A 72,089-nucleotide genomic window follows, 5' to 3' on the forward strand; every position below is an offset into this window, starting at 1 on the left:
TCTACCTCATTGTGTCAAATTAATCTGTTGTCTTTACCATTCTCCCAACTCCACTAATCACTTGGAGCTCTTGCACTTCCTCTCTTTGCAATTTGACTTTCTCCAGTCCAACTTTCCTAACAGTGAGGTAATTTTCCTTGGTGATTTTAATGTTCATAACTCCAGCTGACTTCTGTTTTCTAGAAACACGGACCTAGCTCGTCGAGATGCTGAGGCTTTTGCAATTACTAATGGCCTTGAATAGATTGTTCATTTACCTAGAATACTGGACAGTCCTAACCATACAGCCAACATGCTTGATCTTTTTCTCACAAACAACCCTTCTAAGTACACGGTCGAAGTGAGAGGTCCTTTAGGCATCTCAGATCACAACTTGGTGATTGTCTCTTCTCCAATGGAACCTTTACCTCATGGCTATTCCCAACCTCGGGTTGTTTGGCATTACAAGAATGCAAAATGGGATGACCTGCGAGATTTCTTTTGCTTGGTCGGATTACTGTGTCAAAACTTCTGATGTCAACGTTTGCTCAGATCGTGTCAGTGAAATTATTCTTGCAGGAATGGAATTCTCGTCCTTTATCTAAACCTTGGTTTTCCAATAAATGTGCTAAGGCCGTTCAGGAGAAGAATGTTGCATATAGTAATTGGCTTGTTTCTAATTCTTCACTTTCGTTTTCTGCCTACACCAAAGCTCGCAACAATTGTAAAGCAGTTATTAATCAGTCCAAACTAGATTTTGAAAAGGCTAAGAGTAGAAAACTTGCTTGTTGCCTAATAGTAGCCGAGCATTCTGGTCTCTTGCCAAAGCTATTGGCCGCAACTTTTGCCCATCTCTGCTCCAACCTCTGTCAAAATCAGATGGTTTTCGGCCAAGGTTAAAGCTGATCAGCTAGCATCCCATTTTTCTTCGAACTCATGTATTAATGACCTTGCTAAAACACCTCTCACCATTCCCAACACGCTCCATTCAATGTTTCCTGTGATCTTCCGTCAAAATGTCAGAATGATTTTGACGAATCTTGAGGCTAAGAAAGCTTCAGGTCCTGATGGTATTTCTCCAATTGTTCTCAAAACCTGTTCTCCTAAACATACTCCTGTTCTTTCCCGCCTTTTTTTTACTTTCTTATTCAAAAGGTGTATTTCCTTCTGCTTGGAAATTTGCTCATATCCAGCCAGTTCCAAAAAGGAGTGACAAATCCTCCCATCCAATTATCGTCCCATTGCAATTACTTCTACTCTTTCCAAAGTAATGGAGAAATTATTTAACCACCAACTCTTAAACTACCTGGAAATCTTCTGTCTGATCAACGATCGCCAGTATGGATTCCAGTGGATGTCGATCCACTGGTAATATTCTGGCTTATTTTACCCATTTATGGACTAATTCAATGGAAACGTTCGGTATAACACAAGCAGTTGCTCTAGACATCCAAAGGCTTTCGATCGTGTTTGGCATAAAGTGTTCTAAACCAACTTCCATCTTATGGTTTGCCAACTGTTTTTTGTAACTGGTTATCCAATTTTCTCTCTGATCGCTCACTGAAGGTGATGGTAGATGGCTCTCTGTCTTCTAACTTCTCCACTAATGCTGGTGTCCCCCAAGGTTCAGTTCTTTCCCCCACTCTTTTCTTCTTGTATATTAATGACCTTCTTCCATTAACTGGAAATCCTATCCATAGTTTTGCCGATGATAGCACATTGCGTTCCATTTTCCATTTTGAAAAACCTTGCCCAGCTCAATCAGCTTCAACTTCTCGAATATCCGCTATTAATTCCTTAAATGACGATCTCCAGGTAATTCTCCAGTGAGGCAAAGACAACTTAGTTGATTTCAATCCTTCTAAAACTCAGTCTTGTCGTATATCTCGCAAACAGGATTCTTCTGCTCCTGTGCTTATCTTTGGTGACACTCCGATTTCTAGGCAAAATGATATAACTCTTTTGGGAATTACCCTGACTTCTAATTCCTTTGGCACAAGCACATTACAAATATTGCTTCCTCTGCATTTAAAAAACTTGGTTTTCTCTTTAGCTCTCGGCGTTACTTTTCTTCCAAACAGCTGCTCACTCTGTATAAATCGCAAATCCGCCCTGCAATGGAATTTTGTTCCCACATCTGGGGTGGTGCCCCCAAAACCTCTCTCAGGCTTCTTGATTCCATTCAGAAGAGGTCAGTTAGGTTAATTAATGACTCATCTCTAACAGAGTCTCTGCACTCGCTGTCTCATTGACGTACTGTTTCTGCTGCATGCCTCTTCTACAGATACTTCCCTGGGCACTGTTCTTCTGAATTAGCTTCTATAATTCCTGCTCTCTCCTTCAAAACAGTCGGAACACGTGCCGCCACCAGCCAACATCCATTTACTGTCCAACTTCAAACTCACAGAACCAACTTTTCATCTTCTCGTTTATTCATTCAACTGCCATTTTCTGGAACAACCTTCCTTTATACGTATTTCCTGAAAATTACAGTCTACAGAAGTTCAAGTCCAATGTCAACAAATATCTACTTTCGTCTTCTCAACCTCCAATCCAAGCACGGTACTAAGTACTATAGGTTCTAACCCCTCTCGTGTTTGGTGTTTGCATTAAAAAAAAAATAGTAATGAACTCTGTAATAAAATGTACAAATATGTCCGATTAATTTATGATTTATTCTGTTTAATAATAGCTGTAAAATAAATATTGTTATTTCATATTTTTTCAAAGGGAACGCACCCTAAAAAGCGTTTGACTTATGTGTTATCCCTCCGTTTTTGCTGTTATCTCCCAACAAGTACAACATGAAACAGGGATAAATAAATTATAAAATTATCTCGATTGACGAGGACTTTAGAAATTGCTTCAGTCTGTGATACGATTCGAAGCCAGACCTCACGAATTAATGAAAAGTGGCAAAGCCACTACTGTACATTGTCACGGACATCATTAAGCAATTTTAAACTAATGATTACTGTAAGTTCAGCAAATACACTGAGTGATCACTGAATTATGACGACCTTTCTAAGATGTATTGGGCCACCTTTCGCAACGGCAGCAGCCGCTATTCACCTAAGCATTGACTTCACTAGCTGTCTGAAGACGTCTGTAGGAATCTGCAGCCAAGCTGCCTGCAAGGCTCACCAGTGTCAGAATAGATAACGGTTGCCTGTCCATAGGCTCACTTTTCGTTCCAAAACAACCCGCAGGTGTTCAATTGGATTGAAGTCAGCGAATTTGGCAGCCAATCAGAAGGTAGGTTATATCTTCACTGTGTGTTCGGCGAACCAATTATGCACAGAGTGGGCGCGATGACATAGCGCATTATGGTCTTGGAAGATCCTGTTTCTGTCCGGGAGAAAAAAATGCAACATTGAAGGGTGCACGTACGAACTGCTGGCAGATCTAACCAGTGACGAGGATGGTTACGACACCACTGCGCAAGTAGCACAGTGCTATCGTAACCGTCCTCCACATACTGGGTGGAAAATGCCCGGGTTCGAATCCCGTCTATGACATGAGGAATGGGCTTTTTTCACTCTGTGGCTCAGTTAATCAGTCTCAGCCGGAAATAGCAAGGTTCCCTCACCCCACCCAAATCTGGGTTTTTTTTCCGTCCAGCAAAACAGGCAAATCGACCAGAGAACACACGCAATTTATACATAACACATACACTGAGTGATCACTGAATTATTACTATCTACCTAAAACTCGTAGGTTCTCCTTTTGCCCTCAGTACAGCAGCTATTCGACGTAGCATTGATTCAACAAGATGTCGAAAGCGTTCAGAAGGTATGGCCAATCAAGCTGTGTGTAATGCGGTCAGCAATGCAGTTATGGTGATTGGTGTATCCAGACGCCTTATATGCTTTCCATAGTGTCCCACAAATGCTCTATGGGATTAATATCGGCGGAGTTCGAAGGCTAATCGACATGCTAGAAGTCAGAACTGTGTACCAAACCATTCCAGCACAACAAGTGCCCGATGGCTCGATGCATTGTCATCTTGGAAAACACCATCGCCATTCGAGAAAAAGTGTAACACAGCGGGGTGTACACAATCAGCAAGCAGATGACAATAGCGGAGACCACGGGTCAATGAATGAGAAATTCATTGACCCGTGCCCTGTTAACAAAAATGATGACTGTAAACTAGGTATAAACCAATTGCGAACTTTTTTATCATTCAGAAAAGTCACGTTAGGGAATAAACAGGTTGGTCACTCTTCCAGTAGGTATGGTATCCCATCTTGTCTGCCACAGATTGATTATTTCATTCATACATCTTTTCTTTTCGCCTCTACAGTCAGAGCGAATATTGATCTCTATACCAAAAAGTTCTGTAGGAATTTCCCTCTTAATACGGTAGCAAAAACCACGATACAACAAATGTAGATCCAAGGGTAGCGCTCCGGCCAACACTTGCAGCGCGGCAGTGGACACCGTTCTGCACACTCTTAGAATACCAAGAAGCATGATGCGTTGTATAGAATTTAGGTTAGCCCGAAACGTAGCTATTTTAACTCTGTGGAACCAGGCTCCTGCAGCGTACGTAGTTATAGGAAGGAATACTGCCTTGTAATAAAGAAACAGTGTTTTATGTGATAGGCCCCAGTCAGACTTTGAAATTCTAATAATAGCACCAGAAAATTTCCTGATTTTATTGCTTAAATATAATAAGTGCTGGTGAAATGATAACTTACTGTCCACAATAATTCCTCGGTATTTGGTATCAAGGACCATAGGTAACTGTACAGCATTCAACTTGATCTGAGGAGATCGATTTATATCTAAAGCTGTTTTAAATAACATCATTTTAGTTTTGTAAGGACTAATAGCAAGCTTATAGCTTTGAGCCCAAGAACTTAAGTCTGTTAGCACACTACTAGCTCTCTGTTCTAAGAGTGAACGAGATCGTCCTGCAATTATAATTGTTAGATCATCTGAAAATGCCAGCACCTTACAATTAGGGAATGTGCGAACCAACCAATTCTGTAAGACTAGGCTCCAAATAAGGGGTCCCAAGACGGAGCCTTGAGGACACCCTCTGACAACCTGTTTTCGTAGCTCAAAGTGCTATTTGAAAAGTAACTGTTGAAAAGGATATATAATTCCTTGGAACAATCAGCGTTTCTTAACTGAGCCATCGCTGCGTCCCACCAAACTGTATCAAATGCCCCTTAGAAATCAACGTAGATTGCTAATTCATATTTGGATGTAGAATTCTCAATATGCGTTCGAAATGCCACTAGACAATCTTCACAGGATTTCCCAGGAGTGAACCCATATTGCTGAGGCGATATCATATCCTGCTGCGCTAGCAGGTCGGTTACCCGTAATGCCATTAATCTTTCAAGAATTTTACCAAGGTTTGCCAAAAGAGCGATAAGGCGATATGATTTAGGTTCAGATAGTGGCTTCCCAGGTTTTCTCACTAACTTCAATAATGCAATCTTCCACTGCGTTGGAAACAGCCCTTCTGTTAGACATTTGTTATACATTAATAAAAGGATATTAGGTAACGACTTATAGAATCTCGTTATAAATATATTCCCGACTAAATCAATTCCAGGACATTTTGTGCGATTAAGCTTCTTCAAAACTCTTGTAAGTTCTTCCATCGTAAACTCCGCGGTATGTTCTCTAGCTACATAGGCGTGTTCGCCAGTATATTGGACTCATCCGACTAGCACACTCGTTTGTATTCCTCCAGTGTCCAACCAGCGTGTTGTTGACACTACAGCATTCGCTGCCGAGAATTATAAGCGGTGAAGAGAGGATGTCTCATGGGTCGTCTGCTGTGGAACCCCATACGTCTGAGTGTGCGGCGCATCGTCATTTGAGATGTCATTTGTGGGATTTGTGCATTACAGCACACACAGAGAATGGGTGATCCAGGCGTTGGTTGGTCCCTGGTGGCGAAATGGCCTGACACAACACTTTTTTCAGGTCTGTTTTGTTGCAGAGGTTCTGAGCTATCACAGGAGTAATAGATGGAGATGAGCTTATGCCTAGGAGCCACCCTTCATACCAGGACACGCACATGAATATATGGCGCCTCCGTAGCCAGGTGGGAAGGAGCAGCAGTGCGTAGCACACGCTTCTTGATTAGACCGGGGTTCGAGCCCGTCACCACCAAATACGGAAGATACGGAAAGGTCAAGGGAATGACCACCGCATATTCCCGGAGCAATATGGCCTTAGTTGCTAATGCTCCTAAAAACCAAATAACAAACAACAAACAAGCACATGAATATATACACAAGGGGCGCAGCATATATAAGTGTATGTATATAAATGTTGTATATAAATCTTATATATAAATTGATTAATATGTATCTTGAGAATGTATATACAGTCGTATGTTAATAAATGAAATGAAAAAAAAAAAATTAAAATATGAGATATGTGTGCGGTGCATCGTTATTTCTTCTTTGATTACTCACATTGTATTGCGGTTTCAACTGTCGTACACTGACCTGACGTTCAGCCATACAACGTGCTGCACCCTTCGCTCACCATGGACATCCATCCACCTTGCGTAATTTTTTAGTTCTGTCTGCGGGAGGTGGTTTACCCCGTTCGACACCATTTTCTTTGAACATCTTAACCACAGTGGGTCACGAGCAACAGACAAAAATGCAACGTTTCCAATACGGAAGCACAAGACGCACAAGCTCTCACAATCATGCCATTTTGAAATCTGTGATATCTTTTCTACCTCTCATACCTGCTACTTTATCACTTTGACTTGCACGACCAAGTTCAAATTACTACTGCTGTAGCGTACAAAGCTTGTCAGCTTTATATACTGGGAGTTATGCTCCATATTCCATTACGGATGGAACGATCATGATTCAGTAATCACTGAATGTATATTCAGTATTACTGCTTTTTATTCGTTGCAAAAGCGCGATTTGTTTGTTTTGAACTATGTAATGTGTTCGAGGAGGGTCAGTTTATGATTCAGTATTAGTCCTAAAAAAAAGTATGTCCCGATGTTGCCGCACCTATAATTTTATTAGATTTATAAAACCAAAGCTTAATTCTAACGATATTTGCTTTCATTATGAAAGAATTCTTGAGAAATAGTTCAGAGAGTAATACAGTAAAATACTTTGTGAATCTGATTTGAGTGAAATAATTATTAAGAAAAATTCAGTACAACGAATTATTTTCAAAGTCTACCTATGCTGAAAATGTACTGGTGTATATAACGAAATAAAAATTTGACGTAAAAATGATGAATAACACTGTGCTATTACAATTTGCAATATTGTAAATGTGGCCATGAGAGGGAAACCATTTTTCGCAATTGCACGGCGTTCTTGTGGTAGGGTTTAGGAGCGTTAGCGACTAAAGGCCATATTGTCCGTGTATATTGTCTGGAAATTGCGTGTGTTCTGTGGTTGATTTTCTCTTTGTTGGATGAAACACCAGAGTTTCCGGGAGAGAAAAACCATGCCACCCTCGTTTGAGACCGACTAATTCGGCCACGTTGTGAAAAAGGTTCATAAAAATTCCTCTTGTCATCGACGGGGACCAAACTCAGGTCTTTTCCACCCGGTGTGGGGAGGACGGCGATTCTACCAACTGTGTTATCCACGAGGGCTGGCGTACAGATATCTTTACCAGCGGCGGCTCGTAACTCTGATGTTTGGGGGTGCTGGGTCTTAAACTTACATTAAATTACCTTGGTTATAAGACATGTAGACATACACAGTAATAATAATAATAAGCAACTTAAAAAACATTACCTAGACATTTACCATTAACAGACTTGAACTTTTATTTAAAAACAAAATCCGTTCTTCGGTTTTTATTTGTTGAAAATAGATTAATAACTTTTTCATTCAAGTTTGGTGCACTGTTGACCAAGCTTTCCTCTATCGAAAGCATTGCTTGAGCATTTAGCCTTTCCTGATTCATATTGCTCCTTAAAAATGTTTTTATTCTTTTTAATGTCGAATGGCAGAGTTCGGGCTCCGAAGTAGTCGTCGGAATGGTCAAAAGAACTTTTATGAGTTTGGTAAGTTCACAAAAAACTTCAGCTAGATTATTTTCTGAGATAAATTTAAGCAAGTCAATTTGCAATAATTGTATAGATCGTGTCTACTACAGAAAACCTGTAATTCAGTAAGAAGTTTTTCTCTTTCAATCATGGGATATGCCTCAGTTCTCCCGTACCTCTTCCATGGGCATTTTTGTACGAAAAATAACAAAGTTCTCCTTGATAAACAATTTAGCAGCAATTAATTGCTTTGTAAACGAATATCTCTCACATATGTCAACACTTATATATGTCGCATACTTCCTTCGCTTCAATCATGAGTGTTTTTTGAAGGATTTTCACAGTACATTGAATTCCTGATTTCTAGAATGGCATTCTTAAAGTTTCCTATATATTCATGTATTTTAACTGCCTCAGTTTCTCGAGACTGCATTTGATTATAAATAAATTCCATGTGAGGCATTATGTGATGGAAAAGTTCTAACCAGAACTCGAATATTTCATTACTCAAGATGTGCAAAATTCCAGTTGCTTCTGAAATCGTCTTATCTGCGTTTGCTATCGCTTGTAGTTCCTCCATACACTTTTTTTTCAAGGATTCAAAATTTTCATAAACGCTGTTCACGGTGCGTATATTAAAGTTCCATCTTGTAGGGGAAGGTAGGGCAACACGGCTGTCCATATGCTTTCTGAGAACAGAGAGGCCGACCGGGCTAGCTAGGTGCCTGGTAACCCAAAGGTCGCGGGTTCGAATCTCGCCTCGGGCTTGGATAAGAGTATAAAATGCAAAAACCTTGGGAAGTGCAATATGGCCACAGAAGCCGATGCGCCAACAACTAACAAAAGAAACAAACAAAAAAAAAAAAAAAAAAAGAACAGAGAGACGCTTTGGTGATCTCGAGAAAAATGTTCCTATCGACATGAGGTTCGAAAAGAATATTCTTGAATCTCAGGTACTACTTGCTGCATTTCTCATCATCAGATTCAGTTGGCGTGCATAGCAGTGAATAAAATGTGCATTTTTGTACACTTCTTTTATTTTATCCTGAACTCTCCCATTCTTGCCATTCATCCCACTTGCGTCAGCAAATGTCTGAGCAACCGGTTTTTGAGTATTTCCTTCGAGGATTATGTCTAACTGATCTAGAATGCACTTCGATATTCCGTTCTGCCGTTTGGTTTTCCGGAGTGAAAAAAACCCCCACTCAAAAATGTCTCCATTCAGTTCATATCTCAGAACAATTACCATTTGTATATGTTCAGAAACACCGTTGTGTCATCAGCCATGACAGCTATGAATGAAGCTTCTTTAATTTCTCTTTTTATTTCATCCCGGCATATTTGCAGCAAACAGTCAAGAATATCACTCTGAATAGTTTTTTAAATGCCTTTAAATGCTGCATTACTTTCTAAGTGGTTATTTAAATTAGAATCTAATGTGCAGGCGAAATTTATTAATCCTCTGAATAATCCTGGATTTTTAGAATCGTCTTTTTCGTCATGTCCACGTAAAGGAATTTCAAACTGTCCACAAAATTTAATGCAGTCTGTTATTTTAGATAATACCTCACGATTCTTGGTAACTTTTTTCTGTTATGTTCGCAGATCGAAAGTCTGTAGGCCTCACTAAGCTGTTCTTTAATATTTACGCTTCCTAAAAGCGATAGTGAAATTTTTATAGTTAAAAATACATTATCAATATGTTTCTCCAAACTCTCATGAATGAAGGAAACAAAATGAAGGAAAAAACTTTTAGAGTTTTTTTCCTTCAATCTGTTTATGTTTGTAAAGCCACTTTTGTCCACGTTAAGTCACCTCCGAACAGTAAACATGGAAAACAAAACAATGCATTTTTAACTTCACAACCACAAAGCTAACTTTTCCTTTGGTACAATTCAGTTTTAAAACTGCGAATATATTTCTTATTATTACTTATTCCCCGCTGAGAAATTTGAATCTTTTGTGTGGGGCGGCCTTCTTTTTTAATCGCATTTTTTTTGTTGGAGAGATAATTGTGAAAAACTAAGCTGCTGAAGTTTATTCACTGTCGCGCGTTTATTCATTGACGTGATTACCGTTGTAACAAGCTCAACAGACTGTCTTCAGTAAAGTCATCTCTCTTTCTCTCTTTTTCTCCACTTTGCTCAATAGCAGCAGCTCTCAACTCTGGTGTACTGCAACACAACAATATGTCGCCAAGAGCGGAAGTCTGTTGCTGAAAACTTTTAACAAGTGTTTTTAAGTAATATTTCTTTTTAAGTTGAGAGGATTGCAATATGTGGTGTATTACATATGTGAGAATAGTCCATTATGTGCGTTGCGAAAGAAAAAGGATTGAACAAATGTTCTACAGATCCAGCTGAGCAGCTTACATGAAACTAATACGTCAATTTAAAATGCACTTTCCTCAGTACTGCAACAAAAATAAAATTCGCCAGAATAGTCAAAAATAAAGAAAGAAGGTCGAGCAAAAATCGAACAACCTCTCAAGACTCATTACTACATGAAAATTTAAAAAATTCAATTAACCCCGACCTCACTCGGAAACCCAAGCCATCCGATTTTGACACAACCGCATTACTCTGACCATATTTCATTATTCTGATCATAAAGAAATATTGGTTTTGTTAAGAGTTGCAATCATGTACACTGGTGGGAACAAATCCAAGATATAATCAACTTTTCACAATTATCCATTGTAAACCGAACTTTGTAAATAAGCGTGTGTGATCATGTGCCTAGCTCTTCCTCTCATGCAGGTAGTTATTTCATTTTTCCTTTGAATGGTGGTCAAAAAACAATGAAGTAACATACTAATTAAATCTTCCTTAATATAAATGAATCCAACAAGTATATCAGGATGTTCTATTAACAATTAGATACCTTCAGGCTAGTTATAAAAAAATATTTTTTTATATTTATGTTGCCTTAACTTTTTCAACTTATAACATTTAAACGATGTCCGCTAACAGTTATGGCATTAACCTTAATCTTTCAACAAAGTTAAATGCTATTATTACTCATATAGTTGGGGAAGGATGTTACCTGGTTGTTTTCCATGAGTGGTATTAAATGTAGTAATAATACTATTACTCAATTTCAAAAGCATTAGAAAATCTTCGGCAAACACTTCTAATTTATAAGTTTAAAAATTAAGAAATTTCTATAGTTTGACCAGTCCCAGCTTGATATACAGTAATGGAAACAAGACTTTGTTCCTTGTAATATACAGTGATGGAAACAAGACATTATTACTACATTGTGTGCTGCTGACCTACTGACCTGCTGTTCCAGAAGCAAAGACAGCAAGGGAACTTGGAGGAAACCACTTTGAAACTCAGAAGGAATCCAAGCATCTTGAAGTCCCCCACAGACACTCCATTTATATCGGTCATAATTGATATTCTCTAACACATGCTTCGCATTTTCATAGTCTTCTTTGATATGACAGAGTGTGAAATAGCAATCGGTGGGTTATCTTTCCATTGTGAAGCAACACAACTTCAAACTTGAACTATCTACGAAATATTGCCACTCTTCTGGATTATGACTAATACCAATTTCCTCATAATAAAATAAACAAATTTCTGTTTATACTTTGGGAAAACTACATATGGTCAGAGGAGTTCACAAAGTAAGGAGAATAAAAGAAAATCGCCGTATTTGGTAATCACGCTTGAACTACGGTCACTCAAACGAGTGAACTTGTGTACATTTTCGATTGACCACTCAGCTACTGCTGCCAATAAAATAAAAACAATAACTGTCTAACATATGGATTCTGGAACAGAGTAAAAACGTGGTAATTGATTTTTCTTTTTCTCTCCTTATAAACACTTTTAAACCTCCTTATAAACACTTTTAAACCTCCTTATAAACACTTTTAAACCTCCTATTAGGACCTGCTTTGCCCAGTGGTGGTGGCGGGCAAAGCAGTGTCCCAATAGGAGCCCTGCTACCAAGCAGCCAGAGACACAACAACAGAACATTCGGCAGACGGGATTGACAGCTTGGTGTAAGTTTTGCTTGCTTAATAAGTCACCCCTCGCTGGTGTGAATGAGAATGCTGGGTGAATGGGGGGGAAAAGTATAAAAAAGTTGTAAAATGTAAAAACTATAAAATGTTGCCTTGAAATGCAGGGGTAAATAAAGCCTATAAAATGTAAAGAAAAGAGAAAAGAAGGCAAAAAAAAAAACTACAAAATGTAAAAAAAAAATTTTAAAAAAATTGTGTGCGAGCGAATGATATAAATTGCATGTTCTATTCCAGCCTCTCCACCAGATGGACGGATGGCCATGGGAACCTTACGGACCACAAGGTCATCCATGCTGTTGGCTGTTCCTAGCCGGCATGCTGTGGAATGTTGTCCCAGGTGGGATACAACCACCAGCACAGCTCAGCTGCTGCCATTAGGGGTTCCTAGCCACGCTCCCTTGTGTGGTTCCTACCCACGCTCCTTTGCCTCCACTTCCCGGGCGAGAGTACCTCTAGTCTCCTCGCCCCCTCGCCGCCCTTCTTTCGGCTCTGGTGGGGCAGGCCGGCTCCACTGATTTAGGGGTCATCTTCTCTACGGACCCCGTATCTCTGTCTTTTCCCCCCAGCCTTCAGTCTCCTCTCCCCCTCCAACTTACAACTACTAGCGTTTGAATCATTGTTAAATTGCTTGAGCCATACACCCAAAAACTTAATGACATCAAATAGCATAACTAGTACTCCTTTTGGTTGACGCCTATCTATAGCGGTTTTTTTTTTTATTTTATTTTTTTTTAAGGTCCTGGCCACTGAAATCTCAGAAAATTAGGTGGGAGGACCTTCCAGAGTAAATAATTTTACTACTCTTGTACCTGGTCTGCCTCCACGGGGCGGAGTGTGGGCAACGTTGGGTCCCATTAGGGGCCCAGGGGCCAAATGACCAGAGGAACAACGGTACACGACACTACACATATACAAGATCCATACACTTTTAAATCTCTGCATTGACAGTGTTCTGTTTCACACCTACAATGTATGTGGGAAATCCCTTGACACTAAACACGGCGTCTCCGTAGCCAGGTGGGAAGGAGCAGCAGTGCGTACCACACGCTTCTTGATTAGACCGGGGTTCGAGCCCGTCGCCACCAAATATGGAGGATGCGGAAAGGTCAGGGAATGACCACCGCATATTCCGGAGCAATATGGCCTTAGTTGCTAATGCTCCTAAAAACCAAACAACAACAACGACACTAAACACAAAAAAAAAAAAAAAAAAAAAAACGCTACTTACACAAACTAGACATTACACTTTTCTGGCTTTTACAGAGATTCCATACTTCTTCAAAAAATACTATGGCGCAGATGTGAGAAACTACGGGTGGTGCATTCCACAAAACACTATGCCACTTTCTTTTTCTCTATGTGGAAGTTTTAAAGCTGGTGCTGTGGAGGCTGGTGACATGAACATGTGACTTGGAGCACTGACAAATGAGATACAGTTCTGTTCTCTGATGAGTCCCATTTGGACGCACGAGAAGTCCGCACGGACTGGAGTTGTGCAAATGAATCCCCAATTCAAAAAGGCGGATCAAAAGATGACACCAGTAATTACAGACCTGTTAGTTTAACTTCTGCTCCGGAGAAAATAATGGAGAAACTGGTTAAAGAAGCATTGCAGAATCATCTAGACAAGACTGCAGTAATAATTCAGACAAGGTTTGTTAAGGTAAAGCCTTATCTCACAAATTTGATTGGATACTATGATGTGGTTACAAAGAAACTAGATGCAAAAAATAATTTTGATATCACATACTTGGATTTAAGAAAAGCTTTTGATACTATTGCGCATGGAAGACTATTGTACAAATTGGAGCAGAATGGTATTAAGGGCAAGTTGCTACAGTGGATAAAAGGGTGGTTGAGTGGAAGACAACAGAGAGTGGTAATCAATGGACGCTGCCTTTCGTGGGCTAATGATATTCGTGGAGTCCCACAGGGTTCGGCGTTGGGCTTGCTGTTGTTTTATATTTCTCAATGATATTGATGAAGGTATATCAGACTTAATAGTATGCAAATGTTACAAAGGTTGGCAGGGTTGTTAATGACAGTGTGCTACTGCAACAGGATCTAGAAAAGTTGAGCAGATAGGCTGAGAAGTGGCAACTAAAGTTTAACATTCACAAATGCAAAGTACTGCATATGGGTAGAAGCAATACGAGAGAAAGGTACCAAATGTGTGGGACTAAACTTGTGGTGGAAGAAAATGAAAAAGACCTGGGAGTAATTGTGCAGTCAGATATGAAGTTTTCTGAGCAATGCAGACAGGCTGCAAGAGCAGGTAATGGGGTTTTGTCAATGATATACAGGAATTTTGCTAACAGGGAAAAGGAGGTGATTATCCCTTTGTGGATAATCACCTCCTGGGCATTGCCAGGCTACGCCTGGCAATGGACAGGCCACGCCTTGAGTACTGCGTACAGTTCTGGAGGTCTCATTTTAGGAAGGATGTAGATTTGCTTGAGCGTGTACAGAGAAGGGCAACAAGAGTGGTGAGGGGAATGAAAGAATGCTTTTACCAAGAGACGCTTAAGTTCTGCAAATTGCAGCGGCTGGAGACTAGGCACCTGCAAGGTGATCTGACTGAGGTGTATAAGGCCTTGAATGGGTTAAGCAGGACGAATTCTGATAGGACTCTTCCACTTGCTCAGATTACGAGCCTAAGGGGGCTTAAATTCAAATTGAGAAAAGACAGTTGTAGAATATATGTGCGGAAATTTGCTTTTAGCCAGCGGGTGGTTAATTGCTGGAACAAACTTCCATCTGTCCTTGTGGAAGTTGATAGCTTAAATAAATTCAAGGAGGAACGGGACAAACCTTTAGAGGGAATTGGTGTGTGAATTTTTTTATTTTATTTTATTATTATGATTATTATTTTTTTGGCTGATGCTACATAAGCTCATACGCTTGCTTTCTTGCATCACATGCCTCTATTACTATTATTATGAAGAACCACCACCACGCTTGACTGTAGGCACTAGACAATGTGGAACTTTTTTTTTTTTCTTCCCAGTTGATCACACAAACTCTATGCTTAGATCCAAAATTTTCAAATTTGAATTCATCTGTCCACAGCACGTTTTTCTACTCTTCAATTGGCCAATGTTGATGGCTCTTAAACCAAGCCAACCGTTTCTTTTGATTTTCCGATTTTAATATTAATAAGTGTTTTCGGACCACTTCAAGAAAGTCCTGCTTGTTTAAGACGAAGCTTTACAGTAGCGGACGTAAACACGGGAGTTTCTCTATTTCTATTGAACTCAGCTCAATTCAGGGGCAGTAAGTCGTCGATTGCGTTTAGAAATCAGTGTTAGGCCGGGACCACGCTGCGTTGTAGCGGATCCGGTTTGACGGGACTCATTAGGCGGGAAAAGTGAGACTCTTGGTTTTAAATGACGGCGTCTACACATTTCTGTTTCAACCGCAACTGCCGTGCTGCGACAGACTTGATGACGAGTCAACAGAACATACAGGAATAAACACGTGCATTTCAGTGAAAGCGGCCACACAGTGCAGTTGTGCAGGACCAGCTTTTCATTCTGTGCGCTGTTTTCCTACCACATTTGACAGATAAATTTATTCAGTGTCCACATCCCCCCGCCCCATTTGGGAAATGGGTTCTAAGAGCTACATGGACAGGGAGAATTAGAGAGAACGCCGCAGATGAGATAATGTTTCCCATTAATATCTGAAAAAATTTTGACTTTTTTAACTCGTTAAAAATTTTCAAAAATTAATCTCGCCATGTGCATGAAAGGGGTGAACCCAGTACCTTCTTATCACAGGTTCTTTAAGACATCCAGCTGCATCAGCCACAAAAACAACTGTTAAATGGTTTTTATACATGACAGAGAAAAAGTGAACACAGCGACAGCTCGATGGAAACTGAGGACTCGACAAGCGCTTCGGCGGGATGAATGTGGACGGAGAACGTCATTCACGTAGCCGGGATGCGTTTCGCCGGAACCCACTAAAACACAATGTGTGTTTCCTGCCTTATGATTTCATCATGTGCTGCTGTTGTTACGCACGGTTGTCCTGATCGTGGTTTGTCCTTTAAACTGACACTCTCCATGAATCGTCGAATGGTAGTTTATACTCCTTTAAATGAAAGACCTAGTTTTTTTGTCAATACTTCTAATGGAATATATATGCCGGTATATCTTTTTTCAACACTCAGTTCCTTATTTCTTGTCATGTTTATCAGGAAACAGACAAAAGTTAAACCAAATACTCTTTCTAAATGACACGTGTTCGATTTTATGTTACAACTCTTAGTACTCAATTTATATTATCGCAAAATACTCTATAGACTCATTTACGATCTTCTATAAAATTAAAACAATACTCCCATTTTACAGAATATTCGAGATTCATCTACTACGTTCCGAATCTCCTATAACGTTCTCTCACATTCAGGAGCCTTCTACGGCTTTTTAGAATATTCTCAAATATTCTAGAAATTTCTTAATTGGTCCTATTTTAATAAAAACTTTGAAAATTAAGAAAAATGAAACATGATTCCAAACTTTTAGGCGGGAGAATTAATTCTTAAAAATTATTAATAAGTTTTGAAAAATTAATAATTAAACGTATTATTAATTAATTTTTCAAAATTTTCAAATGCAATCTGTGGAATCGTATTTTTGAGAGCCGTGAATTTGCGGTTTGTATTCTTCTTGAGGTAAAATTTTTGACTAATGGACATTTTTTCCCATCCCATATTTAAAAATGCATTTGATAAGAATGCAAGAATTTAAGACGTGTTATACTACGCATGGAACACTGCACGTCATGATTTAGCAATACGGCAATGGAACTTTTATGTATTACTTTTGGTTCCAGGTTTTGATTGCATTCTTTAAATATTCTACGTTGTTATGAAAATTACTACTGTACACCTGCTCGGGGCACTCTTCTATCACTAGCTAGGTCACCTACTCCGTGTATACGTGGGTAAGGTCAAATGTGTGCAAACATGATTGAATGAAGATAGTTCTCAGAAAACAAGCGACTGTTTCGAACCGAAGGATAGGGGAGAAAAAAGCGAGAAACAAGTCGCCATGGTAACCGTTGTACCGTAACATATAAATAGCGCACAGACGGGACTTTGAGTTTACTTATTAAAACACCAGCTATAGTCGGTGTCCTGAAGGCTCAGTGCTGAGAGGGTGATTATACAGTGATGACGATCAAGGTAAGTTCCTTAAGCAGATGATGATGATGATGTTTTGAATGATGCTGCGAATTACGGCTACTGCGAAGTATTAATAAAGAATACATATGTAGCACTTGGTAGACATTTCATATATACTAGTGCTAGCTGGAAATCTCATACATCTAGTTTAAAATTTTGTAGTCGCTAATTTCAAATCTATCAGGCATTCGGTATACTAACAGCATATAGGTTCTCTAAGAAGGAAAGAGTGCGACACAGAGTAAAGTGCGCCATTAAAGTGAATTAAGAGGTACGGGGTTCGGTTTGTGTGGGACGTGGCCCATGATCCGGGTACAGCCACATCGCCTGCACTCTAGTAGTTAGGACCCTCGTGACAGCATCACGATTTAAACAGAATAGAGTTGTTATGGGCAATTCCTTTAGTCCAGTGGTTTCCAAACTTATGACTCAAGTCACAATTGGAGTTAAATGGCGCTATATTCCCAGATAAAGAGTGATTGCAAATTAATTGGCGCCGTGAAATTTTCCTAATAATTTTCTAAAGATTACTAATCATCGCACAAATGTATTTGTAAATTGCATGTGTCAATGCGTCGCACTGACACATTGCCGTCTATTAATCGTTCGGAGAGGCCTGGGTTCGATGTATTTCTCGAATCTTTTAGAAAGAATTGTGGAAGAACAATGATTGTAACTGAAGTGCTAGCTGAGGGCATATAGTTGGTGATTAAAAATATAACAAACTTGCAATTAAATTAATATATTAAGTCCTACGTGACATTATAGTGGTTTTGTCATTCATTTGGAGAAATACGGGTTCGAATCCCCTTAAAAGGCTGGAGGAATTCTTAAAGACTTCTTCAATCGGTGGGAATAGGCTTTATTTGGTGAGTTATTCCTGCTTTTTCAGCGGGCGCGCGCGGGCGCACACACACACACACACGTAAAGATATAGCACACTGGCGCAATATGGGTTAAGATGCTGACATGCCGTAAAACCAACAATAACTATTACATGAAAGTAGGTACCGAGGAAAACCTATGGGAATTATTTTATCTACTTATTTCATTTACAATTCAGATTACATGCGGCTATAACAAATATCATCATAATTTGTGCAAAGAACCGCAAATACGATTCGGATGAACGCAAGTGAAATTCCATATAAAGCTTTATTCCATATTATGCTTTTATATCAATTCTGTTAATTGATATAAAAACACTTCAGTTGAATATGGTACAACTGAAAATAAGAAGCCGTAGCCTTCTCTAACTGGGAAGCGTTACTTATTTGAAGTATGAGGAGGGCAACTCGTTGCGAAGGATTTCACAATATGAGATGTTACGATAATGATGCCAATGTACAAACTATGTAGTAATGATATTTGGATATTTTATGCAGTGCTTGCTCTTTTTGGAAATACCTTTTTTTTTTTGTCATGCAGAAATAGCAGTCATCGAAATGATTCTTGGGCTCGTGCCACACCACAGGGACGGCAAAAAGGTAATGCTCTCAGCTTTCCATATAACCACAGCCTTAAGTTCGTTGTACAAGTAATACAACAGATATGTGGAGCCCAATTTTTTTCTTGGTCACCAATACTGCAGCCGAAGTACAATGAATATGCAACTTTTGTGACATTGTATATTTTCTTCCTCTGAGTTTTTGGGGTTAAGTGCCCAGAAACATAGCAGTTGTCTGGGTGATTGACGCAAATTCTGTGCTTTGTCTTCTCCATTTTAACAATTCATTAATCTAAAAACAGTAAAATCAATTGGTAAATTTGAACAGAAGGTGAATTCTTGTAGCGGTTTATCATCACTATATATTGAACAGTTGAATGGTGTAATAAAATGAATAAAAATACTGACTTGTCTGGAAAAGTGCATCAAAATCAAAATATACTATATTGCAAGAACAGTAATGATGTACTTGCTTAACTTTTAACCCAATAAACAAAACCAACCAAAAGTTAATAAGTTTAAAAATTGTATTTCAAACAGTAACAATATCTTTGTACAGAATCCAGTTATCTATCTATATCTTAAAACTGAGACGTGATAGGAAATTTTTATGATTGATTTTAAATTCTATACATAAAACTTGACCAGAAACAACTATTTATTTTCTGGAGGTAAAAATCATGTTGGGTAGTGTTATCATAATATCGTGAGATTTTAAAATAATTGCTGCTAATTAAACACGTTCATATCGTTAAACCTCCTTTAACACAGTCGACCAACCACACGGAACAATATACGTTTATTTTTGTATTTTTAAGGGAAAATGGACAAATAACGTATAAAAAAAGTATGGAACGAGGATTTTTGAGATATAATAGCAATATTTTAGCAGGAATTAAGAAATGTCAATGGTTCAAAATTGGTTACAATAGTGGTTTGCAAAGTGTGTTCCACAGAACCGTGGAACTCTGCAAAGGGATACCAGAGGTCCTTCAAATGGTCTTGTTATTTTTTTATCATTGATATTTTATTTAATGTGCACACAAATATTACTGGTTTTAATTTATTGTTAATTATTACTGTTATTAAAGACAGTAGCTTTCCGCATAAGATTTTGATTTGTAAAAGGGTCCCGCAGCCAAAAAAAGTTTGAAAAGTCTATGTTTCTTGCCATCGGACTGAAAAGGTTCATGTTGAAATCTAGTTGATAATCCGAAAAACTTATTAACGCTTTTTGAAACGGGGCTGAGTTAGCCAGTCTCAGATGGAAGCGTAAGGTTTATTCCGGAGACTTTTCCAGGCTCTATGATAATGCAGCACACTGACAAATCGGCCCTATGACGAATTCAATTTATTGATATAATAGACTGAGTTGCTGTGGCGGTACTTGCAAAAAAATTAATCGTAATTGGTGCAAACGTGCCAATTACGGACATTTTGGAGCAGACACCATTCATCATCTTGTCATAGGAGAAGAGGGCGCCCACTCTTATAAACCTCAGACAGCACCATTTTTTACGACACTGGGGAGACTATTTTATTAGTTTTCTCTTTCGCGTAACTACCATAAATAACTTTCGTTATCATTTCCAACTAGCTCCGCTTGTTACTGATGTCAGTTTATCAGTTTGTATTTCACCTGCTATATCCTTGAACTTGTATACTCACAGTTGTAGCTATTAGCATGCATCGTGAATTATTTTTCTCTTATCAAGTGACGAAAAACAATTGATTTCCTTATTTGACTTCTCGGTATCAGGTCTCTTTTCATTTTAATTGCCTTTACTTTGGACAGTATCCATCGGTTCAGCAAGTTCTGTTCTCGCAAAGTTTGTCCAAGTTTATTCAGTTTTGTGTATTCTTCTCAAAAGCAGTAAGTGACCATTATTCGTTCTTATCAGGCTCTTATTATCGTTACTATTGCTACTAACGTTCAAGAGAAGGACTTAATATTAATATTATTTAATATTACTCTACTAATAATCGAATTTAATAATGCTACTACTAGTGTTATTGTATCCAGTCAATGTTAAAAATTGTGCTCTTAGGAAATTTGTATTTTACGCCTTATCCCGAATCAGTGATCTGGAAGTTGCTACACTCTCGAACCATGATGAGCACTAGTTTCCTTCAGCTCTGGGGCATTAACTCAAGTATTCAGTGAATTATGTCGTCCATAAATGCATAAGTTTTAATTTCGGGCCACATTCCATACATCTGGGACATAGAAGGCCATCATCAGTTAAACTTTGATTATCTATAAAAGTAACCTCCGAATACATATAGGCTATACAAGCAATGAATCCATGACTCATAGGGGAATTGCCCGTAGCCAATCCCATCTGCAATCATGTCAATATAGACATATTGTCAATCAAGTCAACACAGTCATTTGTCATTTATGTCAACATAGTCAGAGTGCTTCAATATAGTCATGCAATCCTATGCTGAAGCACTCTTACTCCTCTTGCATTAACCATTATTAAAATAGAAATTATAAAAATATCGCAATATAATTACAATACAATACTACAGTAATTACAAAATTAATATTGTACTGAATATTAAATTTCATTATTCATAAAATAATCAAATTCATTCTCTTGACGTTTTCCCATAAGCTGCATTTGTCCCAAGTACACTTTTCTATAAAACACTTGATTCTTCCAACACCAACAATATTTCTATGAAAATTCCATTCCTGGCCAGGCACTTCCACAACATCACCACTGAATAGATGTGTGCAAATACGCACACCGATCGTCAGCAGGAAACTGATCCAAAAATGTTCGTTCCCCGGAAAAAATGATGATAACGCAGGAATGATGTGGAGTGGATTCGGTGTTTTACTTGCTAGTTCCACATATTTTTTTGTGCAGGAATTGTTACTGAAAACAGGAATGTGTGACATCTACATTCACATTGGTGTGTGAATGCAGATCTTTGCTGCACAAAAATCAGAAATTATGGGAGATAAATAAAATTATGCAATCCTCGCCCGAGGCCAACTAACTCAACCATGTTATTGAAGAAATTCCTACTCAGGACTTTTCCACCAAGTGTAGAGAGGGCGTCGATTACATCTAGCCATCCGCGAGAGTGTGACATTTGCATTGATTATGATAGCAAATTAGTACTCAAGAAGATATAGCTATTACATTCATTGCAATTTAAGAAATATAAACTACTACTACTACTACTTATTATTATTATTATGTTCGTGTTTCTCATTTTAGAATACTTTCTGAAAGCGGCCTTATTATATTCTATACAAGGGCTACTGAATTAGTGTATTTAGAGGGCTACTTTGGGGAAGTTAAAATATATGGGGAGCTGCTAAATTTATATCTTTTCATTTAAATATCAAAAAGTATTTTTATCTAGGTATTATTAATATAACTAGATTAACTTCTCAGTTGGGGTTAAAAATATATTAACCATGAGAGAAGAAATATAATTATACTTAAAAAGTTAAGTATTATACAAATAATGAAGAAATTTTCAATTTATTAATACAAAATTATGGTAATTTTTTGTCGACACTATAAAATTTTCTCCATATGATTTCCGGTCCAGTGAATCTCGTTAAAAGGCGACCCGCATAAAATAAGAATTCATGTAAAATTCTTATTTTATGCAGTATTTCTGCATACAGATGAAATAGTGTTTATCACTGTAATATATATATATATATATATATATATATATATATATATATATATATTATTCCGAACAAATAAGTAAATAAATATGAGGCAACAAACGGCAGGAGGTATCAGTATATCTTGTCTGTAAATTATGTTCAGTATATACACTGAAAGGACAGAATCCGTAGGATACCTGGTTCCTGGGCACGACGCTGTCATCCCTCTCGCTAGTGGACGAACTCACCGCTTCGCAGGTATATAGGTACACTGTATCACTGCATTCACATAGACGGTAATTCGATGTCAGTACGGATAAACGTCTTGAGTTAATAGATTTTGAAAGAGGGATGATAGTGGGTGCCCGAAGCATGGGTCACTCTGTCGCGGAGGTGGTACAGAAATTGCACTATCCCCGTTCGACAGAGTCAAGAGTGTATCGGGAATACGCCATTTCCAGAATAACATCTCATCGTGGACAGCATTGTGGGCGGTTGTTGTTTGTTTGTTTGTTATTTGATTTTTAGGAGCATTAGCAACTATGGCCATATTGCTCCGGGATGTGCAGTGATCATTCCCTGACCTTTCCGCATCCTCCAAATTTGGTGGTGACGGGCTCGAACCCCGGTCTAATCAAGAAGCGTGTGCTATGCACTGCTGCTCCTTCCCACCTGGCTATGGAGGCGCCGTTGTGGGCGGAGCAAGGTGGTGGATAAACTTGGCCGTCTGTCTCGCATTGTTTCAGCCAACCGGAGAGCGACAGTGGCACAAATCACCGCCGACTTCAGCGAGGGAAGTGCCAGAAACGTCTCCACCAAGACCATCATAAGCCGCAATAGGTTATGGGAGCCGTCGATCCACCAGAATCCCATTGCTAACACCACGGCAAAGGACTCTACCCCTCAACTGGGCGAAAGAACAGCGGCACTGGACCTTGATCGATTGGAGACGGATCGCCTAGTCCAATGAGTCCCGTTTCCAGTTATTTCGAGAGAACGGGAGAGTGCGTATCTGGTGGAAACCGCAAGAAGTTATGCACCCGTCATGTCAATAAGGAACTGTTCAGGCAGGTGGATGGTCGGTAATGTCTGGGGCGTGTGCAACTGGCACACGTTGGGACCTCTGGTACGTCTAGACGCATCTCTGAACGGTCCAGGTTACATGTTCATCCTTGCAGACCATCTGCATCCCTTCGTGGTCATCGTACACGCACAGGGCAATGGACTCTTCCAGCATGGCAATGCGCCTCCCACAGAGCCGTGGTGACTAGAACATGGTTCAAAGAGCATTCCGCAGATTTTACCACCATGGAACAGCCTCCCCGTTCACCGGACATGAAACCTGTGGAGCATCTTTGGGATGCTGTGGACAGGTCTGCTCGAGCTCTGGATCGGATCCTCCACCCAGAGATGCGACTGAATTAGGGACAGCAGTGTAGCAAGCATAGAAGGAAATACCCGTGGAACGCTTTCGTGAACTAGTGAACTCAATGCCTCGCCATGTGACTGCCCTTATCCGGGCGCTCTCTCTCTCTCTCTCAAAACACTGTTGTGCGGGAGAAGGGTCTTAGAATTTTAAATGTATAGCAGATTATTTCGGATTATACTAGAACGTTTAAAAAGATGTTAGCAACTTAGACAGAACTGTGGCAATGGTATTTGTCTCTAAGCAGAATGTAAGTGCAAGCTTTAACTCGACATCGGTCTTCAGAGGGATTTACTGCACTAACTGCGAGGGGTGTCACAACTACATAAAAACTCCAGTTTCCTTTTAAAGATTTCAGCAGCAATTAAACTCCTATTCCTCTACTTCGCGAGCTATCGGACACTACTGGGTCACCGTACAGTTTTGTAGGTTTTATATATACAGTAATTTGTTTATATCAAAATTAACTTTTATTTCGCATTATGTCGTCTGTTTTGAGCTCCAGATGAGTCCCATAAAAGAGGTGAGTGACTAGTTAAGTGTTTTTTTTTTTTTTTTTATTCGCTGTGAACAGATCAAGGAATTCTTGCAGGCCAAATAAGCGTGTGCTCAAAGAGCAGAAGGCTATCATCCGCGCACAAATCAAAGTCCATACACGTGCTCGTCAAAAGTGAGACAGGTGACTCAAGCTATTTATCTGGGAGCATCCTTGTCTGTATTTCTGCACTTTTATTCAAGGTCAATGTCAAGGAATAACCTAATCTCGAGACGTCTTGATTCTTTCACCAGTTGTTTCTCCGGGTCACTTCCCTACGTTTTAATCTTCAACCTGGTGAAATGTTTGCATTTCCGGGTGAAATTTTAACGAAAATAACTATTATCGTTTGGGGGATAAATGATGTAAAAAACGATAAGAAAGTTACCGAAGAAACGAGGCAAAAGGCGAAGTATAATTAACTTTTTTAAAGAAATACCTTAGTACGATGAGGTCCAGGATAGACATTTATTATCTAAAAAGTTCAATGAAGGGTAGAGTTCAAAGAAATAATTAGAAAATCTCCTGACCTTATTCACCAATTATCCAGTTAACTGATCTCGGAACCTGAAGTCTTTTCTCCGAAGAATCCGTGGGAAAATTCACTCTATAGCAGAATTAGTTTTTAGGCGAGGGCATATCCACTGCACAGGGATAAAATACATTTCCGTGAATTTCAATGGATATAATTTTGTGTTCCCCCCCCCACCTTTTTGATGTTGCTGTTTGAAATTTTCTTCTAATGAATGTAGTTTTGAAAATTATTTCAAAAGAACCATTATTTGTTTAAATAAATTCGGCTAAACTTTTGTAGTACAAGAAACCCCTTAAAATCAGGAACACTTTTCTATCGAATTCTTTAAATTCGGCACATTCATAAAAAAAAATCATTTTCACAATCCGGAAATATTAAAAATAGCAAGAGCTTCTTCTTAAGGAACTCATCTCACTTGCGGTGATGTTTACTACATGCGAGAAAAAACAGAATAACCTAGTAAGGAATTCTAGCAACCCAACCCCGCCCCTACCCTAACAAACGCATTACTGTATTATAAATACCGTCTTAGAAATAATTTAGAAAAGTCCGAACTGGAACACTTGAGATTTGGTCTAGGGTATGCAATATAACCAAAGTTTAATATTTTTTTATCAAGTTTTTTGACTTTTAACTAGTTATAGTCGAAGCTCAGCAATCGCCCAGAAAACAACGCGTGTTTCAACAACTGAAAAATGTCCAATTGAAAAAATGTTATGAAGTAAAATGTAGGTCTAATCTACACAAAAGTAAAATACAAGCTGTTAGAAGTTTAGGCAAACAAAATAAAATTTTAATACAATAAATTGAACAAAGGAGATAAAATAGTTGTATTAGATAACACATCTTGTGAGGTGAATAAAGAAGCTCTTGTTATTTTTAACATTAGATTAGTAAGATATAGTAACTAGAACTCATCGGGCTATAATTAATGTCATTAAACCAGAAAATATTAAGAAAGTGCCTGAATCTAACTTAGCGCGAACTGCTGCACTTGCAAATTACTGTACAGATATGCGGAGGACCATACAGCACTTGTATGAGCCGGTGACCAGGTTGACATCACCTTAGGACAGACATGCCCAAACAATAAATTTATAAATTTAATTTCAGACAAACAAGTAACTACCATCATTATAACTAGTCATACAGCTCGTCAGCTGCATGGCTACTTATAATGCCAGCAAAAAAGGAACTTGAGACCTTTGTTAGTTGCGCACGGGAAATTGAATGAACTTCTGCGCAGTACATTATTAAAATCAAAATGTCACGTAAACTGATAAAGGTTGATAAAAGATAGTGAATTCTCAAACTTTACCACTTTTAGTTAGAAAAAGTTTCAACGGACCTCCAAACTTAACAAAATTGTTTCTATGCTGTAAATTGTTCTAGCTTTTTAAATATTGCTAAGAACTGCAGACATAATGGATCGTCATGTCTAATGACGAAGACTTTCTCTTTTAATTGTCATAAAAAGCGTCAAAATAACAATAATTACATAAATTTATAAATTATGGCGGTATCTTCTGTGGCATATGAGAAGTTTCGGTTTTGTTGGATCAAGGCACATTTTTTTCATGAATCCTATATATTCACTTTCATCTACAACATTCAAATAAAAGCGTTGTTGTTAGCGATGATCTAAAAATACCGGAGAAGAAAAATCCATAGACAGCAAAGCATAAACACCTGATATTTCCTTAATTCTTCTCTAATGCTATGAAGGTTTTCCCAGGCAATGTGCTTTCGCAAACAATGCACTCATTCTAATAAGTGACCTCCCTAAATATCTAACCGCGTACAAGCAACACTATTTGGGCTTCCGATGACGTCATCCAAGCAGTCAAGTTTTTCGTTGTTTCTATGACATTCTTTCGATACAAAACCACTTTAACAGCTGCAAGGATCAATAAAGGAAGCTAAGGTTCACAATACGCGAAAAGTAGGAGAATAGGTAGGTAGTTAACGAGTCTTGTAACTCGCAGCTAAACAAGTAACCCTTCGTCACGTGATCCCCTGTGTAAATGATAAGTCTGTCGGACAAACGCTTACATATAATGTAGGATAGCACAGCGCCACACCAACCGCATGCTTTAGAGTGAGGAAGCATCTTGCGCTCACGTGTACGCGTGAAAATTTCCTAGCCTGCTGGTTAGTTCACAGTGGTTTCTTCCTGCTGCAAGTAACTTCGTAAGTACGCTTGCCTTGATTAGATTAAATCATTAGGATGCGTTATGATTTTTATAACATACAGATAGTCATATTTATCTATGCTATAAGTAATTAGCGTTAATTTAAAACGAGGAGTAACTACTTACTCTTCAATTGTGTATCATCTAACACTCAGGATAATTTCTAAAGATCCAACGAGCTTCGATTCATTTTCTTCTGTACTCAGTGGTTAATTTCCTTCAGCTTGTTTATTCTAAGTTTTCCAGTAGGCTATACTAAAGGAACGCTGTGTGATTAAAATACATTTAATTAAATAAATAAATCTTTATAATTGGTAATTATGTACTTATAAAGCTTATTAGTAGTTAATTACTTGTTACGATACTGAAAAAATAACTGTATCTTATTATCGGTAGCGAGGTGGGACATATCTGAAGTGTATTAATTCCAACGGTACCTCGGAATTACGAGAGAGGTGTCATATCCATTGTAACCCGAGCCCTCGGTAACAGCATAATGATCTCAGCACTCATTTGTTTGGAGAGCTCTAGAGGAACTCTTCAATTAATTATAAATGAAATCTATTTTTTACTTGTCTCTTTGCTATTTTGTGTCGAGTTAGTATAATTAGTAAATGAAATAAAATTCTTACAGTTGTACAGAATATAAATCTTATGTTTTCCCACAACGATAGCAATGTGGCGCAGTACGTTCTGTTTTATACTATGCTTTGAATATTTGAATTTGTGCAAAATTCTCAAATTTGTGAATACAGGGGAGGGGGCATGCCCAAGTAGGGAACCGGATATTTACCGGGACTGCTAAAACTTTTGCTATTGTATAATAAAACGTTAAAAGTATACTAATAAATGCGACAAGCGATTAATGATGCACACTTATTTAGACTTTTTTTTTGTGCACACTTCTTTTTTTTTTCTTTTTTTTTGCGTAAGTGTGACCATTTTCAGCCCTTAACTTTTTTTTTTTTTTTTTTTTTTAACCAGTAAAAGTAGTTCATTCTCTAAAACATGAAAACCTAATTAAGGTCAACGATGACAGATAAACGCCTTGTGCGTTTAGCTCTAATTTCAATTTGGAAGTGATTTAATTTCAAAAAACAGATTTTTCAGGATTGATTAAGAGTAGTTAACTATAGAAATCACTCGATTAATTTTAGTTAACGCCTATAATTAAAACCTATGTTACTAAACGACATTTTGTAACCGCTTGCACTTGTTGAAAGAAAAAGTTCAGTTCGGATATGATAATAGAGCATATTAAATTTTTCATCGGGTGGATCCTGATGTATTTCGTTTAAGCAGAGCATAAAAATATATTTTAAAAAAATTACGATGTAATACAAGAAAATTTGTAAATATTTTTGCCGGTAGAACCAACGTGTAGCACATCTAAGCTTTCCACCTTAATAAGTAGTCAATTCTCGAAAATATTTTCTGGATCGTAATTTTCTTGTTATGATATTGCAAAAGCAATAATCTATTTCATTAACACTTAATATTGGAAACAAGGAGGGACATTATCTAGAGTGTATTGATTCCAGGAGAATCCCAGAATTACATGAGAGGTGTCAACTCCATTGTAGTCCTCCGTAACCGTATAATGATCTCACCACTTGTAATTCATTTGGAGAGGTCTCTCTCTCTCTAGAGGAATTGTCAAAGGCCTCTTAGAGTGCGGTTAGATCTCAAGCGGAGGGAGCAAGGTTTCCGGTGAGTTATTCCAGATTTTCACGTCCGCACACAACATTCAAATCGGTTCGTGAAGATACATACATTCGTAAAGACATAATGCACAGACGCAATATGGCCGAAGATGCTGATACCGTAAAACAAATGACTCTCACGATGTGTCTCCTAATGGAATAAGAAACAGCTACAACTAATAATAATGATGATAATAATAATATATTTTAGTTTAGTAAAAAAGATTGCCAAACAGGTTTTACCGGGATCCTGATGCATGACCATATAATTATTTCTATAACCCTGTTTTAGCAATTAAGCGAAGAATCGCATATTACAAAGTTTTTCCATAAGTATAGATATAAACTATCAAGATGATCATCCTATTAAAAGTTATTAATTCGGTATTCTACCTTCAGTCAATTTTTTTATTGTTACATTATTCGAATTATTTTAGTCCTAAAAGGAACAGGTGAAATATAGTGGTTACCATAAATAAATTTCGTAACGAAATCGCATCACTCTGAAATCATCGTGACAAGCCTTTTATACTGTAAAAAAGGGGGCACTACAACAACAACAACAACTTTAGTATAAAGATACAAAGTACTTATTCAGCAGGGGAGGGAATCTAAAATCTAACAAATACACACACCCACCCACAAAATGATTACTTAATTATGACCACCCCATCCGTAATGGACAATGTCACATAGCTCGCAGTATAAAAAGCCGAACAGATTCCTGAGCTAGAACAACGGTAATCTGCATTTGGTGGTCGTGCAAGTAAAAGTGATAAAGTAGCAGTTATGGGACGTAGTAAAGATATCATGGAATTTCAGAAGAGCATGATTGTGGGAGCTCGCGCGTCGAGTGCTTCCATATCAGAAATGGCAAGTCTTGGTTTCTCAGAACTCAGTGTGATTAAGGTGTACAAAGAACGGTGTCGAACGGGCCAACCCACCTCCCGCCAACATAAATGTAAAGGATTCCACAAGGTGAATGCTCATGGTAAGTGTAGGGTGCAGCTCGTACGGGATCAATGGCAGGTCACTGTGCGACAGTTGACATCGCAATACAATACGGGGAATGCAAGAAATGGGAAATATCCCAAACTATGACGCGCTGCACATTCGGACGTATGTGTTTCCACAGCAGACGACCGAAGAGACATCCTCTTTCCACTGGTGGGCATCGTCGATGGCGAATGCTGTGGTGTCACCAACACGCTGGTTGGGCACTGTGCCGTGTCATCGAACAATGTGCAGTATGCACGAGTGGTTCTAGGAAGATATCACCCCTCTCGATTGGCCTCTAAATTCGCCTGACCTCAATTCAATTGAACATGGGTGTTGTTCCGGAACGCGAAGTGAGGCGAATGGACACGCAACGGTCATCCATTCCGACATTGTGGAAATTGACATTGTGGCAGCATGGATGGAGATCCCTACGGACATCTTCAGACATCTAGTGGAGTCAATGTCTAGGAGAATAGCGGTTGTTATTCGTGCGAAAGGTGTCTCAACACAGTATTAAGTAGGTGGTCATAATTCAGTGATCATTCACTGTAAACATACACATGTTGCATTAGTAACACCTGCTAATATCTGCGAAAAAGGGACCCACCTTTTTCACGTAATACAGCCGTACACATCTTGACATGGACTTCCCAAGATATCGCAAGGTATCTTGTGGTTGTGCTATTCATGCATTGCACAATTAGTACAGTAATGCTCACATATTTTTCGGTGAATTCATAGCATCCAATTCCTTTCCAGTAGGTTCTTAACATGCTCAATTGGGTTGAGATCAGATGAGTTGTGGGGGAGAAGGAAAATTCATTGTCATGTTCCTTAAACCAGTTAGCAACCTGCTTGGACTTCTGACATGATGCGTTATCTTGTTGATTGACTCAGGAATGTCTGGATACATTGTCATCATGAAGGGGTGTACTTGGTCGGCGACGATAGAAATGTAAGTATTCACATCGAACCGATCAGAGGACTCAGAACATGCCATGAAACACCTCAAACCACTCTTCCATACATTTCACATGGTCTATGGTTCACTGTCATTTTGAAAGTAACCATGTCCATACGAGTAAACATACAACTGATGAATATATTTGATCCATGACGATGTTCAGATAAGCTCTGGAGTACACCCTGCTCTCCAGTAGTATTAAGAAGCCATTTATGGCATGAAAACATGTCATATCTCCTCTAGCAGCTAGTCACAGGAATCATGTCAATAAAATATTCTTGTAATCATTGACTTCACACAAATGTCAGTAAAATAAAATATTTCATAAACTGTACAAATGTAGAATGATAAGTATATCAAAAATATGGAATAAATGGAATAAATTAGTTACACTTGGATGAAAATAAGATGCCATGCTATCTTTTTGAATTAATATACGCAGTGTAAAAAAAATTCTCTCAAAAGAGAAACACCACATATAAAACGCAAACAATTTAAAAGAACAATATAATGATGCTTCAAAGCTTGAGTCGCCACATTTGTTCTAAACAACCAAGTCATTTGTAAGCACCTAACAGTTTTTTAAAGTAATGCTGTTCTAAATGCATGTTGGGAAGACGAATTAATCGACCAGATGAAGACCATTAATTTTATCCAAAATAGAAAATAATGGGTGGTTGGTTGTCGTTGGGTTTTAAGAGCATTAGCGACCAAGGTCATGTTGCTTTGTGTGCTGTCTGTAAATTGCGTGTGCTGCGAGTTTTCTGTTTGCTGGACGAAAAACCCGATTTTCCGGAAGAAAAAAACATGCTACACTCGCCTGAGACCGACTAACTCAGCCGCGTTGTGAAAAAGACCCATAAAAATTCCTCCTGTCATCGACGGGATTCGAACTAAGGTCTTTTCCACGTGGTGAAAAGAAGACGGAAAATAATGACCTTAACAATTGTTTGTTTTTAAGCCAAAGAAACTAAGACTGTAAAGCATCACTGGTATCTATACATTGCGTGTATTCTATGGTCAATTTTTCTGGATACTGAATCGGAGGCCATGGTGTGAAAATGACCCATAAAAATTCTCCCCATCTTCACACAGTTCTAACCGAAGCCCAGGACTTGAAATGGAAAATTTTATTGAAGCAGAACGCTCACTGATAAAATGTCTTATTTTCAATAATCAAGTATATACAGGGTGCTTCAAAAAATGTTAACACTTATGGGAAATATTCTGGTTTTCTTTTCAGTTGACTGAAATGGCAACAAGATTGACTTTGGCACAAAGAAGATAGGTTGTTGAGTGGATGCAGGTCTTCCAGTCATACATGGTGGTCCGCAACAAATATCGAGTGCGTTTAAACTGAGATCCACCCTCGAGATTCACCATTTATCGCGTTTAGAACAAGTTCGTTAAATCCGGCCCTGTTTGTTGACAATTACAGAGGGAACAGCGGTCGGTCGCGAACAGGTCGATCCCTTGCAAACACAGCTGTTATCCCAAGGAGTCTGAGTAGCCCAAAGAAATCAATCAGACGATACAATGCAGAATGTGGTCTTTCCCGGGAAACTGTATGGAGAATCCTGAATAAGGACCTAGAAATGCAGCCATATAATTTGCAGATCGTACAGGCCTTATCTCTTGGAGAAAGCCGCTCGTGTTGATACTTGCAACATTTTTTTGGAGATGAACTGGAATCTGACATTTACAGCTTAGTGGCATTCAGCGACGACGCAACCTTTCACATATGTGGACATGTGAACAAACACAACTGTGTCTTCTGAGGTTGAGAATCCTCATGTCGTGTGTGAGCACGAGCGAGCCAGTCCTAAAATCAATGTCTTGTGTGCAGTCATAGTGGCAGGGGTGGTAGGGCTGTACTTTTTTTGAGAACGTCACAATCAACGGTGGCGACTTCTTGTACATGGAGAACTATGTAGAGGACAACTTGTCACTATCAATCCAACTTACCGGATACTTTCAGTTGGATTATGCTCCATCCCATTTTGCTTTGAATGTCCGTACTCATCTTAACAGAAAATTTGAACTGAGATGTAATGGCAGAAGTGGGCCTCTGAAATGACTAGCACGTTCGCCGGACCATACGCCTTGTGATTTTTAGCTGTGGGGTATGGTAAAAGAACATATTTATGCCACCCAGCCCCGTGATGTACAACACCTCCGACGGAATATTAAAAATGTGATTGCAACAATACCATAAGAAACGTGCCTCTGGGTTCAGGGATCCACATGGAGAAGATTCCTGGTATATGTAGACAATGATGCCGAACAGGTGGAGTATTGCAGTGTATTATCTGTTTTGTTTCCATTAAAAACGATAAACCCATTAAGTGTCAACATTTTTTGAAGCACCCTATATAACATGATTGGTGCACCAGGAATAGGAATCGCATACAGATGCGCTCCGGTCCATTCGAAATCCGACCCAGGCCTCTTCCACGCAGAAGAAAAGCAGTCGTAATCACCGCATGACCGCGAGTGTAAGATTACCATTCTGTTCTTAACAATCAATTAAACCTTCTTGGCCAAAAGATAGCATAAATTTAGATGAAGAAATAACATGGATAAGAAATCAAGATTAACTGGATTATAAATAGCATAAGTCTCTATCTATTATGTCTACTGCTAAAAATTCAAATTTTTCAAATATTAAAACGTAATCTCCAGAAAATAAATTGGATAGTGACCCAAATTTCACCTACTGTATAATAAAATACATATTAAGAAGCAAACAAATATTTATTATTCATTCTGCTAATTTTGGAAAAATATATTATAAAAGTTAAAACTCCACTTTATCTGTTTAAATGAAACATTTAAATGAAAGTTTAAAAGACTGTAAAACGTGAAAAATTTCACATTTCTCATTTTTAATATTTCACTGATCATATCTATTACAACGATTCGTGATTCCATTTTTTGCGCATGCACGAACTTAATTTTGCATAATAGGTATTCTGTAAACTGACATACAAACATTCAAGAAAAGTGTAGAATGTTATCAAATTCAAAAGAAAATGGCAATTATGAGACTACAAAAATATTCCATTATACAAGCAGATGGTACAGATTGCAAATAAATGGAAAGTGGCTATATGAGAAATGCTTACGAGCACATCTCCAGCAATTCTTTATTTCTAGATCAGCAAAATTTTCCTCGACTATTTTTTATATGTTTACATTAATTTTTTTTCCAAAAGTGCCCTTTGAATAGTTAGAAAGGCGAACAGAGGACTTCAAGAAGATGAAACTAAAGCACTTAATGTAAATATAAAACTCTTATAGTTGATCGTATTTGAATGGCATCACTACTTGACCAAAAGCAGTCTTTATCGTCGGTTTGATCCGGGGCATATAATCTATCTTACTAAACATCATGAAACACTTGTAGCTATTTATTTAGCGAAACATTTATTTATTCAAATAAATTAATAATGGCTGTCGTAATGATTGCTTCATTCCACTCCTTTAAAGTATAAATGAACTTTAAGCTCGGTGCTCTGTGCTAGTTACTGCAATGGTCCGATTTTATTCTCTTGAAAACACGCGTTCACAACGCTTGCTTTGTGATATGGAATGCGTTGTGTTAGAATGCAAAAGCTATTTCCATAAAATTGCCACCATGTAGGGCATAAAGAATTGTCCAGAACACTAATGTAGGACGTAGCATTTATGATTTCATTCACTGCGATCAGTGGACCTAGTTCATACCACGAGAAACACTCCTAAACCACGACAACAACATCTTCTAGCTTCACAGGTGGAGCATTCTTGGGTAGTAAGCGGACTCCAGGCATCCTACATACTGTAGCACTTCCACCAAACTGGAGAAACATGTGACCCGTTCTTCCACAGTACCGTTACCGTTTCCTTTGGTCCATAGTACGTGTTCGATGTGCCTTGAACCATGTCAATCAAGTACTGCAGCTCTTTCGATAAAATTCATGGCATGAAGTTCTCCACATGACGGAAGAGTTCCATGCCATGAAGCACTAACAGATTTGCTAAAATTCTCTAGGATCTATAGTGGAGAGATTGGGTAACTGACTAGCCATCCCAAGCAGACTCCCCATGCTGATATAAACAACAGTTGTTACTTAAATGAAAATTCTTGTCCTCAATGGAAAGATTTCCTACCACCTGCTCCAATCATTGAAGAGAAAACTGGAATTATCCACAACAAGACATTCACATTTATCACCAATTACATCGGCAGATAGAGGCCTTCATCATGCTCTTCACTATCTTCTGGTCTGTGGCATACAACCGCTCCCCCTATCCGATTACTTCACACCATACAGATTCAACGCTGACGTGTGTGTAAGTTCCAATTCTGGAAATGATTTTGTCGCGTTCAGGCTGCCTTAGGTAAGAAGCATTTGCCTGTCCTTCCAAAAAATCATACATACATTGGTCAAACTTATTGTCTCCTATTTCTATGTGCCACCTGTGTCCGATAGCCTTATTATTTCGGTGTTAGTTGTACGAATGAGGAGTTTAGGCTTGTTTATTTTATTCATAATCCCTGAAATATTCATAGACACAGTCCATACTAAGTGGTTTGACGTTATTTGCTGCCCTAAGATTTTTGTAGGTTGTTGCACTAGCAACAGCTTCCAGTCATATAAAACATCGCAGTCTTCAGCATATCGTTGTAATAACAACAAACATATTTGGCTTTTGTGGTCTCATGCAAGAATCCTTGAGATGTGATCCATTACTTTGATCCATTAAAAAACGAATAACTGCGTTACCATTGTCTCTCCTAACTAGCAGTTTCCATAAACCCTTATGGCTTTCCTAGTGGCATTGGCAAAGACTCTCGTACCATAATAATCCAAGAGGAATCACAGAATCAGGTATAAGAAGATCATCCTCACACTGATTTGTGTTTGATAGTGTATGTGTGAAAATTTAAACATGAACTATATTGCCAAAAGTAACCGGACACCTGCATGTTTCAAAGAATATTTTATAGATTCAATATAATAATATTGGATCAATAAAACCGAGGACCCATTGTATCTGATCACCTCTGGCCTTATTTACACACTGGGTCACATTCTGAACTAGCTTCTGATAACAATAAAGACACTAGCATTTGAAGCCGGTACGTTGGTCGATTAAGTAATTGCAAGAACCTTGGCCTCGGTCGAAGACAACATTTCAGTTCATCCCAAAACTGTTCAATGAAGCTAATGTCGGGACTTCGGGCAACCCAATGACTGCACTAGATGCTGTACGGTATGACATTGGGTTTTCATGCTGGAAAAGAAAAAAAAAAAAAAAAAAAAAAAAAAAGAAAAAAAAAGGGTCCTCTCCCCATACCGTAATTACCAAGAATCTACCGCATGGCATTCATTGTTCCAGGAACGATGCCCAATTTTTGTGTGGGTGTGTTATGCGAAGAAATAACTAAGGCTGGAATCAATATAGTGTGTCTATAAATTTCGTCGATGTCTAATTACGTCGTCGTCCAAGTCCAAACCACGATATGTTATAAAAAAAATAATAATAAAAAAAACCCAGTACTTGGCACTCGTTTGGAGATATCTAAGTTCGAATTAAATCAATGACTGGAGGAATTTCTAAAGTACTCTTCAACTGAGGCTGCAGTCAGACGAAGTCAGGCAGAGGAAGTATTTTTCCCGTGTGGGTTATTTCGAGTTTTTCAGCCCGCAGGAGATGAACACAGATTTCTAGACACAATATATATATACATGTATTGTGTCTAATATTTAATATCAGTTATCATTGAGCACAATATATATATTGTGTCTAGAAATCAGTATACGATGAGGATTGACCTGCGCTCTACTCGAACATTTACCAGCTGTAATTGTTGTAGGGTTTTAGATGCGTCCGCGACTTAGACCATGGCGAAGTATATAACTAGGCTGCCACAGAGGAATACAGAATGCTGTTCATATCTAACGGCTTGTTAAGTAGCGTCCAGGAAGTTTAGACCCGCAAGCCGACCCGGACGTACTGCAAGATAAGACAACTAAAATAATCACAGATACAAGCAACGAAGCTATCCAAAAGAAGAACCCGAAACCTGGAGCCAACCCCTGGTGGACTCCGGAAATCAGTGCCCTCCGCAAAGTGGTAACCAAAAGAAGAAAGGAGTTCCAACGAGCGCGCAGGACGTGGCCAAAAGCCGAAGTAGAAGCCCTCAGGCAACATTATAGAGAAGCCAGAAACCGATACACGGACGGCATACGGAAAAGTAAGGAACGAACCTGGGAACGCTTAGTGACAACAACTGGAAATGATGACCCTTGGGGAACAGTCTACAGGGTTATTACCAACAAACTCCCTAGAAGGGAGGTAGTGACTACCACACGAACCCCACAAGGTCAAATGACAACAACTTGGGAACAATCGGTGGACAACATCTTGAATGCCATATTCAAGGAACCGGCAGTCCCAACTCTACAGGAACAAAATCATCTTTGTCAAGAAAACCTGAACTACAATACACAAATCATGGAGCCCCCATTCACCATGGAGGAGCTCAGTACTGCTGCCGCCCGGATAAGAAAGAGAAAATGTCCCGGCCTAGACATGATAGAACCCGAAATACTTAAAAAAGTAATAGAATATACACCACAACTTCTATTGACCCTGTTCAACAGATGCCTAGAGGTAGGGAAATTCCCAACAAAATGGAAAACGGCCAACGTCAAACTTATCATCAAGAGTCCGGCTAAGAAATCAGAGTGCCCGAAATCCTACAGACCCATCGCACTTCTTTCAGTAGTTAGCAAATTATTTGAAAGGCTACTGCACAAACGAATCCTTCAACACTACGAAGCAGCTGGCCTCCTAGCTGGGAATCAGTTTGGATTTAAACCGGGATCCTCCACAACAGAAGCCCTCAGAAACCTAACTAACAAAGTCAAAGAATGTGACAACAAATATTTCCTCGTAATAGCGATTGATTTTGCCGGGGCGTTCGACTCACTCTGGTGGCCGAGCGTCTTGGGCAGACTCAGGAAAGCTCAAGTACCCATCAACCTCTATAAAGTCATAGAAACCTATCTCTCACAAAGAAAAATTGAAATAAACACTCCATACAAAAAGATCGCAAGAACAGTACACAGAGGATGTCCACAGGGGTCTGTATTGGGCCCACTTCTCTGGAACTTGGTATTTGATGAGTTCTTGAGAATGGACCTAAGCGCACTGGGGGTGTAGGCCTTCGCAGATGACCTGATTTTGACAGTGCAAGCAAACTCCAGAGCCCAGTTGGAAATCCTAGCTAATCAAGCCCTGCAGATACTCCAACAGTGGGCCAAGAAGAATTTCTTAACAATTTCACCGACAAAGACATTGTCGGCGCTGCTCAAAGGAACCCTGCAACTGAGACGACCACCCCAGATTAAGATTGATGGGACAACTATCAAGTTTGCTAGTCAACTAAAACACCTGGGTGTCATACTAGACAATAACTTATCCTTCCAACCACATCTCAAATTCCTAAGACAAAAGATCAGAAACTACTCTGCCATGGTAGCTAGGGTCACAAGGCGAGACTGGGGTCTCAAAAAACGTACCCTAGCCTTATACTACAAGACAACCTTCCTCCCAATAATTACATACGCTTCAGCAATCTGGTATGACAAAACTGCCTTGGTCGTAAATAAGAGAACCCTGGATGCAATTCAACGCACCATCCTCCTCACTACTACCCGCGCCTGCAGAACGGTGAGTAACCCAGCGCTTCAGGTGATAGCAGCAGTACTTCCACTTGATCTTGAAATCGCAAGAACAGGACTCCTCTACTACTTATCTAAGGGAATTACCGCCACTTTCTTGAAATTTACTATAGACCCAACAAACAACCATAAGGCAGAAAAGATCCGGCTTCAGTCTCACCTGCTGCAGGTGTGGCAGGACAGGTGGGCAGAAACAACCAAAGGAGCAATCACCCACAAGTTCTTACCGCAACTTGAAAAAATCTATCCAAAATCGCCTACTTGGTTCTTTCCGGGGTTGCAAACAACATACTTGCTAACTGGACACGGCCCCTTTAACGCAAAGTTAATGTACTTCGCCCTTGTAGAGGACCCATGCTGTACATGTGGAGAGATCGAAACCTGGGAACACCTCATGTACGACTGTCCGCAATACGAGGATCTCAGGTGCATTCTAATCACGAGTATAAGATACCTCCCCAGAGGGCAAGAGTTTCACCTATTGGATTCAGAGGAGGAATACAGAGCCCTGACCAACTTCGCTCAAGAACTCTTCTCAAGAAGGAGAACCCTATATGCAATACACCAGGAGTGAAAGGCGACCAGCCAGATAACAAAAAAAAACATCCTTTAGGACACACCCCAGAATGAAAATTATGTGGAAGCTACTATCTGTCTACCAAGAAACCCTGCCTATATACCAACAAATATGAGACTTAAATGAAACTGACAAATATACTGAATGAAGATAGAGAACCAAAACAAAGACATTCAACTTGGACGGGACACTATCCCACGAGTGACTCTACTACTGGACTTATGACTACACTACGACTGATGCAGCCTCACTGCCATGTAGCCAAATGGCGATCTCTACCAGCTCCCTTGCCTGATACCTTTTTTTTCCCCTATCCCTGGCAGGGGGGAGGAGGAAATGGTCTTCCTGTTTCCTCCCTCTCCTACCACGCCACATATTTCGCCTGGTGAGGCATGGGCATGCCTTACTGACCATCTGGGGTTGCCTTCCCTATCGACCCCATACTTCTGTCTTTCCCCCCAGTCTTCAGTCTCTTCCCCCTACTCTGACTAATACGGCAGCGTAAACCCCACATAACTAATCAAAATTAACGATTTCTAAACTGAAAACTGAACCACATTAACCCCTTCTGGCTTTTCTAAACTTAAGTGCCCCCCTTTTTTTTTTTTTGTTTTTTTTTAAGGTCCTAGCCACCGAAATCTCAGGAAATTAGGTGGCAGGACCTGCCAGAGTGCATATAAGCTACTGGGTTCCTGGTCTGCCTCCACGGGGCGTAAGTGAGGCAACGTTGGGCCCCAATTGGGGTTTAGCGGCTAAACGACCAGAAGAACAACGGTACACGACACTAAACGATCCAAGATCCACACACTTTTAAATCTCTGGAATTTACAGCATACTGTAACACACCACAATGTAAACTACGCGGAGATGGGGGAACCCCCTGGTGCCGCTTGACCCTAAACACACTTACACTTACACTTACTTACAGTACTCAGCAAAACGACCATAGAACACCTACACGCAATTTACGGACATAATACACAATGCACGGCAGATGAATTTAATTATTCGGGTGGCCATAAAATAATAGTAGTAGTAGTAGTATACAGTACTCATAAAGTATCATGTTGTACGTCGTGGGCCTCCTAGACTGGTGTAAAGAAAAGCATTTGAGTTAACAAAAGCTTAGCTGTAATTCTAATTAAGTTATCTATACAGTAATTGTATTACTTATGCAATAGTTATAGCATGTAGTGTGTATGGTTATTACATGCAATAGTTATAGCATGTAGTGTATGGTTTTGTGGTATGTATATTGTAATGGATGAATTACTCAATTATGTATGCATATAATGATATAATGTATGTCATTATCATCATCAGCTATTTTCAATCCATTGCAGGATAAAGACCTCTCAAGAAACTTTCCAGTTCCTTCTGTTTTCTGCAATTGCCATCCACTTACTACCCACGAACTCGTGAATTTCATCTATCTATCTCCGTCGTTGTCTTCCAAGTTTTCTTCTAGCTCCTCTTGGGTACCATTCTGTTATTTTCTTAGTCCATCTGTCATCATGTCTTCGAGCTATATGTCCTGCCCAAGACCATTTTAGTTCTTTAGTTTTGATAAGAATGCCCTTTATTTGAGTTTGCTGCCTAATCCATGTGTTTCTCTTCTTATCTAACAGTCTGATTCCTAATATAATTCGTTCCATTCTTCGCTGTGTAGTTCTCAGCTTCTCTTCCATTCTTTTGGTGAGTGCCCAAGTTTCACTTCCATAAGTCATGGTGTAGAGTATACATTGGTTCATTATGTTACGTTTCAGACAAATTGGGATATTGTTCCTCAGTATGTGACTATATTTCCTGAATGCTATCCATCCAAAATTTATTCTCCTCTTGACTTCCAGCCATTTATTATTATGACTAATGACTTGTCCCAGATAAGTATATGAATCCACCTTTTCAATTACTGCTCCGTCAATGATCATATCCCTTTCTGTAGCACAATTGTCCATCATTATTTTTGTTTTAGCCATATTTATCTTTAGTCCGAAATCCTTAATAACTCTGCATAAATGATTAAGATTTTCCTCTAATTCTTTGGGATCATGGCTTATGACCACAATGTCATCTGCAAATCGTAAATGGTTTAGGTACTCTCCATTCACATTGACTCCTTTCTGCGACCAGTCTAATCAGAAAGCTTCCTCAAGGGCAGAAGTAAACAACTTCGGAGATATTGTGCTCCTTATCGAACTCCTTTCTCAATTTTAAATTTGCTACTGTTTTTGTCTAGTCTAATAAAGGAGGTAGCATTCTCATATATTTTCTTGAAAATCATAATATATGGGGTATCTATGCCTTGTCTTTCCAGTGCCCGAAACATTGCCTTACGCTGTATGAAGTCAAATGCCGTTTCGTAATCCACAAATGCCAGGCATAATGATGTTTTATATTCATTTGCTTTCTCCATTAGCTGTGATATTACATGAAGGTGATCCATAGTTGAGAATCCTGTCCTAATGCCAGCTTGCTCTTTCGGTTGATTCTCATCAAGTATTCTTTCTAATCTGTTAGTAATGACCCTTGTGAACAACTTGCAACTTGTAGATGTGGGATAACAAGCTAATTGGTCTATAATTTCCAATTTCTGATTTATCTCCTTTCTTATGCAGCAAAACTATGATTGCATTATGTCACTGCTATTTGAAGGATGCCTTCTCTGCTATTCATAAGTACACCATCGCTATTGTTCAGTTTCAGTATCATTTGTCTTTCTGTATTACTGCTCATGGCTGCTGATTTAAGTCCTTTGTTTTCCCTTAATGCTTGTTCTACTTTTCTTGTGTTAAATCTTCTTATGTCCTCTCTGAGTCTCTTTCTAATGGCTTTGCATAACTCAGCATACTCAATTTTATCCTTGTCAGTGATTATCTTGCTCTTCATTTGTCGTCTTCAGTTCATCATGACAAGTGTTTCTTTACTAATTTTTTCTTCTTTGGATTTATTTTTACCTATGTTTCTTGGGCTTTATCACTTTCAGAAAGTTGTAGTATTCCTGGTCGATATCTTAGTCCTGAACAGTCTACAGAAGCTGAAACTTGTTCTTAGGTTCCAGTACATACTGATTTTTCTCCTCTTCTGTTATCTCAAAGACCGTATTATTTACTCGAGTCAGTTTTTTCCTTTCTTTTTTTACATCTAAATTAAGTGTGCATCTTAGCATTCTGTGATCACTTCCAACATTTACCTTGTTCAGGACGGCAACGTCATTCACGATATATCTTCTGTTAGTGAGGATGACGTCGATTTCATTAGTTGTTAACCATTTTGGCTCTTCCATGTCCACTTTCTGTTCACCCTTTTCTTGAAAAAAGTGTTCATTACTGATATTCCTCGAGATTCTGCAAATTCCACAAGTCTTTCGCCTTTTTAATTTCTTTCACCAATTCCAAAATTTTCTATAGTCCCCCTTTCTGCGTTGTTTTGTCTCTTTCCAACCTTAGCATTGAAGTACCCGATAATGACAGTGTAGTGGGTTTTTTGCTCATCTAGAAGCCTCTCAATTTCGCTGTACATTTCTTCAGCCTCTTCATAATCATGGCTTGATGTTGGTGCATAAATCATTATAAACTTTAGCTTGTACCTCTTAGAAGTCCTGAGTAGTAGTCTTGACACCCTTGACGATGCACTTTTGAATTCCAAAATGTTGTTTTTTATATCTCTATGGGCCAGAAAGCCAACTCCACCTTCGCTCCTTTCACTGTTTCCATTGGTGTACAGCAGATTTCCATTTAGAAGAAGAAGAACACTTTAGTGCATACAAAAGCACACGCCGTACACAATACCCACCACGGCTACAAGCCAGGGGTTTACAGTAAAGGCTAATACTGTACAATGTAATAAACAAGAATGAGATAGGAGGAAAATAACAATATTACTACTAATTATACAAGTGTAGGATTAAACATTGGGAAAAAAATGAAAAATTTATATATGATAATAAACTCATAAGTGATTCATTTCTTCATCTTGTTTCAGCCAAACCGATAATATTCCAATTCCTTTTCCAGCTCTAATATCCTATCTTCACCCAGAAATTCTTAGCACCCTCTGCTTCCACTCTGTTCCTCTTGCTGCCGTAAGAGGGGGAGTGAAAGCCGCTGAGGACTGGGATTTGTTTGCTATCATTTGCTGTCATTTGTTTGACGTCATGCTGTCATTTGCTGGAGGGTTTGGTCTTTTTCTCTTCACGCTGACCAGGCGTCTTGGAGAAAACCACGCTACACGTTCGTTGCCACCTAAGTGACGTAACAGGACTTACCATCGAGAAGGTGTGCATGGGTGGATTTTAGGGAGGCAGGCCAACCGGACTTCTCCTAAATCTTCTGAAATAGAAAGATATTGGATCCATCAGTGTTTTAGACTGTGTCTGATAACACACAGAATGCCTGTTCCCCTCCAAGCCCCATATAATGTATGTATAGTGCTTTAAGTGCAAATTAGTTCCATTACTTAACTAAATGGCTTTATATAGTTGTCAGCATTTAAAATCTTATTCTATATTGTTGTTGTTTATCAGTTTATTTTTTCATCATATTCTATAACACTTTTGTATTGTACGACGATGCATTCATATGGTGATCTAATATTGCTGGTCATATTTAAGCATTCTATAAAATTGATTGGTAACTATTATAGTGCCGACTTATTATAAAATATTCTGTTATAAGATTGAGTTAAAGTTTCCAAACTTACGCAAAATAAGTAGCATGCTCCGGCTCGCTGGCAACTTCTGAGATGAGCAGTCTATATTTGTTGTTCGCAAGTGCGATCTGATTCACCAAACAATAGACCACTGTGGCTATCTGACCGCGTTTTTAATGTATTTAGTTATATTCATTTTCTAAATAAAAATATATCGTTTGAGCGATCAGCAGATATTAATTTTTGTGCCGAGTGAGGAGGACCTAAGCAGATGTGGATCAAGAAAGCTATAGAGATAAATCCATCTGGAGGACGTAAATGTACCGGAGCTGAAGCACTTCAAGACAGGGCTTGTTTGGCTGGCTGAAAACAACAAGGAACAAGAATATCTTCGTTTTTTGGGGAGATTCATCACAATTGATGACTCCCCCAGATACGATATGAGAGGCAGTCGACGAAATTCCTAAGAATTTCCATATTTCGCACTGTAATCATCTAAGATAAATAAATACATGTTGATGTTTGGCTGAAAACAACAAGGGACAAGAATATCTTCGTTTTTTGGGGAGATTCATCAGAATTGATGACTCCCCCAGATACGATATGAGAGGCAGTCGACGAAATACCTAAGAATTTCCATATTTCGCACTGTAATCATCTAAGATAAATAAATACACGTTGATGTTTGGCTGAAAACAACAAGGGACAAGAATATCTTCGTTTTTTGGGGAGATTCATCAGAATAGATGACTCCCCCAGATACGATATGAGAGGCAGTCGACGAAATTCCTAAGAATTTCCATATTTCGCACTGTAATCATCTAAAATAAATAAATACATGTTGATGTTTGGAAACTTTTAACTCTAGCTTTCATAAAAACATATTTTCAAAAAAGCATTTCTTAAAAACTTTCATAAAAGCATTAATCATAATTAAAGATACAGAGATTATTAACACTGAACTATACTGTATACATTGTAATTAGGAAAATAAATGTTTTTTTATCTTTTTTTTTCCCCTTTAGATAATGTCTCTCCGAAAGATTGTGCCATACTGCGTCATAGCACTTCTGCTAATTTACATATGTGAGGTTCGCTGTAAACCACTAAAGGTTAGCAGGTGGACTGAGTACCAGCAAGTATTCGGTAAACAACCCTTAGCCAACCGAAGAGCAACGGACAACAAATGTAAACATGGGGGAGAGATCCGAGACTTATGCGAACGATGTGCTAAATTCACAAAGAATGAAGTTGTTTTCCCTCTGTGCTGTGAAGACAAGAAAGGTGTAAGGGGATGGTGTAGACAGTTTATGAACTATGAATTGCAAGAATGAATGATGCTTGGTGAATGTGACACTACTGAAGAATCGGTATCCGTCTCGCCTTGTGGACTAGTCCACCGACAGGAGTAATCCGGATCGTGATATAATCCTTTTCCTTCTCCACTAACAAAAGTTGAACCAATAACTTTGACTGTTTTTGGAAGCTTTTAGTCCGGTTCTATGATCTCTCTGAAGGTTAATTATCGTTACCTAAACATTCATTCCTGTTATTTATTTCTAACGCTTCACCTAATTTGGATATGTGACTAAATCAGGACTGTTTAGCAACTTTCTTAAATTAAATATCTACCTCATTGGCTGAAGTAAATGACATCAGCCAATGAGGCTAATGTAATTTATTTCAGACTCACTGGCTGATCTTCATCACGTGTCCTAATTCTTCAAGATTCACTGATCACTTTAGATATAATTAGAACCAGCTTAGAAGCTGATCTACGTATGGGGTTAAATGCCGTGAATATTTCTGTATCGTAGAAGTCTTGTGGAGTTTGTAAAATGTGTTTATAATAATTGAGACAAGAAAACTATTCAGATATTCATTAATTTTACTATATTCTGCTTTTTATTTTTTAAGACTGTTGCCTTAAAACGTGATTTGCACTCATAAGTGGTTTGAGCAATTAAGAAATTGATTTAAAAATTTTCGGATAGATGTTTCGTCATATATAAAAGGAAAAATGAAAATCAAGAAATTACTGATTACGCCTTTCATGCAAGAAGCGCCACAGACGCTGCTAACGATATGATTTAACCCATACACGGTAAAAGTACTATAAGTTTTAATATTTTTCGTGTTTTGCGTTTTCATAAAAAAATATGTTAATCAGAAAAATAATAAGTGAACTTAGCATTATGAGAACGAAATCTAAGTTCTATTTTTGAAATGTTTTAATTATGTGTCGAGAACATGCAAACAGTACATATAAAAGTATCAAGCTATTGCAAGGTCGTTACAGTGTAAATAAGAGACACCAGTCCAACTGTGATGAATTCTCATTGTGGCAGCTATAAAACGAAAATGACAAACTTTTTTTTTTTTTTAAAAAGTTCAGATAAGAAGTCGATACAGCAGATTATAGATGAAGACTGCTTATTCACAGTGTTAGAAAATAACGAGTGCTGAATAGATGGCACAAATATTTGTAAAAGATCTATAAATCTTTCAGAACTGTCCAACAGCTCTAATGCAACTCTATGTACTTCCTCAGGCATAAAGTTCAATGATCTTCACAAAGAATCTGGAATATCGCCAAAAGTTTTCGATCTGTTAGAACACAGCTGTATTCGTCGAACCATCCTGAAACAAATACCGACCTTCGGGTAGAAAACGTACCTGACATCCGGCCATTAGTAATATTCCTAACTTACAAAAATGTTTAAAAAAATCGATCCTCTCTTCATATACGACTTTCCCGGAATACAAGCTAGATAAAAAAAATTAATGATTCCTCTAACTATACACCTCGAAAAGCAACAAAAGATATTTACCATACATAAGTTGTGTACGGGCAGCTATAAAATAAAAATGCTTGAATGCCTCCGCTCCCATCAAACAACATACCTTATCTGAAAGCTTATATTTTATGCTATATAGAAATAATGAAAAAAAAAGCCTGTGTACTGAGGTACATTCGGAATTTACGTGTAGCAGACGACCAACCCTCCGATCACTGTTGCGCATAGCTTTTTAAAAAGGTTTTGTTTCTTTTATTTATTGACTGTTTGTATGACATAGCAAAAAATAAAATCTATTTTCTGAATGTTGCTTTAGGCTTCATCAATAAATTGATTCAATCCAAAACAGACTACACTAAAATGTTGTGCAACAGCAAGCACTGTTGTAAAATCCAGCAAGCATTGTTGTCCATTACTTTTATGCCATTATATGTAAGTCCATTGCTTTTATGCTGGTCAGCATAAACGCAACGGACTTATATAACATTTATAAGACATATATATCAGCACAAAAAGCAAGAAATTCAACTTTTTTTGGAATGTGCATAATAGTTAATTATGCACATTAACTATTAATCGATTATATTCAGGTTTATATTGATAAACTATTAATAAACAATTTATCAGTACGTAATGGATACATAGTAATACATATGGGAGAGCTAATGATTTAAAGCTTAAACGAACTGATGAACTGATTATGAAATAGATGGTCATGTTGAAAAAGTGTACCGAGATAGGACAAAATATTCTCGAGTTCGCAATTCTGCCCAGACATAACTGATGGGATTTCATGATGAAAACCTTTTGGGTTGACTCTAGGCTAGAGAGATTCTGCAATGCTTATTGGAAAGAATTTTTTATCAACATAGTTGGCCTTAGTTCGTAGACAGACTTCTCCACTATTTATGTGAATACAGTCTTTACAAAGCTTATTTTGTACAGACCCTAAACACTGAAAGGAAAAGTGTAATAGAAGGAGAATCTATTGGCAACCTAAGACCCAATAAAAAACACAAAACATTTTTAAGTAGTGGTGATAGTTGAGATTTAGGAGCATTAGCGACTAAGGCCATATTGCTCCTTATATGCTGTCTGTAAATTGCGTGTGTTCTGAAGTCGATTTTCTGTTTTGCTAGACGAAAAACCCGAGTTTCCGGGAGGAAAAACCATGCTGTCCTCGCCTGAGACCGACTAACCCAGCCACGCTATGAAAAAGGTCTATAAAAATTCCTCCTGTCATCGACGGAACTCGAATCTCTTCCATCCTCTGTGGGAAGAACGGAGATTCTTCTAATTGTACTACCCATGAGGGCTACATTTTTGAGTATAAGAGAGGTATTAGATTGTCCAAAGCAATAGCGTACAAAAGTTAATTTGTCTATCCAGTAACGCGAAGTGTAATGCAAACAATTTAAATGAATTTGAGCTTTTGTTTAAGTTAATTAACGCTCATGTAGTTGTGCTTAGTGATATGTCACTTACATATAGAGGATGAGAATTTCATTTCGATGAATACCGTATGTTCAGAAGAGATGGGGGGGGAGTGATGCTTCTGATGAAAACCTGCCTAAAAGTGGCTAGAATGTGTCCTGAGTCAGATCAAGGGATGCTGAGTCAGTATGGAGGGAATTTGCTGCGGTGTGAAATGACGTGCAGCGAAAGATATATGAAATAGGGATACGTTAAAAGGCAAATAATTCTGAGGTGTATGATAAAAATATCGATAGACAGATTGATTGGACTAGTAAGTGCAATTTTCGTGTCATTATCGCGAGTTCAATCCTTTTATAGAGTGGAATATGTGACCAGAAATACATACTCGTATAAGGAAACAGTTTGGAAAAGCCACATGATTGCTACTTATTTTAGCAAGTCTTAGATGTACAAGGAGATCTAAAATCCTAGATCTGGTTCTTTGTAAGGAGACTGGCCGTATTAAAAAATTGACAGTAAGGAAACCAATAGCAAACGGTGACCACAATACCATCGAATGGATTGTAAAGGAGAGAGCATAATTTCAAGAGAAGAAACTACAATGGAATGAAATATTTCTATGGCTTGATCAACTGAAAAACCTATTGTATGCTGTCAAATACGAATATGCTATGAAGAATATTCAAGGAATTTATTTTTGAAGCCATAAACGTATTCATATTAGTGGACAAGTTCCATAAACGTAAGATGCCAAAATGGAAGACAGGCAAGGTTAAGCGGTTAACTGAGCAAAACAAACAAATACGGGACACTACAGACAATCACGTGATTCCGATTTGTAAGAACAGTGTAAGAGAACAAGCAACAAAACCACTGATGGAATAAAACAGCGAAAGTATTAGCAAAGACATCGGGGATAGGAAGTTCTTCTAATATGTGAACACGAAAAAGAAGAAATAAAATCAAATAGGTCCCTTAAGTTGTTTCTATGGACGGTCCACGGAAAGCTCAGTAGAAATGGCAGATGACTGCAATTGTAAATTCAGTGTAAATTCCAACTGTAATCGACTGTAAATTCCAACGGTATTTACAGTGGAAAGCAAGCTCGGATCTCTGGGAAATGTTACACAAATTAGTGTAAAATAAGTGATAAAAGTGACATAACGATCTCAGATACGCGTTTTTTAGAAAAGCTACTGAACTTAAAGAAGGGCAAGGCTCCAAGGGAGGATGATATATTGAGTTAAAATTAAAAAGACTCCATGTGAGGGTATCAAATCGTTGGGAATGTTAACAAGGACGACGTTAGACTACGGAAATTAGACTTCCATGCATTGGAGAAGTCCTTATATATCCTAAATCCACAATTGAATTGAGGACATAAAAGAGAGTGGTGGTGCTAAAGAGAAATTGTGTAATTATAAGCCAGTGAATTTGACTTTTTTGACAAGGAAGATCATGCATTTTATTATTACGGATGCGATTCAGGCCCATCTCGACAAGAATAGCATATTGAATAGATTTTAGCATGGATTCATTAAAGGAAGATCATGTCTGACCAATTTGGTAAATTACTACGATATCAATTAATATGATGATCCAGGTGGGCAGAAGCAGCAGTGCGTAGCACACGCTTCTTGATTAGACTGGGGTTCGAGCCCGTGACCACCAAATACGGAGGATGCGGAAAGGTCAGGGAATGACCACCGCATATCCCCGGAGCAATATGGCCTTAGTTGCTAATGCTCCTAAAAACCAAATAACAAACAAACAAACAATATGACGATTACTATGATTGTTATCTGCGCTAATATGCATGCAACAATTTTGACATTATATAGTTAGATTTAACGTTTGACAGACTAGAATAAACTGGAATCACTGTAAAGTTTCCACGCTGGATCCTAGACTGACTAAAAATTAGGAGGAAGAGGGTTATAAAAAAAAAAAAATTCTGCGTTAATTTCCTCAGGCTTCCTTGCACCATATGGCTAATAATAATAATGGCTACTCAAAGTACCCTCCGTATTGTGACTATTGCTCAAGTTTTGAAAGCAGTTTCATACAAATTTAAAAAATAAATATTCAAAACTATGTCCCTATTTATAAAATTGAGAATAAAAACATTTATAACGTTTTGGACACTGTTAATGGGCGTATGTGTATTCATTTAATAAATAAAATTAAACTTCTACAGAGGTCTAGAAGTGACCGAACTTTAATATAATTCTGGTTGGTCAGTTGTTGTAGGGTTTTGGCGCATCAGCGACTTAGGCCATATTGCGCCGTACATAATACACATAACACACGCAATTTGCCTGCAAATTGCGTGTGTTCTGTGGTCGATTTGTTGTTTACTAGACGAAAAACCCGAGTTTCCAGGAGGAAAAGACCATGCTACCATCGCCTGAGACCGACTAACTGAGCCACGTTTGAAAAGACCCATAAAAATTCCTCGTGCATTAACGGATTCGAACTCAGGTATTTTCCACCAGGTATGGGTAGGAGGGTGATTATACAACTTTGCTACCCAGCAGGATCTATATAATCTCTTTTTCTTGGTACAGCTTAGCTGATTTCAACTAGCTGGAACACCCATTAGCAAAATTCAGCTTTAATATTTGCATCAAGCAGTCTTCTGGTAGCTTCTACAAGCAGAAAAGAAGCTCATAGAAGTTGTTAATTTGTGTACAGGAATATCAGGTTTAAACGGCAATTTTCCATTTTAGTCTTGCGAATAATACGCAAAATATCAAGCTGCTCTGGTAAGCGAATAGCCTAATTTTATCTTATGCCTCCATAAACACTTCAATTTTCCAGATTAATGACAACCTCGAACTTGAAAGATGGTCTTAAAATGTCGACCTCTGTACTTGATAAATTTAGGTGAACAACCTACACAAAAGTAAAAAGTAAATATTTCTGCAGTAGTTATTCTATATGGAAACACTAAGATCTCATGCTAACTGCATCAGCGTGAACACTGTTTCTATGATATTACAAGTACATGTATTTCACTTTTTTATCTGTTGGAGATTAAAGAGAAGTTAATAATTTTTCATATAAAGCAGGCTTCAATCGAATATAGCCTGAATTTACGGTTGCCAATTTTCATTGAAATTAAAAATAAATTTTAAAACATAGTAATTGGCAGATTAAGAATTTAACAGCTACGCTCCAGTATGTTATCAGTAGAAAACTGCGAGTGCATTCAATAAAAAAAGTTAAATCCAAAATCCAGCATTAATTAAGATATAAAATAACCAATTTCTGATTAATGCACAAACAGTTGGTTCTGTCAACTCAATCGTTCAGACGTAGCTGATGTCTGCCTCAATAATATTCAGCATATTCGATTTTAAAAAATATATATAGAGAAAGTATTTTCAGCATGACATTCCTTGAAGCAAAGATTAACTAGAGTTCCACACTTTGGCCTACTCAACTCTCATGAATTCTGCTTTTTCCTTTCGCTTTGCCGTTCCAAAATACCACTCTATATCAAGCTGTACCCTCAGTCTACTAGCAGAAAAATCCGCTATCGCCATCACAGTTCCTGGTCTGATTCGTTCAATTAACCAATGACTAAGCATTGATATCTTCTTGCAACCAGAGCCTTTCAAGAAATAGTTCTACCGGTTGTTTAACCAACATTAATAGGTCGATTACAGCATTACTAAGTTTCTCCGTGATAATGCAATGGGTTAAGAATGGGTTTGAATGCCGTAAAAGACTAAGAATTCTTAAAGACCTTGTCTCAGGCGAAGGAAGTAGGCTGTCTTTCCATCAGCAACTGAGTGGTTTTCAGACGGAAAATTATACACATCAGCCACATGACACATAGTTTTAGAGACACAATACAGGATCACAACTATTGTCATAAAAATTGGCGCACTTATGGATAAAATATTCAATATGCCAAGGACGATTAGAGCAGTTCTCCACATTATAATCTGCGAAATATGGATCAAAAATTCCTCCTCAATCTGCAGACACTAGTATTGAGGTTAATGAATTCGTATCGCTTTATCTAAAATTTTATGATTCTACTTTGTGCACTTGCTGAGTAGGAATTTATTCCTGTAAAGTAGAATCATTTTATGATTCTACTTTAAAAATTTCTTTTTCTTTAAAAATAAAAATTTTTAAAGAAAAAGAAATTTAATTTCTTTAAATTTCTTTTAAAGAACAAGAATTTAATTTTTGGGAAGAAATGATGGTCTGTTCTGTTTCTGGATAAACTAATAATATCCCTAAAATCTGTATTCAGTTATTAACCACCAAAGGAGGGGAACGGGGTACTTATAGCACTAGTTAGCAGACAGAATAAAAAATAGATAATTCCCGACAAGTTAATGATAATAAAAAAGTGATCTTATTACCAGTACAGGATAATTATTACCAATCGTTACTTCCCTTTGGTTTTTAATAACAGTTTCTTTCCCCCGCAGTTTTGGGAACATCTGACAAAGACTAGACAGAGGTAGCTTTTTTTATTATTTCTTTCTTTTTTTTTTTTTTTTTTTTTGACAAATTTCAAGTGAAAATTTGTCTGTGAAAATTTCAAGCTGAAATTTCTTTAAGTGGTTTATTAATAGAAAGAAGTCTTGGCAATTTTCGTGCGCCTTGATAAAACTTATACACATTTTATTTATTTTTATTTTCAACTTTTCGGGTTTCAGAAAAGGAGTTTCTAAAACCCGAAAAATTGCAAATCCAAAATTTCCTTATACTCTGAATTTGCAACTTTTTTTCTGACAAGAAACATGACGAATTCCGTAACTACGACTAACTGCTTCTAAAAGCGAAATTCCCTTTACATTTTATTTGTATTAGCATAATATGCATCCAGGAATTGAAGCATTAACAAAACGTTTTGTGTGGAACAGGTCAATTATTTAACAAGGCAAGTAAAAAAAAAAAAAAAAAGAATTCTCAATGACATTTTGTAATCTGAAGGAGTAGTTTATTAAAGTTTAATGGGGTTTTTCATGAAAGTGTCAAACACGAGAGGTATCAGAATTTATATAATTAGTACCTTGCGTGGGTTGGAGGTTGGTAAGACAAAAGATACTTATTGGCATTAGGCTTGAATTTCAGCAAACTGTAATTTTCAGGAAATGCCTGTAAGGAAAGGTTGTTCCAAAAAGCTGAAGTTGAAGGAAAAAAGAAAAAAGAAAAGCTGGTTCTGTTAGTCTGGAGTTGGGCACTAAATGGATGTTGACTATTTGCAGCGCGTGTTCGGACTGATTTGGAAGAGGAAGAGAGAGAGAGAGAGAGAGAGAGAGAGAGAGAGAGAGAGAGAGAGAGAGAGAGAGAGAGAATTCCAGAAGCCAATTCAGTTGAACCCTGCCCATGGAAGTATTTATAGAAAAGGCATGCAGCAGAAACAGAATGTCTATGAAACAGAGAGTGGAGAGTCCTTGTAAGAGACTGGTCATTAATTAACCCCTACTGCCCAGTTTTTGGATGGAGTCTAGAAGCTCGAGAGACGTTTGGCGGGGACCATCCCCGATGTGATAACAATACCATATATCCATGATAAAAATGAATGATTTGAGATTTATACAGAGTGAGTAGTTGTTTAGAAGAAAGGTAACGCCGAGAGCGAACGAGAAAACCCAGTTTTTTTTTAAATACAGAGGAAGCAATATTTGTGATGCGCTTATGCCAAGAGAGATTAGAAGATAAAGAATGAGATTTTAAGGTGGGATGTGGAACGAAGGATTTCGTCCCAACAAGAATAATTTCACTGGCATGATCTGAGCAAACATTGACATTAGAAGATTTAAAACAGTAATCCAACCAAATAAAAGAACAGAAATCTCTCAGATCAGCCCATTTTGCACTCTTGTGATACCAAACAACAAGAGGCTGAGAAAGGCTATGAGAGAAAGGTTCCAGTGGAGAAGAGACCATCACAAAGTTCTGATGTGAGATGCCTAGAGGACCACTCACGTCGACCGTGTACTTTTAGGTGTACTGGTTCGTTAGAAAAAAAGATCGAGAGTGTTGCGTGTGTGGTTAGGATTGTCTAGTACTCTGGTAAGTAAATGAATAATCTATGAGAGATCATTAGCAATTTCAAAAGCCTCAGCATCTCGACTAGCTGGGTCTGTGTAACTAGAAAACGTAAGTCAGCCGGAGTTGTGGACTTTAAAATCGAAAAGGAAAATTACCTCACTGTTAGGAAAGTTAGACTGGAGAAAGCTGAGTTTTAAAGAAAGGAAATCAATGAGTTCCAAGTGATTAGAGGAGCTGTGAGAACGATAGAGACAAGAGATGATTTTGACAGGAAGCAGTAGAGAGATTTTCAGCCACGGAAGATTGAAAAGAGAAGATTCCGAATTACTAAGTCTCTAACAAGATTTATCAGAGAAGAAATATGCACAAGTGCCACCTTTGAAGCGAAAGGAAGCGCACATCATCTTCATCTTTGTTTCTGTTCTAGGGTGGCCCAAGACTCTCGTCCAAATCCACCTAGAACTATAACAAAACATGTACTCTATGAATATTACAGGTGGCCTGAACATTATATTCACCAGGAAGCAGTCACCCCTGGGCAGCTGCTTCCTGGCACCCGTCCAGGCACGTTTTTCGACCTGGGTCTACTAGAACTCTCATTGTGCGAATTGGCACCAATCCCGCACCCACCTGAGGTATTGCTATTCAGGTGGGTGCCAACACCCGCACCCAGGACGCCCAATCCCGAGTGCCAGAAAAAAAAAATATATAATAACAATAATAATAATAATAATAATAATAAAATAAAATAAATACATAAATAAATAATAATAAAATAAAATAAATACATAAATAAATAATAATAAAATAATAATAAAATTAAAAAATAATAATAAATAAATAATTATAAATAAAAATAAAATAAGAAATAAAAATTAAAAAAAATGAAAATAAAATAAAAATAATAATTAAACAAACAAAAAAATCCAATTAAAATTTCTCCCGACATAGCCAAAGTAAGCCAGGGGGGGAAAATAATAATAATAAATAAATAAAAAAATAATAATAATAAAATAAAATTTTAAAAAATAAAATAAATAAAAGAAAGCGCACAGCGAATAATTAGGACAAATAAGATGAGCATTGGTTGAGTCAACCGATAACTGGGAATATCAGAAAAAGTAAGTGGGGCGCACACCGCAGGTGGAAATGGATATCACTGTGATTGAAACCGAGCCCACGTATATTTGTGAAATTAATGAGGAAGCTTTTTGGAGGTTTAGATCTTTTCGCAGTAAAGTTTGTTCTATTAAATGCTTATTCATGATATATTTACTACTCAATACATCATGCCTATTCATGATGTATTCAGAAGTAAAGTAAAGGTAGAGAAGGGACATGTAATAATGAAATTTTTGGATGTGGCGTACACGGCAAGGATATACCCAGCTCCCAGTTTATTGACATAACGTGGCCTCACAATGTTTCTCTCCCCCTCCACACATACACATTACTCAACGGCCGTAAATAACCTACCAAATCAGAAGATCAATGACAAAAATAACTACAAACAGACAATTGGCAAACAGATTCGCAATCCAAAAGGCAGACTGGGAACTCTTCAGAGTACAACTGACCAGCAAGGCGCAAAAAACGCTGGAGGAACTGGATAGACAGGCGGTGGACAGTGAGATTAAAAACCCAGATACACTCCAAGAGAAAATCACCAGTATCATAACTGAAGCAGCAGAGACAGCGATGAAGAGGAAAACCCCCTCAGTCGGGGACATGCCCTGGTGGACTCCAGAATTGCAAAGATTGAGAAAACAGGTCCAGACAAAACGGAAAGAATTCCAAAGAACACGGAGAACATGGCCACCAACAGAGGTAGCAGTACTAAGGCAACAATACAAAGAGGTGCGAAACACCTATACAGAAAAAATTAAAAAGAACAAGCGAGCCTCTTGGGAAAACCTGGTCTCCAAGACAGGGAACGAGAACCCCTGGGGCGTAGTGTATAAAATCACCACAAACAAGCTCCCCAGGGGAGAAGCATCCACTGTAACGAGGATGCCCAATGGAAGCCTGACCAAAACGTGGGAGGAATCGATTACCAATATCCTTAGTACTATCATCCATGAACCACCAGATATCCTTAATGAACAACAAAAGGTAATATGCCAGGCAAACCAAACGTATAGAACCCAAGAAATAGAACCGCCCTTCACAGTCGATGAATTACAGGGTGCGGCCTTGCAAATGCGCAACAGGAAATGTCCCGGCCCGGATCTCATAGAACCAGAGATGGTCAAAAAAGCTGTGGAATATATACCGAACCTGATACTTAATCTCCTCAACCAATGCCTGGAAACTGGGAACTTCCCGACAAGTTGGAAGACTGCACACCTAAAACTTATCTTAAAAAACCCAACAAAACCTCCGGACCAACCAGCCTCATATCACCCCATAGCCCTACTCTCTACCCTAAGCAAACTCTATGAAAGGCTGCTCCACAAAAGGATCATGAACCATTACAAAACCGCCAACCTAGAATCACCCAGGCAATATGGATTCAAACCGGGCTTCTCGACCATTGAAGCAGTCCAAAATCTCATAACCAAGGCAACCCAAAGTAACAAGAAATATTTTCTGGTAATAGCAGTGGATTTTGCTGGGGCCTTCGACACCATCTGGTGGCCCAGTGTCCTTGGCAGACTCCGGAAAGCAGCAATCCCAGAAAACTTGTATAACAGTGTCCGGGCATATCTGTCGGATAGGAAAATTGAGGTCGTCACAACTTTCCGAAGAGTTGTTAAAAGCGTCCGAAGGGGCTGCCCACAGGGATCTGTCCTGGGGCCACTAATGTGTAACATGGTTTTTGATGACTTCTTGGCTCTGGACCTGGGAAATGTGGCCAGTCAGGCCTTTGCTGATGATCTCATTTTAATGGTGGAAGCGGACTCCAGAACGGGACTTGAAACACAGGCAAACCAAGCACTACAAACCTTACAGAATTGGGCAAAAACACATATGTTAATGATCTCACCAACCAAGACAAACTCAGTACTACTAAAAGGCTCTCTAAACATCAGACGACCACCGCAAATAAAGATAGCGGGATCCACCATTAAACTAGCAAAGCAAATAAAGTATCTAGGTATTATCCTGGATGGAAACCTGTCCTTTACACCTCACCTCACCTACTTGAGAGAGAAACTAAGGAACTATGCAGCACTTGTAGCAAGAGTATCTCGCAGGGACTGGGGACTCAACAGGAAGACCCTGTCCCTGTATTATAAAACAATATTCATCCCAGCGATCACCTACGGATCACCAATCTGGTTCAGGAAGGCCGGAACCGCGGTCAACAGAAGACTGCTGGACACTATCCAAAGAAACATACTTCTAACTATAACTAGGGCATGCAAAACGGTGAGCACCCACGCTCTGCAGGTCCTGGCAGGAGCTCTTCCGTTGGACCTCGAGGTGACTAGATGTGGACTCATGTATTTACTGTCCAAGGATATACCTGCCACCATCTATGACTTTACCTTGGACCCAACCAACAGCCGGACGGTAGAGAAACAACGAATAGTGGCTCACATGTTGAAGATTTGGCAGCACAGATGGGAGATGTCACCAAAGGGTCAAGTTACAAGAAGCTTCATACCGATAGTCGCAAAAATGTACCCAAAAGCCCCTTCGTGGTTCTATCCTGGGCTAAATACAACCTTCCTCCTGACGGGCCACGGCCCATTTAAAGCAAAACTGAACGCACTCGGAATAATAGAAGAGTTCACATGCACCTGTGGAGAACCTGAAACCTGGCAGCATATTATGCACGACTGTGAATGCTACGAAGAACACAGAAGTAGACTTATAACTGAGATTCAATACTTGCCGAAAAATCAAGAGTACCATCTACTGGATTCAGAAGATGAATACAAAGCCCTCAGCCGATTTGCACTTGACGTCTTCAATAGACGACGAACAGAAATAGCCATCCACAACGATTAGATGACCACAAATAATAAATAAAGACAAACTGATAAAACATCAACACAGAGGAAAGGATCGCAAAATACTAAGGACAAACGGCGTAATATGCAGCAGAATAAATGAAACAGCATCGACCTAGGAACCAATGGGAGTGGCTCCAGCCAGAATGTCGTTGCTCCCAGGATGAAACCACACACCTAGAAAAGGACCAAACCCCACCAACGAGTCATCATCAGACTGCACTTGCTGGAGGGCACTGCAAATTGCCGCTATGGCGAACTGGGCAGGGCTCCCTTGCCCAGCCCACTTTCACTCCCTATCCCTGGTGGGGTGAGGGGAAGGACTTCCTGCCCCCTCCCCACCCCACCACCCCCTCATTTCCCTCTGGTGGGGCAAAGGCATGCCCCACTGATATACCTGGGGTCGCCTTCCCTATTGACCCCATACTTCTGTCTTTTCCCCCCAGCCTTCCGTCTCTCCCCCCTACTCTATGTATATCGCCAGCGAAAAGCGAATGCCCCACACAACGTAAAAATTTTAAATGCCAAACTCGACACACTTGCAACCTCTTTCGGCCTAATTAAATTCAAGCGTTTATCCCCCCCACCTTTTTTTTTTTTTTTTTTTTTTTTTTATATATAGGTCCTAGCCACTGAAATCTCAAGAAATTAGGTGGCAGGACCTGCCAGAGTACTTATCTAAAAATACTGGTGTACCTGGTCTGCCTCCACGGGGCTAAGTGTGGGCAACGTTGGGCCTCAGTAGGGGTCCAGCGGCTAAATGGCCAGATGAACAACAGAACACAACACTACAAATGTACAATATCCATACACTTTTAAATCTCTGGCCTTCCCAGTGAACTGGTACACCCACAATGAAAGCAACGCGGAGATGGGGGAAACCCCTGGTGCCGTTAGACACTAAATACACTTTACACTTTACTTACTCAACGGCCAATTCTCCTTACGATAACCAGAGCACGTTGCACCTCCAGCACGCACGCTCTACAGGTCCTCGCCGGTGTACTGCCCCTAGACCTTGAGGTGGCCCATGTGGGGGATGCTGTATCAGCTCAGCAGAGGAAAGTCTACCGCCTTTATTGATTTTACCACGGATCCTGCTAACACCTATTCCAGTGAAAAAAGCAGACTCCTAACCTACTTACAACAGACCTGACAAGCTAGATGGTCTGAATCCACTAAAGGGGCCATCACCCGCAAATTTATACCGGACATATGCAAAGTATATCCCAAATCACCATCCTGGTTCTCCTCAGGCCTTCTAACCACGTACTTCCTAACAGGGCATGGTGCCTTTCGCAGCAAACTGAAACTTCTTGGACTTTCCGACAGCTCCCTTTGCACCTGTGGTGCCCAGGAGACCTGAGACCACTTGATGCATGACTGCCTACTATATGATGATCTCAGATCTTCTCTCGTCACACAAATTCATTTCATCCCGAGAGACCAGGAGCAACATCTCCTGGAAGACCACCATACCTATACAGCCTTTTCGAACTTTGCTCAGGGCCTCTTCACGAGGCGGAAAACCCTACCACAACCTAAGAATCAGACCCAACCAGACAATGAAACGGCCTAATCAGCCATGTGTCAAGACGACTACTTGCTTCAGCATACTGCATTGTGCCTTTACAATGCAGCCTCAATATAACCCCGATCTACCATGACTGCCGCTCCGGCTTTGCCCCCACCAAGTTGACTCACCGCTGAAATGACTCCACTATCTGGACGGGACTTCTTTGTCCCAGGATTGACACTACTCGGATTTGATCCTCTCGGATTGACTCTACCAAATATATCTTCATGCAGCTCACTACTGAAATGACTTCACCACCTGGACGGGACCTGTCTGTCCCAGGATTGCACTACTCGAACTAGACCTTCTCGGACTGGACTCTGCCAACTATGACTTCACGCAGCGTTGCTGCCAATGCCACGTGGAGATCCTGAACACGTGGCGGGGAGGAGGTGAAGGTTCCCTTGTCTTCTCCCCGCCACCCCCTCTTTCTTTCTGGTGGAGCATGGGCCTGCCTCACTGATTTTGGGGTCATCTACTCTATCGACCCTATACTTCTGTCTCTCACCCCCCCAGTCTTCAGTCTCCCCTCCCCCTCTAGCTTTCCAACTAGCATTCATCCCATGTCAAAATTATCCTAGTCCTACACACAAAATTCTTATTTCCACACTGTACAACTTAAAACTCCTTTGGCCTGACCCAACCTCCAGCGCACCCCCTTTTTTTTTTTTTTGTCCTAGCCACTGAAATCCCAGGAAATTAGGTGGCAGGACCTGCCAGAGTACTTATTTAAAAATACTGGTGTACCTGGCTTGCCTCCACGGGGCTAAGTGTGGCCAACATTGGGCCTCAGTAGGGGTCCAGCGGCTAAATGGCCAGATGAACAACGGTACACGACGCTACATCCAACAATATCCATACACTTTTAAATATCTGGCCTTTACAGTGTTCTGTAACACACGACAATGTAGACTACACGGAGATGGGGGCAACCCCTGGTGACGTTAGACCCTAAACACACTTTACCCTTTTTACTACTCGGACTCCCTCCAATCAATGTCTGGCAGAGTAGAGGTAGCAAGATAATACATTGGCTGACACGGATGCCTCCTAGAGAGTTATCATTAGGTTCGATCCAGGTAATTATTTAGTGGTTGGCCTGCGAACACCAGAGCTGTCATCGAAACAAATTGCACATGAAATATTCATTTATAGATAAATATAATTTAAATTATTGTATAATAATTTAACAATTAGAAAAAAAGTTAACGGTGACCATGTAGCTATAACCAGATCGATCATTTCATTTTCTAATATAGTTAGGATAAGACATTACGCGGCTATTTTCAATTCAGATTAATTACTATATTTAATAACCATTCGTATACCACGTGAAATGAATAATATAGTTTATTAATAGGATCATGGGTATCGGTAAGATGCCTGAAATGTCACCTTAAATATACAGTGGTTCGGGCGATTACCTTAATAAACTATATTATTAAAGCATTTCATTTTAATTTTTTTCATATCATTCCAATATTCCTTTTGCTATTGATGTTGCTTAAAACTGTGTTCTATATATATCATGTTGTCCAAACATCTTGTTCTATATATATCTTGTTGTCCAAACATCTTGTTGTTGTTGTTGTTATTTGGTTTTTAGGAGCATTAGCAACTAAGGCCATATTGCTCCGGGATATGCAATGGTCATTCCCTGACCTTTCCGCATCCTCCGTATTTGGTGGTGACGGGCTCGAACCCCGGTCTAATCAAGAAGCGTGTGCTACGCACTGCTGCTCCTTCCCACCTGGCTACGGAGGCGGCACAAACATCTTGTTCTTAATACTGTCTTATATTCAAAAAACAATTAGTAAGAACAATATAACTCAAACTGGTCTATTTTAGTCCAACTGACGTGTCATCAAAATGGATATCCTAGTCTCAGATAGTTCCTCGAGGAAGTAAGACCCTAATTATCATCTAAAGTTTATCTGCCTTTTAATTATTACGATTTTATTTGCAAACTCTGCAAATATTTTAAATTTTACTAATCCGAACAGTCTCCATCCAATGTCGCTTCCTTATGAAAGCGAACCATGTAGATGTATATGTAATGGGCGACACCTAGAACGTTTGTTCAACTCTGCCTCGTATCTCTGTGAAGAACAGTATCACTACAAATGGGCCAGATATGTGTGTGTGACGTAGGTTTGTGTGTATTATGTGTGTGTTCTGTTGTTGTGTCTGGCCGCTTGGCTATCCAGAAGCATCAGTCATCAGACGATTCTAGGTACTCGTCCACACCACGGGAAGGTGGGCCAGTCCCAGTAAAACACGTACTGTCTCAAAAGAGACGCTGATCCACCTAGTGTTGCCAGAAGGTGGGCCAGGATCCTCTGGGGGGGCCCATTCCAGAGGGGGGAAGTGGGAGAGAAAGAGAGAAAAAAAAGGAAAAGTCACCTGTGGTGCAGGTTATGAAAAAAAAATAAAATAAATTAATTAATTTTAAAAAATAATAATAAAAATAAATAAAGAAGAGAAAAAAAATTAATTAATTAATTAAAATAAATAAATAAGAAAAAAAGTAATTAATAAAAATAAGTAGACAATAAATTTCAATAAGGCCATATCTAAATGGCAAATTAAGCAGGAAAAAAAAATTAAAAAAAAAATTGGTGCATTTGAGGGAAAAAATAAAATGAAATAAAAAAAATAATAATAATAAATAAAAAAAAAAACAGCTGCACTGGATTAACTAACTCCAGGCAGAACGCGACGAAAAAAAAAAATAATTATTATAATAAATAAATAGATAAATAATAATAAAAAAAAAAAAGAAAAAAAAAAGTTTTTCACTGTGGACTCAGTTCGTTGCACGAGTATTTCTAATGCGTCTTGCTTCAGCATGGGTTTGCCTTCTACGCTCGAAGACTTGTGCAGCATAAGTCTGCAGCGCTGAGAGGTTTTCTAGTGTTCGGAGTAGGAGATCCGGTTGATGCTCAGTGATGTTTGGTACTGCCTGTGTAAGAGTTCTTCTTATGTCTTCATACAGCGGACATTCAAATAGCAGATGCTTCCAGTTCTCCTTTTCTCCACAGAAACAGCCATCTGTTGTAGACAGTCCTAGCTGAAAAAGCTTCTCGTTGAGGGAGCCATGTCCAGCGACCAAGAAGGAGGATTCCAAGGTCAGCGACAGCCAGGACTTAACAGTTTTCGTTGCAGTAAATGAGACCTCTGGAAGGAATTTTCTAGTGACGGCGCCTGTTACAGAAGTATCCCATGTGATCTGCCAAATGTATATTAGTTCATTGTAGCACCTGAGTCTTTCGGATTTGGGGTTGCTGTTTAGATCCAGTTCAATTTCAAGGATTTTAGTTGGAATTTTCTTCTTGATCCTGAAGTTTAGACCTCGATAGATGACGTACAAATCCAGTGGTAATGTTCAGGCGATCACTTGAATAGCAGCTGTGAACACTGTTCGGCAAATTCTATGAGTAGACAAAAGCATGCTTCGCTGGATGGAGTTAAGTTTGTCTCTCATTTTGACTAGCTTCAATCTATGAAACCATGCTCCAGCCGCATATGTCACAATAGGCAAAAAGACCGCTCTGTAGTATAAGGACCGAGTTTTATTTGAGAGTCCCCAGTCACACCTGGAAAATCTAATGATGGCCGCTGAAAATCTTTTAGCCTTGGTCTCTAAGTGCATAAAATGTTGGTGGAAGCTCAGCTTGTGATCAATAATCACCCCCAGGACTTTCGTCTGTGTTACGATCGGGAGTTGCTTTCCAGAGATCTTAATTTGTGGTGGGCGTCTGAAATCTAGCTTGGATTTGAAGAGCATCATTTTTATTTTATCCGGATTGATTCGTAGTTTGTTGAGCACCGTCCAGGATCGGACAGGATACGATTTGCTTTACACTCTAGGTCAAAGCGGGATTTTCCAGGAACAACGATAGTGAGATCATCTGCGAAAGCCACTATTTTACATTAATCAAAGGGTTTTATGAGCCAGCTGTGGAGGACCATATTCCAGACAAAGGGTCCTAGGACAAAACCTTATGGGCAACCTCGAGAGGTCGGTCTGGTTACCTGCAGGTAGTTGGATTTGACTACTATCTCGCGCTCTGTGAAATAATTTCGAAACAGCTGATATAGCTGGAGGGAGCACTGAGCCTGGCGGAGGCGGGCCAATGCACTGTCTCACCAGACAGTGTCAAAGGCGCCCTCGAAATCAACAAAGATAGCCAGTTCATATTTGGATGTAGAATTTTCTATGTGGAGGACCAAGTCAAACAGAGCCTCCTCAGAAGAGCGCCCTGGCATAAAGTCATAGTGTGCTGGGGAGAAGAGGTTTTGTTCACAGAGTAACTGCATGATTCTTAGTGCCATGAGTCTTTCCAGTATTTTCCCGAGATTTGCCAGGAGGGCAATAGGTCTGAGGGAGCAGGGGTCGTCAGGAGGTTTACCAAGATTCCTGATGAGTCGAAGGGGAGCTACTTTCCAAATTTTGGGAAATACTCCGTCTTGCAGGCATTTATATATAGTAATTGTAGGTATAGCGGTCTAAGCTTGACGAAGAGCAGAATAAAAACATATTCTATTAGATCCATCCCAGGGCATTTTTTGGGATTGATCCTATTAATCACTGACGACAGTTCATCAATTGTAAAGGGGTTGGTAGTTGCCTTATTGTCATAGGTTTTGTTGGCCATTCGTATAGCTGAATGCTCTGGTAGATCCCCTGCGGAATCATCCTCCGGAAACAATTTGTCTAGTATTTTATTAATTGTGTTAGTCCAGTTAGAGGTCTCTGATGTTTCGGTTGTAACTGTGCCAAAGATATCAGGCATGTATGTTTTCTCCCTCGCTATCTTATAAAGAAGGCCCCATGGATTGGAATTCCCCAAGTCATTACCAAATGTAGTCCAGGTTTCTCTCTTCTTGGCGGCAATGGCTTTGTATATTCATTCTTTTTGGCAATGTAGCTACAGTGTAATCTTGCCACTTCAGGGGGGGACCAGTTGCGATGGCGCTGATAAAACCGTCGCGCTCTGTGGGCTTCCTTACGCATCGTTGCTAGCTCATTACACCACCATGAGCAAACAGTGGGACGGATGGACTTTTTCCTTGCCGATTTATACGAGGCCTCCAATAGTGCTTGCTGAAGTATGTCGACCAATTCATTAGCAGCAGATGAGTTAAGGTGGTTAGGATTGCGTAAGGGAAAATACCTGGTGATCGAGTCATCAAACGTCTGCCAGTCGACATCCTTGATTGAGAACCTCACAAGGGCGAGCTGTCTAGGGGCCCTGGGGGAGCGGCTGAGCGCGTTGCCACGTAGAAGGTAATCACTCTATAATCACTGAGCGTCCAGTCTGGGACTGTCTTCCAGTCAGAGATCCGGGTACTGAGGTCATTGGTCGTTACTGTGACATCGATGTTGGACTCTCCTATAGAGCTACTATATGTGAAATATTGCTGTGGTAGATTATGAACTATAAGGTTGGGGGAGACAATAAAGTCCTCCAACAAGTGGCCTCGAGTATCAGAGATGGGGCTGTGCCAGAATGATAACTTGGCATTTACATCAGAGACAATGAGAACAGATTTCCTGTTCAGAAAGTTGAGAGCAAACTCCAGATAGTTCAGTGAATCATTGAAATCGGCTGAGGGTGGGCAACAGAGTGAAATCAAATAAAATGATAATGTAGAGGTTATGACTTGGATGCAAGCTGCAAACTTGTTGCAGAGCCCGTGTACTACGTATATCAAGTTTCCGATTAAGTACAACAATGCAGGATTTGGGATCCTCGGGGACTGGTTGTATTACCCTAGCAGTAAGAGCATACCCCATTATTTTAGTTGAAGAACCAAACTGCACCTTTGCAAAATAGGGCTCCTGGATGGCAACAATATCGAGGGAGTGTTCTTCTGCTGAAAGACGGATCTCATCAGAAACAGCTGGTGGCCTTTGTCCATTAATTTGCATTATGCGAAGTTTTGCTCCAGGAGTGATTAGATTGGTAGAGTTGTGATTAAGATTGGGATTGATTACTGCAGTGTTGCGACTGGGAAGACATCGATCCGTAACTGTATTTGGATTATTCATCAGCAGTTCTTAGCTGTACCAATTCAGGTGCTCGTTGATACTCTGGGCAGGATACATCACGAACTGAGTGGGAGTAGACCCGCTTCCTTCTCTTACAGTTGATGCAGCTGGCCTGTTCGTCACGGTGGGGGCATTCTGCATGGACGTGTCCACTACGAGCACAATGGCTGCAGGTGGGAGAGCTATGAGAGCAGTGTTGAGATGTATGTCCATATCCCAGGCACAAAAAGCATTTTGTAACCACTGTGAAGGGACGGAATCTATGGGCCCCGCAACCCAAAAAGATCATATCAGACGAAAGGAGGCTCTTGTATAGACGAGGGGAGAGGCTGAAAACTCTGTGTGCTTAGAGATGGTTTTAGTTTTGGTTTGAAATCTGAAGGTGATAGCGCTCTTGACTTCCTCCATGGTGTATTCAAAGTCAGCCAGGTTATTATAGAAGAGGTCCTCAAAAATCTCATTATTGGTACAGTCAAGTGGGGTATCATATATCAGTATTGACGGGTTCGACTTCTTAGGTGGGGTAGCCAGAACACCAGCAGTGGAGAGAGAACCACTGGAGGAGATGTGATTAAGGTCCTTCATTGTGGAGGTCTCAAGAACAACACCCCGGTTTCTGATGGGTCTGAGAGATTTTACTTTGATGCTCCTGAAATCAATCTTGAGTGTGCTGGCAACCAGGTCCGTCACCTCTCCGCTGGTCTTGAGTTCCGAATTTTCGCTGGCCCGGAGCAGAAGGACGTGCTGCGACCTCTTATCAGAAGTGAGGGGCAATGATGCCTTCAGCCCACCATCCTCCGTGGGCACCTGCTGAAAAGCGAACTAGATATCCTCATAATAGGGACAACTCCACAACACTTGTTGAGTCCTCTTCATAACCGCCTTCGTTGATAGCACAGTTGGTGGGATCGCCGTCCACCCCACACCAGGTGGAAAAAACCAGAGTTAGAGTGCCGTAGATGACGTGAGGAATTTTTATGGGCCTTTTTCACAACGTGGCTGAGTTAGTCGGTCTCAGGCGAGGGTAGCCTGGTTTTTTTCTCTCAGAAAGTCGAGTTTTTCGTCCAGCAAACAGAAAATCGACTTCAGAATACATGCAATTTACAGACAATATACGCGGGAGCAATACGCTTTAGTTGCTGATGCTCCTAAAATCCTATTACAACAACAATTCTTCATAACCATTCACACAGGGCCATGTTAGAATAGCCAAGCCGATGTAACGTTTTCTTAAAATGTCCACGAATCGTTATAAAATAAGAAACAGAATCTTCAAGTTTAGATACAATACTGTATACTGACGCTTCATAGTCTTAGTTGCTTTGGCGCTCACTCCAAACACAGACATACATGCACAGACATCTTTAAGTGATAGCCATAATTGCCATATGCCATTCAAAAACCATAAATCGCTTTGAATTTTGTTCAGTGTCCTAGCCAAAAATTTCATTAAATAGCCAAGCAGATCGCACTTGTTATTGTATTCATACAAGTAGATAAAAAAACCAGTTTGAAGTTAGCATACGTATCACTCTTTATGAAAAACAAAAAAAAAAAAAAAAAAATTCTCAAAATTTAAAGAGAAAAAACTGGTTCTGGTTTGAAAATTTAGATCTTTAGAATTTGTTTTTTAAAAAAAGAAAAAAATAAATAAAGAAAAAATTAATTATTTAGTACCTTGCTCACGAATTTTGTCTTCTTGTTTACATTAGTGACGACCTTCGAGTGACAGAAAAAGGTTAGAGGTTATAGGGGATGAGAGAGGAAGAATCGGAAAGTCGTTTTAAACGCTTCCAACACAAAAAAGCACCATGACCTACTTTTCAAAATACGGAAAATGTTACAGACCTTACCTTCATCCAGATTCAGCAACAAGTTAAGGAAGTAATTTAATGAAAATATCTTAGCTATAATGGTATACAGTAACTACTAATTTAACTTTCGATATTGACGGAAATGTATTCAGACGTTATTTAACATTCCAAGCTGTTTTAACAGATGTGACTTTTCGTAAACAGAAAGACACAAATTACACAACTTCCCCCCCTCCCCCCATATTAATCTGGCAAATAACCTTCCACGCATTGATTGATGAAAGGTGCTGAATCGTATCTGAAGCTTCTTGAGATATCAAGAGACCTAGAAATACTTTTACATGCAGAACCAGTAATCCTTGTTCTATCACAGCAGTGATAGAACAAGGAGATGAAAAGCATGCTGTGAAGGACAAAAGTCACAAATTATATTTATAGACAACTGAGATTAACAGGTAGCTGAAAGCTGATGCAACAAACGTACTTATTATTTAAAAATTAATATATTGAAGGTACCTTTAATTTTCACAGCAGAATTTTTGTATTGTCATAACAAGAGCAATACTGGAAAAATTTGATGAAGTGAACGTGACGGCTCTACTGATACTGAATTGCAAGTATGGAAAGATGAAAGAAGTACAGATAGAGAACCCTGTTCAAAAATAGTTTCTTTAAATCTAAAATAGAAATTGCAGCTTTATTTATCTAATAAACAGAATGTGATGTTCGGGTAGCGTACGCGCTCATCAGTAGGAATATTGCAAGTTCGAATCAGCTGGCTGATTTACATAGCCATAAAATTTACATAGCCCATTCGTAATTGAGTATATCAGCTACAATAGAAATGAGGGCGGTTTTTTTTTTTTTTTTTTTTATTAGTTGTTGGCGCATCGGCTTCTGTGGAGCCGACCGGGCTAGCCAGGTAGGTAAAGTGCCTGCCTGGCAACCCAAAGGTAAAATGTAGTGTGTTTAGGGTCAAACGGCACCAGGGGTTTCCCCCATCTCCGCGTTGCTTTCATTGTGGGTGAACCAGTTCGCTGGGAAATGCCAGAGATTTAAAAGTGTATGGATATTGTACATGTGTAGTGTCATGTGCCGTTGTTCATCTGGTCGTTTAGCCGCTGGACCCCTACTGAGCCCAACGTTGCCCCACTTTCGCCCCTTGGAGGCAGACCAGGAAACACCAGTAGACTAAGATTTACTCTGGCAGGTCCTGCCGCTTAATTTCCTGAGATTTCGGCGGCTAGGACCTAAAAAAAAAAAAAAAAAAAAAATATATATATATATATATATATATATATATATATTTATTTATTTATTTTTGGCAAATTCGATGAGGAATAACGCTAAATTTTTGAAAGGCCGAGTGTATGTGCGAAAAACATAATTTGGAGATGATTAAATCAATTCTGACGTGTAGGGCATTCGCTTGAGTATGTGCAGGTAGAGTGGGTGGGGAGACTGAAGTCTGGGGGGAAAAGACAGAAGTATGGAGTCGAGAGAGGAGGCAACCCCAAGTCACAGTGGGGCATGGGTGATGCACTACGACCAAAATAGTTGAAGCATCAAAACAACTAAATAACATTACAATTATCGAAAGTAGGCCTACTGACCTATTTTGTTATTTATCATGTAACGATAAACAAAAAAACCTTACACACAAATGTACAAATTATTTTCAATTTTTTTTTCTGACCGGTAAAAAATTTTTCGGGAAGAAAGTAAATGGACTTTTAAAAGCGTCCTTAGGCGGTAGGTATGTTATAAAAGAAGGCGTTTAAGTCCACAATCCGAATTAGAAAGAGTGGCTTATTTGCCATACAGCAGCAAGACCCGAGCCTTCAAATTTATATATCTGATTATTCCTTCTGAGAGAAGAAATAACATAAATCGCATTTAGGTGCAAATATCTATTTTAATCCCTTCACAAGGATATATTTATTCCAAATAGGATGGCATTTATCTAATTAAATGGTGGTTTTTAAATTATAAACTGTACGTCATTATATCAACTCTAGTTTAAGTCACACTTTTGGAGCAAATTCAATATGATAAAAAAATCAGAAAATATGTCCTAGATTTACGTTCATTAGCTTTCCTGTTACATATACTGTAAGTAGAGATCGAGTATAGGTCACACATCAAGAAATAGAATTAAAAAGTGGTAGACAAAAAAAGCGTCTGGTATACTTCATTATGCAATCAACACTGTCTAGTAGCTGTATTACTCACTGAGCATACAAGTATTCTGTAAGCTTTTCTATCTGTGTCTGTTATTTAATGGGTAAACAGGAGGAAAAAGAAAAATGAGGACCTCTATAACGCATAATTAATGGCTAATATTAAATCATTTTTAGTAATTAAAATTAAAATCAACAATTATTAAAGGAATCATCGTGCATTGGCTATAAATTTAGTATTCGGCTAGGACTGGAGAGTTAGGACTTAATGGGCCTTTTTTTTTTTCTTAATAGGTCTTTCTTTCGCCTTTTTTTTGGCAAGTGTTGTCCTAATACGTTCTAAAAATAAAGTGACATAACTTCAACTAAAGAGTGCTATATACATGTATTTCTTTATCACTTCAATGTTTAATCTGGTAGCTATAAAGGAAGGTGAATGCACAGAAATGCGTCGAATCAGGAGGAAGTCACTGATATAGCCAGAGTGAACGTGTATTCACTGTAGTTGATTAAACTCTCAAGATAAAATTAAATAAATAATAATTTTAACTTATTTAATATTAAAATAAATTAACTTATTTAATATTAAAATAAATTAACTTAAGTAAAAAGTTAAACTAAACTTCAATCAAGTTTGTTTTCACTGACAGCCTCATGACGTGCATAGTGATGTCGTGAGGTCATTCTTGAATTTAAAATAAATAAAACAGTACAGAAAACTACACATCTAAGTAAGTTTCCGTACTTATGTAGATACAATAAACTGCGAAACTTCAGAATCTGAAATACTTTAAAATCCGGCACATTTTACAAAAAAAAAAAAAAAAAAAAAAAAAAATCAACATTTTACAACCCGAAAATATTAAGAAAGTAATCAGGCACTCGTATAAACGATCGCATTTGTTTTTAAGAATCCATGAAAAAAAAAAAAAAAATGACACCTCTTTCTTTATAAGATGTTTGCAGGACTATCGTGTTCTTTCATCTATTTTTTTTCAGCCAGCAGGACACTTCGCATGAATAACTTGCATGAATAATGCAATGGTCTTAATTCTTACAGCAGGATAACTCATTGTCTTTGCAACGAGTTGTCCTGGTTTTACACTGTTTTCAAATAGATGGCTCGGCTGATAGATTAACTGGCCATTTGTACCATTTGCATATGATAGCCTGTATGGCAGTACTATTGAAACGGGCCCCTGGGTACCAGCACGACAACGATCCATGTTATTCAGTGAGCGTCATATAGGACTGTTAGTTGGACAATGACCTCGAAAATTTAACCTGGACTGATAAGAGCTCAGACCTCAAGACGTGAACCCTGTAGGTTCAATCAGAGCGCTGGTTGCGACTAAATTTTTGGCATGAAGGCAGGAAAAGGTTTGTCACTGCTGCTTTAGGAACAGTATGCCTGTATCGTAGCTTTTCGAAGTAGCTTGGATATTATCCCGTATATTATGATAATAAGATAACCAGTTCTGTAAAACCAAATGTTTAGAAAATTTTATTCATATATTAACCTCGAGTATTCCCTTTATGTGACCCTCTACCCCTGTGGCCATGAGGGGCATAGTGCAACAGCGACAATGCACCTATATTTTTTATGACTCTCTCTCACACACATAAACACACTGAACAAGCGGTTGCAAGCTGCGAGATATCTAGTATAATTCTGTAGCCTTCTCTTTGCCACAGCTGATCCATTCACACGTACCTGCAAGTGAATGCCCCTCTTCCAACTATTTCTTATACATATTTGTAAGTGTTGGACAAAGTAGCTTTGGACAATAAAATGATTTCCATATTACTGCTAATGTAGCCTTAGCTTCTCGCGCACAAACACTGTCCTTTTTACTTTTCTTTTTTTAGGTAGGAACTATCACACGCTGTGTCGAGTTCTGGATGTTAACTATAAGACGGTACTCAATACATCAAATATGAACATATGCTCAAATGTGTGAAATGTTTGCGTACGTTAAACGGTGTGTTTACGCAGTCTACAGATAACAACATCATGAAAATAAATTTTCATGGAAAGAATCACCGTCGGCATGATATTGATCGATGCTAATTATCATAACGATAATTAAATGACACTACTCTTTCACAGAGAGCCCAGATGATCAAAGTGAGAACGTTCTTCGAATGAATAGAGTGGATAGCCAAATCGCCGGACCTCAGTCTCATTGAACCTGTTTAACATGCTTTAGGAAGACAAACTGTAGCACCCTGACTCCTATTTGAAATTCTCTATGCGCTAAGATCTGTCTTGAAGAGGAGTAGAATTTATTATCACAAGGTCTAATCAGCTTGAAACTGTACGAGAGTTGTGTGATTGTGGGGCTGACTGTTCCTAAATTATGTAGGAATATCCTAAATTTTGCAAAATCATCAAATGATTATGATTCATGAAAACAAAGAGTGTTTCCTTTCAAGCCCAATAACTGAAGAACCTTGTCATATGAGGACAAATCTGAAAAGTAAGGCACCAATTTTGTAATTTAAAAACCAGAAATGGTACAGAAATTTAACTTTAACATTTATACTGTACAATGCTATGTGAAAAATCTGATGAAATGACCTGATTAGCATACTTTCAAATCATCAGTTTATTATGATCTA

The 72,089-nt window shown here is 38.9% G+C and overlaps 1 protein-coding gene across 1 annotated transcript; it reads left to right on the forward strand.

Moving 5' to 3' along the window:
• Positions 1-17,152: 17,152 nt before the first annotated feature.
• On the forward strand, positions 17,153-46,723 carry LOC150088573 (uncharacterized). Its single transcript, XM_090370813.1, has 2 exons — positions 17,153-17,217; positions 44,650-46,723. Exons 1-2 carry the CDS (start codon positions 17,206-17,208, stop codon positions 44,956-44,958), a joined length of 321 nt encoding a protein of 106 aa, XP_090226939.1. The 5' UTR covers positions 17,153-17,205; the 3' UTR covers positions 44,959-46,723.
• The last annotated feature ends 25,366 nt before the right edge of the window (positions 46,724-72,089 follow it).

This window comes from Mastigoproctus giganteus, chromosome 3, assembly GCF_048544385.1.
Source record: "Mastigoproctus giganteus isolate SK-2022 chromosome 3, ASM4854438v1, whole genome shotgun sequence".
Taxonomy (NCBI): domain Eukaryota; kingdom Metazoa; phylum Arthropoda; class Arachnida; order Uropygi; family Thelyphonidae; genus Mastigoproctus; species Mastigoproctus giganteus.